The following is a 72,089-nucleotide window of genomic DNA, read 5'->3' as shown; positions in this document are numbered from 1 at the left end:
AGACACCATCAGTCTATGTTATTCTCTGTCCGGGCAGACTGCTCTGATCCATGTAAGAGCTCACTCCACTTGTTCTACTGCAACCTCATGGGAAAAATTTGGTCGTATACCCTTAGAACAGATCTTCAAAGCAGCAACTTGGGCATCCCTTTCAACGTTCATCCGTCACTATAGGTTGGACTTTTCTGCCTTTGGCAAAATGGTGTTAAATAAAGCGACTGGATCTCCCACCCTATAAATATTCCATTACAAATCTCATTTGTGTGCTGCCGACAGACAGTCAGGAAAGCTGAAATTTGTTTACCGAAATTTTCAATACCTGGAGTCCAGAGGCAGCACAGCTTCCCACCCTTATTAATTATTTTAACTGCTACATACCATACAAGTAAGTGGGGTTTCTCTGAGCCTTATATAGGAGGTCCTTGCATTACTAGTTAATTGTTTATTGCTTGTTAACCTGTTCTCTTCTAATTACACCCAGGGAGATAATATCTCATTTGTGTGCTGCCTCCGGACTCCAGGAAATGAAAATTTTGGTAAGCAAATTTCAGCTATAATGTACTGGGAAACTGAGAAAAAATTATTTGTGGGGTGGGAAAAACTTCGTAATAACAACATGTTAACTTTATTCTGCGAGTGAGTACAATTACGGCGATACTAAGTTTGTAAAGTTTTTGTTATGAAGAAAAAACTATTTGTTAAAATAAAATTGGGTCTATTTTGCCATATTTTGAGAAAGATAACTTTTTTAATTTTCTGCCGATTGATCTGTGTAAGGGCTTGTTTTTTGTGGCTTGAACTGTAGATTTTAATTGCACAACTTTGGAGTTATGTGACTTTATTTTTCACATTTAATTTGATTTTTTTAGGGGGCGCTAAAGTGATAAAAAATACAGCAATTATGGCGTTTTCTCTAGATGTGCGGGTTAAATAACGTTATATTAGAAAAGTTCGGACATTTATGGACATGGTTATACCACTTATGTTTATTTTTTTATATTTTATATATATTTTTTTAAACAATACTTTTACTTCTCTATTAAATGATATGTAAACTTTAGCACTCTTGTATTTTAAAAAATAAATAAAACGATGTAATATATGATTTCAACTCGTTTCCAACACAGGTCGAGAATACTCATCCTGAGCGGCGTAGGCTTGCCGCATAAGGACAAGCATTCGTGTCCTAAGGAGCGCGGCAACGGCTGTGATACACAGCCGCAACCCCGCTTTAACAGCAGAGATAAGGGTAACCTCTTCTCTCCACCGTTAACTCCTTGAATGCCGTCATCAAAGCTGACTGTGGCATTCAAGGGGAAAATGAGCAGGGGGACCCCCTCTGATCGCGTCACAGGGAATCCTTGTGACGTGATCGAGGGACATACCATATATAAACAGACAGTCCAGGGTCCATTGAAAGACCCCAGGTCTGTCTGACCATATTTCCTGTTGTTAGGACATACTTAGGTATGTCCTAACAACTGCCTGTGTACTGTTAGTATGCAGGCTAATGTACTGGCATATAGATATATGCCACCACATTAAAGTTAGAAAATAAAAATCAAAATGAAAAATCCCCCTATGAGATTGATTAAAAAAACAAGTAAAATTAATAACAAAAAAGTAATGCTAAAAAAATCTGCAAAAAAATACATATAAATGCACAATTTTTACAATTAATAAACTTTACAAAATATAAGTCCCAAAATATGAACTAATATACACATATATAAGTCTCAAACAGCGACGTCGAACAAAATAAAAAAAAAGCTGCTGTTCCCTGAGCGGTTCTCCCAACATTTAACCCAGGTGTTGTGCCTGAAATGATAAAAAATGTGTCAGGCCGCTGGTTGCCCTGCCCCTCTGCTGAGCTCCACACACTCTTTACCAACATGACATGAGTGGCGTAAATGCAAAAAAATGTCCCTAAACCAGAACATTTCCTCCACTTTGATGCTCAGTGGGTATCAGGTTCTTCTGGTGAAATACATTCTCTGGTTTTTGACAAACTTATTTCCTAGTACTTTGTTCTATCCCTGTCTTGCCTGTCTAGAGCACATTGTTCCCTAAGTCCTGGTCAACACATCCCATGGTGTTCATGGGTAAAGTTCAGTCTTGCCCTGATATTAGATCTGTACAGCTAATGTTTCCTCCGGGTACACCTCCCATGTAGGTCTAATTTATGCTCTTTGACATAATTGTGAGAGCAACCTGTACCTGTGATGAAATTCTGTGGTTCTTAGGGATTACTCTCAGCATCTTTGCATTTTGCTTTTGGGCTTAACGTGTTGAACCGTTTAGTATCTACAGCTCCAACGCAGATTTATGAGTCTCCCTGTTTACAGTCCCTGTGTAGTCTATTCCCGCTGTCATACTTCTTTCCATTGTCCCGTCAGGCACTAGGGCCCGGATGCGACTTCTGCCTCTGCACCCCCTATAGCTATTGAAGATGCAGGGGTAGAAGCTGCATCTGGGCCATGGTGTCTGGGGGGGGCCCAAAGACCCCGTTACCACATATGTAGACACCAGTATTGTATATGACACATGGTAGGTTGGGGGCCCTGTTACAGGTTTTGCATTGGATCCCTGGTTCTAAAGCCAATGGGAAAAAACTTAGGGTGTGAGCGCTACTTTTAAATGATATATTAATATATTGCTATAAGTATTTACACTGTAGTGATCTTATCTTAACGTATGTTAGATATTTACAGAAGGAAATAATTACAATTAAAATACTAAGGTGCAATGATCATTATCTCTTTATTTGTCACTGGTCAGTTTATGCAATAAAAGATCATTTAGGGAAGTTACTGTTCCCTGGGAATGTGCCCTTTCATCGTATATTTACATCCATGTGTCATTAAGAATGAAATATTAACATCATACATAGACAATATATATTAGGAACTGTGTCAAATCTGGGAACGTTTAAGAAAAGGGCCATCAAAATTATGTATTTGTAGTAGACTGCGCTATTCCATGCAAAAATATATAGTAAAAAAAATATATAGTAAAAAAAACCATACATTGCGCTGTATACCTTCTTTTACAATGTGGTGCTAATTTTAATAAGCCACAGTATATAAATGCAATAAAGAATTTCAATGGACATATAGTCAATGATCCAAACACACTTTTAATGGTGTTTAAACAGTATTATAAAGCTCAATATTCCTCACAAATGTCATTAGATGATAAATCTAAATCATAAATAAAAATAATTTAAAAAAAACATTTAAAACCCCACAACCCCTTTAAATTCACTTTTATTGTTACAGCCAGAAATAAATTTGCAGAGCAAAGCTTTTTATTTTTTTTGCCTGAATAGAAGACAGGATTTACCCAATGATCAAAACCATACTTATGTGTTGTGTACTAGGCTCTGGGCAACAAGCAAAGTAGGGACATTACTCACCATTTTTAGACAGTTATTTTTAAAGGGTGGTCACACCAAATATTGATTTGATTTAGATTTCTCTTCTGTTCATTCACTTTGTATTTTGATAATTGTTAAAAAAAAAATATTAGCACCTCTATTTTTGAAAGCATCCTTACTTTGCAGCATTTTTCCACAACTCCCTTAAACTTCTGCGCAGTACTGTATATATATATATATATATATATATATATATATATATATATATATACACACACAGTACTGTGCAGAAGTTTAAGGCAGTTGTGGAAAAATGCTGCAAAGTAAGGATGCTTTAAAAAATAGAGGTGTTAATTTTTTCAACAATTTACAAAATATAAAGTGAATGAACAGAAGAAAAATCTAAATCAAATCAATATTTGGTGTGACCACCATTTGTCTTCAAAACAGCATCAATTCTTCTAGGTAGACTTTCACACATTCATGGATTTTGTAGGATTGTAATCAGGTCTATGATTAACCAATTATACCAAACAGATGATAATGATCATCATTTTCATATGTAGGTTGAAACACAGTCATTAACAGCAACAGAAACAGTTGTGTAGGAGGCTTAAAACTGGGTGAGGAACAGCCAAACTCTGCTACAAAGGTGAGGTTGTGGAAGACAGTTTCATGTCACAGGTCCAGCATTGCAAGATTGAGCACAGCAACAAGACACAATGTAGTTATACTGTATCAGCAAGATCTCTCCCAGGCAAAGACTTTAAAGCAGGTTGGGGTTTCAAGATGTGCTCCTCAAGCTCTTTATAGAAGTACAAAAAAGGGCAATGTTGAGGACCGTAGATGTAGTGGTCGACCAAGGAAACTTAGTGTGGCAGATGAAAGACACATCATGCTTACTTCTCTTCAAAACTGGAAGATGTTCAGCAGTGCAATCAGCTCAGAACTGGCAAAAACCAGTGGGACCCAGGTACACCCATCTAATGTTCGGAGAAGTCCGGCCAGAAGTGGTCCTCATGGAAGAATTGCGGCTAAAAAGCCATACCTTGAACATGGAAACAAGGCCAAGCGACTCAACTATGCACGAAAACATAGGAATTGGGGTGCAGAAAAATGGCAGCAGGTGCTCTGGACTGATGAGTGAAAACATGAAATATTTGGCTGTAACTGAAGTCAGTTTGTTCACCGAAGGGCTGGAGAGCGGTACAATAATGAATGTCTGCAGGCAACAGTGAAACATGGTGAAGGTTCCTCGCAAGTTTGGGGCTGCATTTCAGCAAATGGAGTTAGGGATTTGGTTAGAATTAATGGTGTCCTCAATGCTGAGAAATACTTCACGGCTTCGGTGACAGCAGGTCCACACAGGATCCAGCTGTTATCGATCATATTGAACGTAGATGTGATTGATAACATCTGGATCTTGCGTGTCAGAGACATGCAGGACCCACTGTCACCAAAGCCGTCAGTCCTGCAGACCTGACGAATTTGGGTTTGAGCAAAATATACAGCTTCTATGTATCCAGGATATATAAAGTCTGTATCTCTAAAAGTTAAACAAAATTTTGAATAAAAAATGTTGTTTAAAATAATATCATACATTGTATTATTTAAAAAATAAAAATAAAGTTTACATAGCCTAACCAAAACTACCCTTATGTCGTGAAACTCAAGCATCTTGGTAAGGGGTAACACACGACTGGTCACACTTATCCTGCCACTTAGTCTTATAGTTAAGCAGATGAATAAGAAGCGATAACAGGCCCCTTATCAATTATTACCCATGATAACTTCTGCTTCTCTATCAACCTATAAATGATAACAAGATTGTAAAATCACTATAAAATAATTTAGATTGAGGTCACATGAAATAACACACATTTCACTTGATACAGCTATCTACACAGTAGCAAGCAGATAATTATGGGAAATATTATTCCCAAAAGCTATGACAGTAATATGATCAATGTAAGAAGGGAATGGGATCGGGAAAAACTCGGGAAAAAGAGAATCTTTCTGTATTACGAATAACTAACAGAGGTGTAGCTAGGGATTCAGCACAGGAGGGGGCGAATCACACCCGAGGCCTGAGCGGGCCTCTAACCCAGGTAACGCATAATTACAAATGCAGAGGCGCATCCTAATAATAATGGTAATAAGCACCCCAGTGAGCACCTCAGCAGACGACAATGCATTCCGAATGCCCCCGGTATGCCATCACTCTGCCCCTTGGTATGTCTTCACTCTGCTCCCTTGGTATGTCTTAACTTTGCTCCCTTGGTATACTCTCACTCTGCCCTCCAGGTATGCCATCCCTCTGTCCCTAGTATGCCATCAGTCTGGCCATCATATTCTAACATGAAGAAGGCGTTCACGTCACTCACCACATCACAATACAGGTGCCGTTATATTAGGATGTTTCATTACGTGTTCAAAGCCTATCTGGCAGGCCAGGTTTTCTCCGGCCATGTGTTCAGCCAATGAAAAGGCCAGCATGGGTCACATTACAGTGGGTATCGGGAAGAGTAGGGTACGATCCAGTACCCCACCATCTGTAGTGATGGTCGGGCACTGGGGCGGCCGGAGGCTGGCATTATTAGGCTGGGAAGGGCCAAAAACTGTGGCCCTTCCCACTCTGGTAATTCTAGGCTGCGGCTCTTTTATTGTATCTGGCTGGTTATGAAAATGTGGGGGACACCAGGTTTTTTTAATTTAAAAAAATGAATAAATAATTGAGGAAAACGACGTGGGGTTCTTCCATTTTCATAACCAGCCAATTACAATAAAACAGCAGCAGCCTAGCATTACCAGGGTGAGAAGGATCAATGTTTTTGGCTCTTCCAAGCCTAATAATACCAGTCTGCGCCCGCCTCAGTGCCCGACCATCGCTACAGATGGTCGGGTACTGGATCGTACCTGGCTCTTCCCAATACCCTTGGTGGCGGTGGGTACCGGGGTAGTAATGGGGGTTAGTATTAGCATTAGCCTTTTTACTGGCTAACACTAAGCCCCGCCTTGGTAATGGACGTCGTCAAGCAGACAACTGCCATTACTAAGGCGCTAATAAAGTAGTAAAAAACAGAGATATAACTCCCTGTTCACAAAGAGCTTGCTGGCGCTGATTTTGATGCAGAAACCGCATCGGAATCAGCGCCATAAAACGCCCGAAATCTCCCCACATTGATTTCAATGGGAGGCAGAGGCGTTTTTTTCCCGGGTGGCTTTTGACCATTCGTGGGGGGAAAAAAGGAGCGTTTCCTTTGTTTCGGCTTCCGCCTCTGACCTCTTAAAATCTTTTCGGAGGCGCTTTTCGTGGCATTTTTGCCCATGGTTATTGCATTAGCTTTAATAGCCGCGGGCGAAAACTGCAGTGAAAACAGCGGAAAAAAGTGCAGGCAGTTTAAAATCAGCTTCAAAATTCTTGATGGAATTCTGAGGCAGATTTGCCTGAAAAAAACCTCTGTGTGAATACACTAAAAAAATATTTTTTTATCCAAATAAAATCTCCTCTGCACAACCCTCGTTAATCATCATATTTTTTTTTAAAACGTAGCTCATCGAACTAGTCCAGCGTATCTACGACATAGTCCAAATGGTCGAGCAGAACCTGCAAAATTAAAAAATAAAGTTAGTAATATAAAAAATAAAAATCTTCTCACCTACAGCGACTTCTGTCTTCTCCCTGCACCGCAATGAAAAATAATTCCTTTAGGACATGTTCACACGCCGCTTAAAAAACCAGACGTGTAGACGTGTAAAATACACTAGCATTTCTTGTGAAGTGCCTTTTAAAATGCAGGCGTTCTTAGGCTGGGTTCACACGACCTATTTTCAGGCGTAAACGAGGCGTATTATGCCTCGTTTTACGCCTGCAAATAGGGCTACAATACGTCGGCAAACATCTGCCCATTCATTTGAATGGGTTTGCCGACGTATTGTGCAGACGACCTGTAATTTACGCGTCGTCGTTTGACAGCTGTCAAACGACGACGCGTAAATGGACTGCCTCGGCAAAGAAGTGCAGGACACTTATACATTATGTGCAGGGCACTTCTTTGCCACGTAATTTGAGCTGTTCTTCATTGAACTCAATGAAGCACAGCTCAATATTTACGAGCGTCTCAGACGGCTCGCAAAATGCGAGGAGGAGCATTTACGTGTGAACCGAGGCAGCTGTTAACAGTCTGTCTTTTCACACGTAAATGCCTCTCATCGTGTGAACATACCCTTAAAGTGTTTTTCACATGTTTTTTTGATGCATTTTGTGCGTACTATTTGCACGTTTTTTGGCACTTAGGTATTACTCCCATTGACTATGGGAACATTTGGCGCGCTTTACATGCCAAAGAATTGACAAGACGCTTCTTTTTTTCCACAACGCGTTTTTTAAAAACGCTTGCGTAAAATATTGTGTTGTATGTACTAATGGTGCTAATGGTACTAATGGTGCGCTTAATCAAGCGTTTGACGTGTTTGTCTGCGTGTAAAATGCCCCAGAAACAGCGGCAAATACAAGCCGTGTGAACCTGTCAACTGAAAAGTCATTCACCACAGGGTCTTCCCTCTTGACTTTCATCATTCACACAAGCAAAGGACGGACATATTTTGGCCGCAAGTCCCGGACCGAACACACTGCAGGGAGCCGGGCTCCTAGCATCATAGTTATGTACGACGCTAGGAGTCCCTGCCTCTCCGTGGAACTACTGTCCCTTACTGAAAACATGATTACAGTACGGGACAGTTGTCCCGCAGCGAGGTAGGGACTCCTGGCGTTGTAGATAACTATAATGCTAGGAGCCCGGCTCCCTGCAGTGTGTTCGGTCCGGGACTTGCGCCTGAAATACGTTCCGTCCTTTATGGACCGAACATGCTCATGTGAATCCAGTCATAGACTTTTACCAGCTGCCATTGTAAAAACACTCCCAAAATGGAGCTGGACAATGCTTAGCAATTTGAAGACACCTTTTCCTGGCTTGTAGCCAAAAATAGGGAGGGGGTGAGTCTCCCTCCCACATTTACATCAGCTGTAAGTCAGGCTGCTTCGCCTGATTCACTGCTGTAATTCTGGGAAGTGCTCCCTCTGGTGGCCAACATAGGAAAACATGTCAAATTATTATTTAATTTTTAATACTTTCCACCTTGTGGAAGAAAAAAAAATACAGCAAAAAAAACATAAAACATATAATAAAAATAGGTAACTTACTTAAAATTTTTATTTATTTGCGACTCATTCCCTTTAAGATGCCCCTATCCTTGGCTCTATGGAACCTCGAACCATAGTTCTGATGTCGTTATAAACAGATTTGCAGTTCTAGGTGCTATAGAACCTGGTAGGGGAAGTTAAAGACATAGGAATGTGAGCTGCAGATACATCCCATTCACAACTATGTCTTTAACTGCCCGTATCTCCGGCACTATAACACCTGCGATTCTCTAGAGCTGAGATTCTCATCTTTAAAACCACAACAGAACCATGGTTCTAGGTGCTATAGGGGCGTCTGAAGTCCCCCACCTCCAGCCTCTCAGCCTGCCCCCCCCCCACCCGCAGATAACAGGCTGTGGGACTCTTCTCAGCTAATTTGCTTATCTTATGACGTTAAAGAGGCTCTGTCACCAGATTTTGCAACCCCTATCTGCTATTGCAGCAGATCGGCGCTGCAATGTAGATTACAGTAACGGTTTTATTTTTAAAAAACGAGCATTTTTGGCCAAGTTATGACCATTTTTGTAGTTATGCAAATGAGGCTTGCAAAAGTCCAAGTGGGTGTGTTTAAAAGTAAAAGTCCAAGTGGGCGTGTATTAGGTGCGTACATCGGGGCGTTTTTAATACTTTTACTAGCTGGGCGTTCTGATGAGAAGTATCATCCACTTCTCTTCAGAACGCCCAGCTTCTGGCAGTGCAGACACAGCGTGTTCTCGAGAGATCACGTGCTGTGACGTCACTCACAGGTCCTGCATCGTGTCAGACGAGCGAGGACACATCGGCACCAGAGGCTACAGTTGATTCTGCAGCAGCATCAGCGTTTGCAGGTAAGTAGCTACATCGACTTACCTGCTAACGCCGATGCTGCTGCAGAATCAACTGAAGCCTCTGGTGCCGGTGTCCTCGCTCGTCTGACACGATGCAGGACCTGTGAGTGACGTCACAGCACGTGATCTCTCGAGAACACGCTGTGTCTGTACTGCCAGAAGCTGGGCGTTCTGAAGAGAAGTGGATCATACTTCTCATCAGAGCGCCCAGCTAGTAAAAGTAGTAAACATGCCCCGATGTACGCACATAATACACGCCCACTTGGACTTTTACTTTTAAACACACCCACTTGGACTTTTGCAAGCCTCATTTGCATAACTACAAAAATGGTCATAACTTGGCCAAAAATGCTCGTTTTTTAAAAATAAAAACGTTACTGTAATCTACATTACAGCGCCTATCTGCTGCAATAGCAGATAGGGGTTGCAAAATCTGGTGACAGAGCCTCTTTAAAGGTGATTTTTTTTATAGGTATTCGGATGATGTAATGGTGATTACCATGAACAAGGAAATGTTTTTGGCTTTTTTTAATCTATGTTAATATTTTTTGATTTATTACATTATATCTCTGCAGTTACAGATATGAAAAGATTTATAACCTATTTGGAAATCCTAGAGAAGGAACTAAAGAAATAGGAGATAGCAATGATTGAAATGTAACCCGTAAATGTATTACACAAAAGATTCACAGATATGTCATTTCCTTCTGTGAGGGTATGTTCACACGGGCTATTTTCAGCAGTTTTTTGGGCCGTAAACGTCCCAAAAAACGGATGGAAAATCGGAAGCAGAACTCCTACAAACATCTGCCCATTGATTTCTGTTTCAATATGTCTTTATTAAACGGTTGAGACATCAGAAACTATATGTGAACAGTTCTACTTGCAGGTAGAAGTAAATAGTTAAAGTCTCAAATAATAATTAAATTGTTAATTCCTATGAGTTTTAACATTTTGAGAAAATGGGATTCAAAATAATCACGGCGTTCTGTTCCGATGGGGCGTTATTTTAAGCCTCATTTTCAAATAATGGCGCATAAAAAGATGCCCCGTAAAAAGAAATGCATGTCACCTCTTGAGCAGTTTTTGGAGCCGTTTTTCATTGATTCAATAGAAAAACAGCTCCAAAAACGGAAGTAAAAAAGGCCGCAAAAAAAGCGAGTTGCTCTGTATTTTCAGCCGTTTTTTGTTAAGCGTGTGAACTCTCAGACTGGATATTACCCCCTGTGGCAGAACTAATTTCCAGCAGCCATTTTTTATAATTGTTTACCAGTCATTGGCCGGATGGAAAATTTCCCCCACTTCTCAATCGAGAATTTTCTTCAGCTGATGTTGGGTTTCTTGCATGAACAGCCCGTTTCACCCCTTCCCATCCCACCCCACCGCAATGCTGTCGGATTAAGACTCGGGCTTTGACTCGGCCATTCAAGAACCCTCCATTTCTTTTTTTCAGCCACTCCTTGGTGGATTTACTGTTATGTTTTGCGTCTTTTTCATGTTGTAAAGGTGAAAATACAGCTGAGCTTTAATCTATTGACAGATGGTCTCAGATTATCCTCAAAACCCCTCTCGTACAATGAAAAATTCATAATGTTCTATGAGGGTGCCTAGTGGCAAAGCAGACCCAAACCAGATCATTTCCTCCACCATCCTTTACCATGCCTTTTTGCCAAACATGACTTCTGGTCCTCTGGCCAAATAACTCTATTCTTGTCTTGTCTGTCCAGAGCACATTGTTCCAAATATCCTGTAGTTTGCTTTGGTGTTTGTGGTCAAGCTTTAGCCTTGCCCTAATGTAGCAGTAATACAGCGATTACACGGAGTACAGCGGGGCGGTCACATGACGAAGAATCGTGTCGTCATGAAGGCAGACTGTGCAACTAGACTTCCGGTCTCCCGGCAGTGCTCTAAAAATCTATGAAAATCTCATAATCCGCGCGACGGGGGACCGGAATGTATATTAGCGCGTGTACTCACATACTGCAGTGACTGCACTGATAATACTTGTTTGTCCCCACATAACCCTTTAAGTAATGATATCTGTGTATTTAAGCATTTACTATTCACATGTCACATTGCTTGAGAACAGCCCAATGGAGTAGGGCTCAAACACTGCATTTGGGGAATAAATACATCCTTTACTTTTTTACTGCAAATTGCTGCCTTATAATTGGATTGTTGCTGTTACTAATGACACTAGTTGGGTGTCTGGTGAGGATTTGCACCCTATACTATATTGGGCAAAGCTGCTTTCTGCTTTCCTGTTTTTTTTTTTAAAGGCGGCACTAGAGGGAGCTAATTTTCATTCTTTTCCCAGGGAGCATTGCCTGTAGGACTCCCTACACCAGCCGGATCTTCGCAAGAACCAGTACCTTCCCAGAGCTAAGTTATAGCGGACATTTCTAACAGCAATGGAGGTAACATTTAGTTACAGAGTCACCAAGGCTTAAAAAAAATAAAAAATACAAACCTATCAAAAATGGATTAAGGTAAATGGCAGACCCGTGTGACCCCCTTTTGCAACCATCTTTAGGAGAGGCAGCTGCACATGCGTGTTTTACTCTTTTCTGATTTCTACCGGAGTTGCAAGGATATCCACTGTAACATCCACGGCCACGGACCGTCGTGGTTACTCACCCTCGATGTCCGCAGCCATGGCCTTCCGCTCTGCTCTGCAGTGTCCCGTGGGGTGCGCGCACGCTTGTGCCCGGCCTTAAAGTGAAACTATGGTTCTAATTAGCCTAATCACCCCGGACTATGAAAGGGTCCCTACCCTTTCACTACTTGCCTGAGCGTTGTTTGTATTCCTCTGTTAGTCTTGCAAATGGTCTCTTAGTCATATCCTGTTCCCTGTGTACCCGTGCCCTGCTACCTGTATCCTGTATCCCGTGCTGTATTTGTTCCTGGGCCATCTCTAGTGTTGGAGTCATGTTGTGCCGTCTACTACGCCTGTTGACTTACACCACGTCTGGTGTCATCTGCCACGTTTTTCATCACCTGCCGCCAAGGTTCCATCTGTGCTTAAAGCCATTGCTACTGTCTGGACTATTGCAGGTACCTTTGTGCTTGGACTTTATATTGAATTAGTACACTGTTATTTGGCCAGCTGCCACCCAGCTACGGCAGTGCGGCCCATTGGGCCCACAAACCCACAGATCGTGACAGGCACCCACTCTCTTAGACTTTAGGAATGTAAAAAATAACGGGGAGTTTTAACTTTTCCAAATGACTGTATTTAAGAACAAGAGAATACATGATCTCCCTTTGCTGAGGATTTCTTAGTTTATGTCTATACTGCCGAGGAAAATTTGTATTATGGCTCACACATGTTGGAGAAATATGGCAATGATTTAGACTTCATTAAAAATCTCCTACAGTTTAATGTCTGCAGCTCCTATGCAGACCTATGTGTCTCTATGTTTCTCTAGTAACAGACTACAAACAAACCCTGTGTAGTCAGATGCTGCAGTTGTACTCCCTTCCATTTTTCTCCATCATTGTGCTGAACAGGGGAGTAGTTATAGGGGTTGGCAGTCGCATTCGGCTCTGGTGCCTGAGGGGGTCTAATGGCCCCTCTTCAAGATAAGAAGACATCAGTATTATAAATGGCACATGATAGATGAAGGCACGGTTACAGATTTTGCATTGGGTCCCTGGTGCTGAAGCCAAAACTTAAGGAATGAGTTTGACTTTCATATAATATATTGCTATAGCTATTTACACTGTAGTGACCCCCTTTTAAGTTCTGTCAGGGATTTACAGGAGGAAATATTTAGAATTAAAATACTAAAGGACAATGAGCGTTATCTGTAGATTTGTGACCGGTCAGATTATGTTCTAATAGATGAAATAGGGAAGTTACTGTTCCTGGGAATGTAGATTTGGATAGTATTAGACCAGCCTTGTGTCATAAACATTGATATATTAACACCATGCAAAGACAATACTGGGAACTGCGTACGATCTAAGAAAGTGCATCAAAAATAAATTGAAAATGATATTAATTGATTTCTTAGGACATTTTACAGGACACAATTAAAGTTTTTAGTCATAACTGTGATCGTTACTTATATTTGATAATGTTGTATCGTGAACTATAATTCACCATTCGATGTATTGGTTATAGAGATTCAGGACTGTCTGGGATGAAAATAATGTTTGTTGTCCCTTATCCACAATTTTTTTTTTCGTATTCCTAATTTTGGTTGCCTAGCTCCAGCCATTATATTTACCCCACAAATGTTTTCACAAGGAAGCTTTGTACTCATGATGGGCCACATTAGTTAGGGGAAGGAGGACATGTTGTTGGAAAGCTATGGCAGTGAAACAACCTTTCTCAATGGTCATCTCCAGCCCTTCCACCAAAAAAATACATTAATGAACCCCAAAGCACATTTACCATTTTCCCAAATTACTTATTGCATCCGGGTTCCGTTAAAACACTTTTACTTGACGCCCAGAACCTGACATGAGTAACAACATTAGTTGAAGTGAAATGCAGGCATAACAGGGCCCGTCTGATGCAGAGAATGGCCTAAACTGGTGCCGCCTGGGTTCTGAGTGATATCTGTGGCTGCAATGGGGTCATCTGTGAAGGGCACAATGCGAAGCGCAAGCTGTTAGGCCTCATCCACACAGTGCACAGATGCATATGACGGTACATTGACTGCAATATGAGTCCGTAGTACAGAGGGGGAGTAGCATTAGGGAAACTTTCATTTTAACAATATGTACAGTTTGTTTGCCGTTTCTGGTGGTGCACTCGGCCACTGTGTGTGGGGGCGCCATGGGGGCATTATACTGTGTAGGGGGCATTATATTGTGGGGAGGCACAATGGGGGCATTATACTGTGTGTGGGGGCACTATATTGTGTAAGGGGTACTATGGGGCGTTATACTGAGGGGACTAACAAACAGATGCCACTAAGGCAAGAAATAGCCTAATTTCCCAGCTACCATAAAGTTTTTTTAGTATTCTTTAGTCCTCATGCACACGACCGTAAAAACACCCGTTATTGCGGGTCGTAATTACGACCCGCAATAACGGGCCCATAGACTTCTGTTAGTCACGGGTACCTTCCCGTTTTCTCACGGGAAGATGCCCGTGCCGTTAAAAAAATAGAACATGTTCTATTTTTTCATTTTACGGGCCGTGCTGCTATACTTTATAATGGCAGCACGGATCGCAAAAGCGGCCGGCTGCCCGTGGCCGCCCGTGCCTGGCCGTGCTCGTAATTACGAGTCGTAATTACGAGCACGGTCGTTGTGCTATATTTAGCAAAAGACTCACAGACAAAACAAACATAAATAGTTAAAATTTCCAGTGCTTGGAGAGGGCCAGCAGGGTGGAATATTGGTTGCAGAGTGCACGTGTGTGCGACGTCTATCAGACAAGACGTATAACCTAAAGTACAGGGGCTGCTGGGATCAGCAACAGTCACCTTGATAGGCTAAGTATTGTGCCCCAAGCTCCAAGCATGTGTTAAAAATTTAGAAGAGTAGCCCCCCCGACATGTTTCGCCACTAATGCAGCGTCCTTAGGTTACAAACCAGAACACGTTGCGTGAAGGGAAGGGGTCATGTGCAGTTGTATATAAAAACATTTAAAGGCCCCTCCAAAGCCAGGCACAAAAGCGAATAAAAAAACAAGCAAAAAAAGCCTGCGGTTTTAACCTTCCCTCCCCCTCAGTCAGCAGGCAGCCCGGCGTTAACCCCTCGGGTTCCTGTAAATAAATCTAGTGCTATACTGACACCTACAGGAGATTGTAAAAAGCCTCTATTTACTAAAATGTGTTTATTCACCTTATTTATTTAGGTTTTATTTCGACCCGAGCTGAGATACATTTGCATCCTTAATCTTCCATTTTTCTACCGTTCAAGAAAAGAAAATTTGTAACATTGTCATTTTAAGTAAATTTTCCCCTAAATGAATTTCCAATCCTTGGACAAACCACATTCTGGATATTCTTTTATAGGATCTACAATAAAATTGCTATTTTTTATTTATTTGTTTTATTTTATTCCAGACTTTCGGGCAATGTTTATGTGGTATATTATTCTTATATTCCTTTGCCCACTGTGGTTTTATAGTCACATTATATGTCATTGTGTCTGATGAAGAAGCATCGCGTATAACATGCCTAGCATAGAGACAGGGAAAGTAACTGCTAAGGGGCACATAGTTGGAAGGGGCCAAGTACTGCAGCCTGCATGCTATCATAGCAGCTGCCTGCCGCCACCACTAGGGGGAGTTCACTCCATACTGATTTATACTATTCCCATTAAGTTTAAAGAGGCTCTGTCACCACATTATAAGTGCCCTGTCTCCTACATATGGAGATCGGCGCTGTAATGTAGGTGACAGTAATGCTTTTTATTTAGAAAAACGATCTATTTTAAACCACTTTATGAGCGATTTTTAGCTTTATGCTAATGAGTTTCTTAATGCCCAAGTGGGCGTGTTTTTACTTTAGACCAAGTGGGCGTTGTACAGAGGAGTGTATGACGCTGACCAATCAGTGACCAATCAGTGACCAATCAGCGTCATGCACTTCTCTCCATTCATTTACACAGCACTAGCGATATAGTTATATCGCTATGTGCAGTCACTTACACAAACACTAACATTACTGTAGTGTCCTGATAATGAATATACATCACTACCAGCCTGGACGTGATGTTTATTCAGAATCTTGACCACTTCTGAATCTTTTCTGTGAGATTCCAGCAAGGCAAACGTAATCTCGTTTGAAATGACAGGTTACATCGTAATCTCGCGAGATTACGTTTGCCTTGCTGTAAATCTCACAGAGACGCTACAGACATGTCAGGATTCTGAATACACATCACGTAGTATGTTTCCAAAATCCCATATGAAAATAGGAGTTGTCCTCTTATGTGGCATCATTTCATACACTATTCACAGTTATGCCAGGTGCTGGAATATCTTTTCTTAGAATTTTGTGTTTTGCCGTTCTTCGGTTATTGTATGAATGAATTGACAGCTGGGTGTTACCAGTTGGGGGTGTGTCCCTACACAGACTGATAATGTCCAATCAGTGCTGACAGAGTCACAATGTGTAGGGACACGCCCCTCTGACAAGGGAAATGGTAACACCCAGTTGTCAATTTACTCATAAAATTCTAGTAGGAATAACAGAGGAACGGCACAACGCAGAATTATAAGAAAATATGTTCCAGAATTATTATTTCAAGGGTAATACAACTATGTACTAAAACAGACATGTCAGGAGAGCTACAGTCCCTCTTTAATACTAGGTCTATAGATCCTTATGCTTTTAGCTTTGCCTAGTGGTGGCAACATTTAGCCCAAAGACTATACCCCTGGCCGCCTGTAGCTACGCGTCCCTTGTCCCCAGGCTGGTCTCTGTACAGCCGGTCTCCTAATTGGCTACAGCAGTCACATGTGACAAAACGTCATCACCAGAGGCCGGCTGTACAGAGACAAGGGACACGTTGCTTCGGGAGTGCCAGGGATATATACTTTTTTTATTTTAAAAACAAAATCTACAACATTTGGCATTTGTTGGGGATTTTGACAAACTCAAAATTTAAAAGTCGTCACCTCAGGTCAAATTCTACTTGGAAATTGTCTGCAGCGTGTGAATGAGATTTGTTAAAATTATTGCTATAAAATACGCTGTGAATTTTCTGCCTGTAAATCTTAACAAAAATTTAAAAATATATATTTTAAGCTCTACTGCACTAGGCTGCAGTATACTGACTTTTGAGAGGAGAATTAAAAATCCCCTACATGCAGTGATTCCGTCAGTGATAGTATCACCGAAGTACACCCCCCTGCATGAATAGCTACTACTGTAGATAGTCTGTATATGTCATTCAATGTGTGTTTTCAATAGATTATTTGTGTTTGTTTTGTGTTGTAATGGATTACGAAGTATAAGGAATGTTCTTGATTAAAATTTTGCTACCGTTTTATGTCTTTAGCTCCTACGCAGACTTATGAGTCTCCAGGGCAAGTGATGATCTTGTCTGATCCTGCAGTCATACTGTCTTCCTTTTGTCCACCTACTTCTTGCTAACCTACCAAATGTACATTAGTAAGGGAGTGTTGGAAAGGAGTATCACTGCAGGATCAGACTACGCAGTGCTTATTTGTAGTCTGTAACCATGGAGACACATGGCCTGCAAAGGAGCTGTAGACACAAAATGGTAAGAGATTATTAATTAGGACCATATGCAAAGTTTGTTTATTTTTTTCTTTCAGATACATTCGAGCAATATAAATATTTGTATATGTTCCATACATAAATCATTCCGGTCAAAGGTTCCTAATCTGTTTATATAATGACAACCATTGATTGCCATCCTGTTAGTTACCGATTTTATTAACTATTATTAGTTTTTAGTGTACATGACCATAACTTGACATACCAGACTGCGATAACATATAGCTTTATTTGTATAAATTTAAATTCAGCGATTACAGGCAAATAATAATCAAATTTAAAATTGTTAGGTTTATGTATTTTCTAAGATCAAAGAAAATTTTCTAGAAATCAGGAGTCTGTTTTTTCCAGAAAAGTAGCGCCACTCTTTCCTGTGTCTTTTATTGCTACTCAGCTCCAATTAAGTGAATAGGGATGAACTGCAATTCCAGACACAGCCTATAGACAGAAGTGGCGCTGCTTCTGGGAAAAAACAGACACTTTTTGTAATCTCAGTCAACCCCTTTAAGCAAGAATCATCAACAAATCATGGGAATATTGATTGTTTCTGTCAATTTCTTGATATTACATTTGACAATCTTTTCATGTTAGTTGCTTGAAAGTCAGATCATATGTGACGAGATAACCATCATTGTACATGTAGAGCTTGTGATCGTTAGGGTTGTAGGAGAGACTCTGAACATTCTCCGTCATCTTATCCAACTGTACGCTCAGATGGCTTTCTTTTCTGGTTTTAGTGTCGTACATATAGAAGATCTCCTCTTTCTTTGTACTGAGGGGTCTAGTGGCATACAAGACTCCACACACTATAAATGCATTGGTAACACCACGTTTGAACTGGGTAGTGGACCATGTTTCCTTTAACTCAAGACTAGTGGCATTAACTTTACTAATGTGCATATTACCACTATCTGCTTCAGTTGCATAAATGACCCAAAGACCATCTTCATCACTGGCAAAGTCTATATCCTGCCAATCTGACGATGAGTATGGAAACCGATTATTGAAGGCGGCACCAGAGATAAGTCTGCGCTCTACTGCATTGGTCTGTATATTCAATTTGCAGAGATTCTGGGTGTTGTAGCAGTTATAGTACAGAGAGTTGTTGAACATAATCATCCCACCTCCTTGTCCACAATTTTTGTAATCATAGTAACCAGCCCAGATTTGAAGGACCTTTTCTTCTTTATGTTTGTAGATCAAGAGATCATTATATGAGCTGTAGAAACGTAGGGTGTTCATCATCCTGGCGTCCGTATTGAGAGGAGCCACCCATTGAACACCTTGGTCAGCTCCTAGAAATGAGTCACTTCCCCATCCTCCATATTTGTTGTTGAATCCCAGCCAGTTCAGTTGTACTCCAAGAGGTTTGCTGATATTCACTATTTCTCCATGGTCACATTTTCCTGCACAAAGGAACAAAATTACATGTGATATATTTATATACAAAAACATTTTGGCTAAAACGTTGAAAACTATTTTGGTGGCATGAATGTGATATGGATAGGAGGAAAATAATTAGTTAAGTTACTGTATATACAATACAATACATGCTGTGTCGACCAAATAGTTGTACCGTTTATGCTTACAGTGAGGATGCATTTTTTTAAACATTCCGACCTTCGGCTTATACATTTTTCATAAAACCTATATTATCAAATTCTTACTACCATAATGAAGATATGTATTGAGGAGCAACCTCTGTCTTAGCTTAATAAATGGGTAAATCCTATATAAATCCAGTCACTGCATAGGGAAGTACAGTGTCAGAATGTAAGTCTTCGGCCCACCAGAGGAAATTATTCTAGGGGCCCACCCTCAATCTATACAAGATGTGCACATCCACTATCAAAAGGTATGTGTCATCCGAAAATTACCTATTGTTTTTAATCAAGTTTTTATGTTAAACATATTTTGTAAGAACTTTTGGTGATATTTTTAAAATTTTCCATGTTATTATCTATGATAAAAAAAATCTTGCAGTTTTGATTTTAGTCACTGAGCCTTAAGGCCCTATTACACTGGCCAATTTTGGTCGGTGTAACGAGCGCCGATCAACGAGATAGCTCGTTGATCGGCGCTCGTTTGCCCCTGTCACAATGAGCTATGTACGGGGACGAGTGGTCGTTACTCCAAACGCTCGTCCCCATACATTATTAATATGTCGGCAGCGCATCTTCCTGTTTACACAGGGAGATGTGCTGTTGACAACGATAATATTTCAATTTTTAAAACGATATGCTTGTCTGCCTGATAATTTAGGTATAAAACCCGCTTTACAATAGACTGAACCTTCCTGTTATGTAGCAATTACTTCTCAGCAGTCATCTCATTATCATCACAGGCAGCTGACAGGTACCACCTCTATATAGATAACACAGGATCCACCATTCATAATAGACTGACCCTTCCTGTTCTGTAGAGATCACTTCTCAGCAGTCATCTCATTATCATCACAGGCAGGATTAGACTGACAGGTAACACCTCTATAAAGATAATCCAGGATCCACAATTCACAATATACTGACCCTTCCTGTTCTGTAAAGATCACTTCTTAACTGTCATCTCGTTATCATCACAGGTAGGATTACACTGACAGGTAACACCTATATATAGATAACACAGGATTCCCCATTCATAATAGACTGATCCTTCCTGTTCTGTAGAGATCACTTCTCAGCAGTCATCTCATCATCATCATCATCGCAGGATTACAATGAAAGGCACCACCTATATCTAGATAACACAGGATCCATTCATAATAGGTGATGACACAGCTCCCGTCCTCCCCCTCCCTGCACAATGACCTCTGCACAGTTCACCAAGCATGCTTAGAAGACGAGAAAAATATATAGGTGATACATTCCCTTTTATTTCATTATGATCTTCGTTGCTATCATTGTATTGCACACACAGGACATATCAATAATAAGATCTGATATTTGTGAATCATCCCAGAAGAAATAGATCCTAGTGTCAAATGACTAGCTCCAAATGGGGTTGCCTGCTGCTTGATATTTGGGGCTATTATTGTGCCAGAGCCTGGGACCACCGAAGGATCTTTGAGCACTCTGGGGACCAGGGAAAAGTACAAAAGTCCCTATATCTAACTATGTAGTCAGAAGCTGATTAGTCGATTTTTAGGTTATTTTGCAGTCCAACAAGGATTAAAAAACATAACATAGGATATTCACTGGCCACTAATAATGAATCACCCGTATATAAATCCATCCATTAAAGAGGACCTCTTTTTCAATAATAAAACAATGCGGAAAAAAGTGTTTTTTTAATTATTTCCAACCATTTCACTGTCACATACAGATAGAAATGGCACTTAAAATATAGCTTTGAAAAACAATTTTTTTTGAAAGATGGAAAGGAAATGGGGGAGCATAGGGATTGAACCCTTGAACTGACTGAGACAGAGGTATAAAACAGGGGCGGAACCAACTTTATTATGTCTTAGAAGGGAGGAAAAGACTCACATTGAAGTAGGACAAGGGGCATGGAGCAGGAGAAGAGGACGAGGCACAAAGCCACAGCACATGTGTCCAGTCCACAACACAAGGTCTGCTACTAGTGCCCTGTGCCTTCTGATGAGATGGCTCTGCACTAGGAGACACAAGCACACAGACATTCAGAGAGGGTGAAACGGAAGAGGCGGCTAAGAGGAGTTTTGCAAGGAGGGGATAGGGCCATGTGCATGTCGGAGATTCGTAATAGGCGGCAGGGGGAGGGACCTCCTTGGTAGAAGCTGTGCATTCAAAATATGCAGTGCAAAATCTTTGACTAAATTAAACTGGACCATGGACAATTTCCACAATCAAGCAAGGGCATATTTTGCGGCCGCAAACATGTATACTGTTGTGTAGTTTTGGGTTGTTTTTTGCATTATCTGAAACATGTGAATTAAATAATGAAAATTGAGACTTCCAAGAAAGATCTATATAGGCCACAGAGTAGAAGAAAGTGAACCCCAACCCAATCTGGTGGCTTTGGGGCATCCACTCCCTATCATCACCACACATGGTACATAGTTACTTCCTCTATGTAACTACTAACACAAAGGGGTAAGATTTTGTGATCCAGGAAGGCCCAGGTACCTATTAGAACATACAGCAAATAAATACAAGTGTGTACTGGTCAGATATCTCACTGCTTTGATATATTGACTAAGTATTTTATGACTCACCATAGTTGGCTGCAGAAAGTGAAGGATTAGCTTGTGATCTTGTTTGGTTTTTTTCACAATCCTCCAACCGTTTTTGTAGAGCTGCAACTTCCCTTCTGACCGCTAGAACATTGTTCTTATCAAAGACTTCCAGCTGGTTCACTGTGATAGAAATATTATTTATCTGCAACAGACAACATGATACACTGAAACAAATACACAAAGCTGGTGATACCCTTCTAGTCACATAGACTTCAGCTATTGTAAAGGAATATTCTAAAGAGTAACACTTTAAAACTTGTATACATTGTTCTACAAGTATATAAAAAAATATTTCTTTGATTTATCCAATCACCAAATAAACTACAAAAAACGTACACAATTTGGGTAAAATATCTCAGTTTGCCCAACATTGAAAATTAGATTCATGGAAAAATAAAATAAACGTATTATCCCACTTTTCTAATGCAAAAATTCATTTGGATGTGTCCTGATTTGTTACGCGTAAAAATGATACTAGGGCATATGGACATCATAGAGGGGTTTCCCCTACACTCAGGACCCCATTTATCAGCTAAAGCCGAATGAGGATAAAAGAATGACTACTATTCTTGTGGACTCAACACAACCATGTGTTACATACTACATTTACCATGCAGTGGCCACTCCAGTTTTCTCCGTCAGTGTAATCACCGGGGCAGCTTCATTTTAAAGGTGAGGAGAGGGAGCAGCTGCAGAGAGACACACAGGGACGCTGCTGCTGGCTCTAGTAAGTGTTTCACCATAATGCTGGATTTACAGCTACACTGCTTGTTACTGCTGTGTAATGTCCTCCATATTGCTGCTGCTTCTGAATTTGTGTGAGACAGCTAGGGGAGCAGGATCTCCTCTATATGTTGTCTCCTGCTTCTGCTTCCTCTTTCCTCTCCCCTCTTCATAGACTTCTATAACCTGATCTCTCACAGTGAAGCTGAGAATCCCTCTCCTATCTGCTCTACGGATTCTAGGAGTGAGTGAGTGAACTGTTAAAAGGGGTATCCGATTACATAAAATTCATGACCAAGTAAATGGTTAAAGTTGTAATACTGTACAAAGTCACTACAAATGTGATGGCTGTCAGCCTCTGTTGCTCAGTCCACTTCTGTCATGCTAACTGACCCCTTCCCGGCGTCCCGCTCTCCTGCGTGCTCCTCCTCTCCGTCCTGAACGATGTCCCGCTTCTCTGGCTTGCACTGACTCCCATCACCCTCACCTTCAATAACTCTTCTGATGTAGCCTCTGTTGCGCCTACTGTGCATGCTCGTGCTGACTCAATTTCTTTTAGGGCCAGCACGTGCAAATAGGGTTCCCACCTAAACCTATACCCAACTTTCCCTGGCTATTTATGGGTCCTTTCCTTATCATTATGGGCCTGAGCAAAAGCTACATTTGAAAATGTATAGTTAGGTTCCCCATAGTATTTTGCTTTTGACCCGGCTTGTCTCTTGTCTTTTGTTTGCCCTGACCTGTTGTCTGTCTACAGTCTTAAGCAAATTCTGCCTGCCTTGACATCCGTCTGTCTGACTATGATTTAGCCTTCTGATTCCGTCTTTCATCCTGGTGTAATCTTCTCAATCGTCAGCCATTGCCAACGAAGACTAATATTGGGGTAGCGACCTGGGAATTCCCCCGCAGCAAAGTACAGATCCCTGTACAGGGGTTAAAGGGTGAAAACCATGGAGTTCCTTAACATCTGTCCCTGGGTTTGGCCTGAGCCAATACGTTGCAACACAGTGGATCCACATCTTTACCTGCATGTTCAATACAACGGCGTTGCGCAGTACCAAGCTATGTAAGCAATGAACGGGAGTGCTGTGGGCCCCTTCAAGCAGCTTATTGCAGCTGATCGGCAGGGGTGCCGGTAGTCGGACCCTCACCGATCAGATATTGATGGCCTATCCCTGGGATAGGCCATACATTTTACATCACCGGATAACCCCTTTAAGGAGGCGGGGAGAGGAGGAAAGGGGTATAAGTATAGAAAGAGGCATTTTACTGTAATAAGATATATTACAAAGTTTCTTAACTTCCCTTGTACTATTGATTTGTTAAAAGTTTTTTTTTTATAACTGGAGATAAACTTTAATGCTGGTAGCCAAAGCAATGTTCATACTGCTGCAAATAAAAACAATCATAATAAAGCCCCATACCCATATATTTTCTAAAAGTAAGGATCTGCAGTCCCACCCAGACCATGCTGTCTGAGGAGGCCCAAAATCCCCTCTGCCACATAAGAACACACCAGTATTACAAATGGCACATGGTAGGTAGGGGCCCTGTTACAGATTTTATATTGGCGCCCAGGAGTTTTACGTTATGTCTCTGCTCCTATCCACACCTCCCTTACCTCCAAGTACAGAGCTTCCACCAGAACATTGGTTCCATTCATTGAAGTTTTCAGCTGCAGTATCAGAGCTTCCATTTCTTTAATTTCCAACTTCACCAGCTCAAAGTCCAGCTCAGTGTATGAGAGACCTCCCATCTCCATCACCTCCACACGTTTGGTCAGATTAAACAGTCGCTCCATGTACATAATCAGCGAACTCTCATAGTGGTAGATCTGTAGAGAAATATTACATTATGTGATGTATGTTCATTGAATATCAGAGACACTTTGTGGGAAAATAAAGTACATTTATGCAAATAAGTCAATAGATTACTGCAAAAAGAAACAAATGAGAAATACAGATAAAAAGCATCAAAAACAGAGTCACTGGAGTGGTATGCAAGACCAGATCTTTGGTGCTTCCATATTTTTCTCCGGTTATTTTTATGCCTCGATATCTACTGTACATTTTGCTATCTTCTGGGGAAACTTGAGCGTTCTGTAACAGGGGCTCCATTTTATTTGTATATGGTAGAAATGTGATATGATCGCAGTAGATAAAGCAATTGTAGGTTTTATTATTTATTTTAAAGCAACATTAATTCCACAGAATTTTACATCTGAAAAAGGGTTTAAGTACATTGCATGAGACAATAAAAACAACTACAATATACATGAGCCAAATGAATGACAGACTGGTACAGGAGGAGAGAGGACCCAGGCTACGAGAGCTTACAATCTACAAGGAAGAGGGAGATGAGACAGAAGGTGAGGGTAGAAGCTGTACATCTTGTAGTGTTGTGGCAGCATGTTAGTGCAGGGTAAGCTTTTCTCAAGAGGAGGATTTTCAGTTTGCTTTCGAATGTTTCCATGTTGAGAGAGAATCTCATATGTTGGTTTAGCGAGTTCCAGAGCAATCGGGCGAAATCTTGGAGACGATGATGTGAGGAGCAGACAAAAAGCAAAGAAGGAGGTCTTGTGACGACCGGAGATTACGTGTGCGAAGGTATTGGGAGATAAGGGCAGAGATGTAGGGATGGGACAGGCAGGGCTGCACTGGCCATGAGGCGAGTTGAGCCTTTGGCCTCTACGGCAGGCAGCTGCCCCTCTGAGGGGGCGCGGCGGCGCCACTAAAACCCAACCACCGTAACCCATTCCTGCACTACAATTGTATCTGCGTCTCTAGGATGCACATACAATTGAATGGATCATTAGCGCTGGCAGGGCAGGGGACATTAGTTCCTTGCCCTGCTATTCAGCACTTTTCAATGACGCAGGCGGCGCGATGACATCCTCTCGCTGCCTGCGTTGTTCAGCTGCAGCACACCCTGTCCATGCCTGAGACCATACCTGAGTTGCTAGAGGACGGTGCGGAAACGGGATCAGATGAATATGTAAAAGGTTTTTGTTTTGTGAATAGTGTGAGTGGCATCATTCATGGGGCAATATCTACAGGAGGCTCTACGGAGGGGGCACTATCTACGAGGGGCACTATCTACAGGGGACTCTATCTACAGGGAGCTTTTTCTGCAGGTAACTATATGGGGGCACTATCTACAGGGGGCTCTATGGGGGCACTATTTACAGGAGATTCTAATGGGGCATGATCTACAGGAGGCATTAAGGGGGGCACTATCTATAAAAGGCTCTATGGGGACACTATTTACTGCGAGCTCTATGGGGCACTGTGTGTGTGTGATGCTTTACTTTACAGTGTGTGACACCATTGTATTCAGGGACACGGTGTACTGTGCTATTATAATTAGAGGAGCAGTATGTGGCATCATGAGAATTTTATCATTGTTTATAGGGCAGAAATGTTTTAAAACTGAGAAGATGAAGACATCAGAGTGGCAAACTGCAGAAATGGGTTGTGGTCGGAAGTTATCATGGTAGTCTGGACCAGAAGAAAAGAAAAAAAGAATGACTAGAATCTGAGAAGACATCACTTGTAAGTCACTGAATGTAAATGTTTAGTCTCCCTCTGACTGATCTGTACTGTAGTCAATGTATGATCTCACTGCTTGAGAAAGGCTCACACTGAGCTGAAACGTTGCACACACGTGGAATAAAAGGATCTCTATCCAAATATTTGGTAGTGCTGCCTCATCTTCTTTTTGTCCTGATTGAGGGGTTACTCTTGGACTGTGACCTAGGAGGCGTGCACCCGCTTTAGAAAAAATTATCCTGTGCTGCTGATTTGCATCCATCTATGTACTGAGGTTGGTTCTGGTGCAGTATTTATGTACTGAGCTTGGTTCTGGTGCAGTATTTATGTACTGAGCTTGGTTCTAGTGCTGTATATATGTACTGAGCTTGGTTCTGGTGCTGTATATATCTACTAATCTTAGTTCTCGTTCTGTATATATGTACTGAGCTTGATTCTGGTGTTGTATTTATGTATTGAGCTTGGTTCTGTACTTATGTACTGAGCTTGATTCCGGTGTTGTATATATGTACTGAGCTTGGTTCTTTTGATGTATATATGTATTGAGCTTTGTTTTGGTGCTGTATATATGTACTGTGCTTGGTTCTTGTGCTGTATATATGTATTGAGTTTGGTTCTGGTGCTGTATTTATGTACTGAGCTTTGTTCTGGTGTTGTATATATGTACTGAGCTGGGTTATTTTGCTGTATATATGTATTGAGCTTGGTTCTGGTGCTGTATATATGTACTGGGCATGGTTCTTGTGCTGTATATATCTACTGGGCTTGGTTCTTGTCCTGTATATGTCTGGAAAACGCCTGTTTCCTTAAGGTTACCATGAGTACAGTTCTGGATTCTTAGTGGTTCTTCTTTTACCTTGAGCCTATCTCTCTTCTCTGTCCTTCTGCCAATCAGCTGTGGTGTTGTATTTATCCTGTCTTTTCCCGCCTGTCTTTGCGTGTGAATTTTCCTGTCTACTGATTTTGGATTATTTGCTAGCAGCCGGTTTTGACCCTTTTGATTCCTGATATCCGCTTGACTTCTGATTTGGACTTTCTGTTTAAACCCTGGCTGTCTGGTTTCCTGCTCATGTTAGTCTGCATTGCACCTCCTATCCAACTCTCAACTCTGCTAAGACAACCTGGGCCCTAAGCAGCAAAGTTCATCCCACCTTGCGGTCGGCTCTGGCGAACAACTTAGGGTCTCCTTAGAAACTGTCGATCAGAGTAGTTACGGATTCGAGGTCGCAGTTTTATGTGCACGCTCTCTCCCGGCACTCTCCACCAGCCTTTCGGGAATCACTCAAATTGCAATTCCATAACAGTATATATGTATTGAGCTTGGTACTGGTGCTGTATTTATGTACTGAGCTTGGTACTGGTGCTGTATTTATGTACTGAGCTTTGTTCTGGTACTGTATTTATGTTCTGAGCTTGGTACTGGTACTGTATATATGTATGGGCTTGGTTCTGTTGTATTTATGTATTGAGCTTTAGTCTTGTGCTGTATATATGTACTAAGCTTTGTTCTGGTGCTGTATTTATGTACTCAGCTTGGTATTGTGGTTGTATTTATGTACTGAGCTTTTTTCTGGTGCTGTATTTATGTAATGAGCTTGGTTCTGCAGCAATCAACTGACTGCTGCAGTTCCAGGTTCAGAAGCTGCGGAGGGCCATACATCTGAATGATCGGCTATATAATAAATGGAGAGATAAAACCAGTGATTCAAATGTAATATTACTCCTCTATAAATCACTTGTAAGGCCACATCTTAAATATGGAATTCAGTTTTTGTCAATTGTTAAAAGGATAAAGGAGAACTGGAGAGGGTTCAAAGGCGGGCAACTAGATTATTAAATGGGATGAAAGGTCTCTTTTACAATGAAAGGCTGTAGAAGTTATGCTTGTTCAGCTTGGTAAAAATACCCTTAGAGGTGATCTTATTAACATGTGTAAATATTTATGTGGTCAATACACAGAACTAGCACTACAAAGGACCAGGGGACAATCAATGTGTGTGGAAGAAATGCGTTTCAGACATCAATATAGGAAAGGATTCTTTACAGTTAGAGTAGTCAAACTATGGAATGTCCTACCCCAAGATGTAGTAATGGCAGATACTATGTCAGCATTAAAAAAAGGACTAGATGATTATTTACTGATGACTGGCATTGAGGGTTATAACTAATCTAGCATTGAATGATGGGTAATTGATTGAGAAAGGTTGAACTTAATGGACCTGAGTCTTATTTCAGCCTATTTAACTATGTAACTATGTAATATAGTAGGATATATTGGAGGTAGTATTCTTTACCTTTGAGATTTCTTGCTGGACGACGATACTCAGGTTCCGGTTTGATATTTCAAGGGTCTCCAAACGATCTGCTGGGAATGTAGAATCTGGGAGGGCAACGGAGCATTGACAGACGCCCAATTCATCCATAGAACCCGTGGAATTTTCAAACTGTTGAAAAGTGACAATGTCAGTGTTTTATAGTGCAAATTGTTATGGGATCTAATTTTCAAAAATATGCATTTGACTATTTATTCGGTGTTTTGTATTACAATTATCGAGCATTCGAAAAAGGAAATAGGAAACACCCAGGTATTTTTGAATATTGTATTCTTTAGAAGAGGTATAAACAAACCTGGGAAAATTTCATCAATTTCATAATGCAAATGAGCACATAAAACTAGTGTAAATTATCAAAATTGGTGGTGGCATTAAAGACTAGAGATGAAAGAATTTATGAAAATTCCTTATATGAAGCCATATTTGCCACCAGGGCATATTGGCCTTAGATATGTGCAACAATAATGAAATATTATTTAAAGAGGCTCTGTCACAAGATTATAAGTGCCCTATTCCCTATATAAACTGATCAGCGCTGTAATGTAGATAACAAGAGTGGTTTTTATTTTGAAAAACTATCATTTTTGAGCAAGTTATGAGCAATTTTAGATGTATGCTAATTAGTTTCTTAATAGACAACTGGGCGTGTTGTTACTTTTTACCAACTGGGCGTTGTACAGAGGAGTGTATGACGCTGACCAATCAGTGACCAATCAGCGTCATACACTTCTCATTGTTCCAGCCCATTGTTAGAGCGTGGTGGGCTGGAACAATGAGAAGTGTATGACGCTGATTGGTCACTGATTGGTCAGCCTCATACACTCCTCTGTACAACGCCCAGTTGGTAAAAAGTAAAAACACGCCCAGTTGGTCATTAAGAAATTAATTAGAAAAATCTAAAAATGCTCATAACTTGCTAAAAAATTATAGTTTTTCAAAATAAAAACAACTGCTGTTATCTACATTACAGCACCAATCAGATTATGTAGGAGATAGGACACTTATAATCTGGTGAAAGAGCCTCTTTAAGCATTAGTATAATTTTATGAGCACAGTATGCTGTTATAATTTCTGTACAGATTCACATTATAATCTAAGCATTTTGAAGCATTATTACATGGCTTGATATAATGTTACTATTTTGGCATGGTGTAATATTATTACTAGACGTGTCATTTCCGTGGCTGCGGGTTATCAGCTCCGTTCTCCCCCTGACAGCTGCAGCCACGAGTCGGCAATCGCTGGTCCCAGCCTCCTCCTCAGGAGAAGCCAGCGCTCGCGTCTACTCACCACTGCAGGATCTCGTAGGGAGCGCGCGCACGCTCGTGCCCGCTCTTAAAGGGGCAGCACACGCACCGGACCTCGTTCCTGAACTTTGACCCGTGAGTACTCTGGACTATAAGAGGGGTCCAGCCCCCTAGTTCTATGCCTGAGCTTTGTTGTTGTATTCCTAGTCTGTCTTGCAAATGGTCCCCTAGTGTTTCCTGCTCCCAGTGTTTCCTGTTCCTGTTCCTGTAACCTGTATCCTGATCTAGTGCCGTGCTTAGCTGTAGCCATGCTGTGCTGTATTCCACGCCTGTCCTGCTTCTCCACACCTGGCGCCCACCTGCTGCCAAGTTCCTGCCTAGCCTGCCTTGCTACTGTCCGAGCTGCCACAGGTACCCTATACGAACTATAGACTTTGACCTGCATCCTGTTGGCCAGCTGTTTTACCGCCAAGATGGTACGGTCCAGTGGGTTCACGAACCCTTCGTGACAACATGATATAAGTGTTATTATTTGGGCATGGTGAAGTATTATTACTTTGGCATGGTATACCATTATCATTTTGACATGTTAAATCATTATTTCTTTGACATGAATAGCCCATACAAGAAATATAGTGAAAACCTGTTCCATGTAAAATCCCCTCAAAACACAAGAGGGCAGTCCCTCTGTCTAGGAAGAAAAAAAGGTTCATTCTTCACATGCCAAGTCTTTGTCTGACATTGGGTTTCATCATTCTGACTTCTTCTGGAGCCACTATGCTCTTGGTAGCCACTCTACACTCTTGCTAATGGCTCCTGAAAGAGGTACCCCCTTCTATTACCTTAGAATGCTCTATTTAAAGTTGAGTTTTTTCTTAACCCTACTACCCCTTTATTATTTTCTATGGACCTGAACCCGTTCCTTCTCTGTGGCGTACATTTATGACACTGGCGGTAGGTCCCACACATCGCCTTAAATTTACAGCACATGGATAGCGTGGGCTCAGGAACTCAGCCAGCGTCATCACCAGGTGGTGTCAGCTGTATTATCCATGACTTTTACCCGCTTAGATCCCGCGGTCAATAGCGATACAATAGCAGGGTGCCGATGGGTTTCCATGGCAGAAGAGAGCCTAACAAAGACCCCCCAGGTAAAATCGAAGAGTCAGCACATCCTTGTAGACCATGATACTAAAAAAATAGGGTTTGATGCCGGAATATATCCAGGGTAGAACGGTTTCAGCAATGTAGATGAAGAACAAAGATCAAGCATAACCACCATATTTGTATGATTAAAACTTGGCTTTTATTTTTCCATGTTCAAATCCACAACTACATAACATGGCAGAAAATAGATTCGCTTACACATTTCACATAGAAGCCTTAATTAATCAGAGCTATTTCTGCCATGTGGTGTAGTCGTGGATTTAAACAAAACAAAAGCCAAGTTTTAAACATACGAGTATGGTCATTATGATGGATCTTCATTCTTCATCTATAAAGGCCCCAAGGTCTGCCATGGACATGAGCCTATTATAACACTGACAGGCATAATACACTGCAATACAGAAAAAATGTAAGTATTGCAGTGTATTATTGAAGCAAGCGAAACATAAAGGGATCAAAAAGTCATATGTACCACAAAATGGTGCTAATGAAAACTTCAACCCTTGCCACAAAAAACAAGACCACTTAAGGCAATGTCGACAGAAATAAAAAAGGTTATTGCTCATGGAATGCAGCAAAACAAAAACAAATAATTCAAACTCCAAAATTGTGCCCTTAAAAAACACTACTAATAAAAACAAGCCCTCAAACGGCTAAGTTGATAGAAAAAAGAGAGAGATTTGAAGAGAGTTTTGACATATAATTCATAAAAAGTAAAAGACACAAATTTCCAGTGGAACTTACCAAGCTGGCTGCAGGATTCTTGCAGATGCCAAGGAGGAAAATAAAGAAGGTGAACATGGCGTTCTTCTTGTTTTCTATACCCAACAGCTCGTGTTAACCCAGTATATATACACCACTGTGTATACTCCACCCCTTCCACGTGGTATCACCTCATCTTACGTGGAATAAAATAAATAATCCTGTGACAGTTAAGAAATAATTAGACTGTATTCTATGGAGAAGAAATATTACATGATATATGGAAATCTACACAATGATATGCAGATAAGTATTTGAGGCATTATTATGACTTTTGTCATTATAGTTTTATAGGTTCTATTGCAAATTTTAGGTTTTAGCTGGCAACTCAATCTCTTTATGTACATCAATTACTTAGCATTATCCAAACACAAAAATGTATCACCTATCCATAGGATAGGTGATTAGTGTTTGATCGCTGGGGTCCCACCACTGGGACCCCCATCGATCAAAAGAATGGGGGCCATGAGTCCCTTATATAATTAACCAATTATACCAGATGACAGTTGATAATGATCATCATTTTCATATATATAGTTTGAAACACAGTCATTAACTATAATATAAACAGCTGTGTAGGAGGCTTAAAACTGGATGAGGAACAGCCAAACTCTGCTACAAAGGTGAGTTTGTGGAAGACAGTTTCATGTCACGGGTCCACCATATTGATTTGATTTAGATTTTTCTTCTGTTCATTCACTTTGTATTTTGTTAATCGATGGTAAAAAAAAAAAAAAAAGCTATTTACGCTTCTATTTTTTTTAAAGCATTCTTACTTTGCAGTATTTTTCCACAACTGCCTAAAAGTTTTGAACAGCAGTTGTGGAAAAATGCTGCAAAGTAAGAATGCTTTATCAAATATAAAATATATATATATATATATATATATATATATATATATATATATATATACATATAATAAAAAGGGCAATGTATTAGAATAATTTAATGACCATATGAGGTTACTGTTAGAATCTGCTTTTAGAAATAAAAAATTGTTAAATAGTCGTCATAGAGGCATTCCATAACCATTGCTGGTGCGTCGTCATGGAGATGAGTAGACACTAAAGTGAGACAAATGGCGTACAACTTGCTATGGAAACATGGTGAGGTCATATGGGCTATGGAAGCTGTCAAAAATATTTTAATATCTTTATATGTGTGAACCTAAATTGCTTCACATGGACAGCTGTCACTAAAGCTCAAAGATCTGCTGACAACAGCCTACTGGGGGGGATGGCTATTCTATTTCAAGTCATTTGGTGCATGACTTTGTATTCAGCTGTTACAAAGGCAACGTGAGAAAACGTGATGACATTGTATTTCTTATGGCTAAAGATATATGGGGAGTTTTGGGACATTACCATATGTAGAATGTTCATGCTTTGCAAGTATGAGGTTACCACCTACTCTCTCTTTTTCTTATAAATAAAGATGGATCCGCCCCCTAGTGCAGAGATAGTTTGAACACTGACGCTGCCTGTCATGGTCTCTCTGGCCGGCCTCTCTCAGATCCACCATTGAGAGAGCATTCATTAATTTGGAACTCATAGACAAATACAGATAATGTCCAACGTTAACGGACAATGTAAATTCTGCAGCGACATTACTTGGGGGCTCGTCCGGGATCCTCAACACAGATCAGGTTTCATAATCAAAATACAGCACAGATTTATACACTGAGGTAAGAAATACCCAGAACAGGCACAGGGCAGAAAGGATAAAAGGTAAAATCGGAGAAACAACTTGGCATACTAAAAAATAGTTAAATAGTCATCATAGAGTCATGAAAAGACAGTCAATAACCATTGCTGGTGCGTCATCATGGAGATGAGTAGATGCTAAAGTGAGACAAATGGCGTACAACTTGCTATGGAAACATGCTGAGGTCATATGGGCTATGGAAGCCTTGGAGGGTAAAAAGGTTTCATAATCAAATTACAGCACAGATTTATACACTGAGGTAAGAAACACCCAGAACAGGCCCAGGGCAGAAAGGATAAAAGATAAAATCGGAGAAACAACTTGGCATAGTAAAAGATGTGGGGGGGAACAAGTAGATGGATAGTGATTGTATATGGGGGAAGCTCCACAATGTCATTAAGGCCCCCTGGTTACAGACAGGATAACTTGTATATCCAAAAGTTCTCCTGTTTTAATTTAAAACATCTGTTTGGTATAGAAACAGGAACTTGTTCAATTGGGGTAACAGAGATACTACTAAAATCACAATTGTGGATGAGCCTGGGTACACTCTGCTTAAGAAGTCCCATACAGATGATTGAGCGATGTTTGTTGATCCTGGCTCGTAGCGACTGTATTGTTCTTCCTACATATTGGAAGTTGCAGGGGCATTGCAACAGGAATATTACATAATCACTGCAACAATAAAGAAAGGTTTTTATCGGGAAAGATTCTAGTGTTACAGACGATGTGAAAGTGTCAGTCCTATGATTGATATTATTACAACATAAGCACCTGGGGCAGCCAAAGCGGTAGGAACCAGATAAGGAGGCAAATATTTTTCTGCTGGGAGCAAGCGTGTTGCGCAGTGGATCTCCTGTATGTGATTTATGTTTTTTCAGGCAAAGCATCTTTCAAGTCAGGTTCATTCTTTAGAATGTGCCAACGTTTAGTTAAAATTTTGGAAATTAATTAATATAATTAATTAATTTACTTCCTATGTTAAGGGTGGTTATAAAGTTGTGTTTGGCTGAGGTGGAGTCTTTGTCCACAAAGTGGGATAAATTACTTTTAAGCGACACAATTCCAGAGATAATGGGGTGATCAGGAAGGGCTGTTGCAGATTTGTGAACTTCAGGAAGGTGATAAAAGCATGGTAGTGTAATAATGTAAACATTTAAAGGCCGTATCAATAATGAATTTATATTCCGCAGATACAATTGAATAATATAGGCTGCAGGCCACGTTAGACCTGTAGCCTATAAGTCCCTGGGACGGAGTCCCTGCGAAGGCCGGCGTGAAGACATCATTGCATCACGCTGGCCTACGATATCTGGGACGGTGGAGCGCTCCGTACGTCGTGGGAACGGGGCTAGGTATTTTGGGAGGGGTGTGACGCTATCTACTGAGGAGGCTGTGTGGCGCTATCTACTGGGGGGTGTGGCACTATAAAGGGTGGAGCGCTGGGTGGCACTATACGGGGGAGGGATGTGTGGCACTATACACAGGGAGGGCTGTGTTGCACTATACAGGGGGAGGGCTGTGTGGCACTATCTACTAGGGGGGCTGTGTGGCACTATACACGGGGATTGCATGGCAGGACTGCCTATCTGCTCGCAAGCTCTAAGGTGCAGCGATCGCTTTCGATCGCTGCATCTAAGGGGTTAATGGCAGGGATTGGAGCTAGTTCAGGTTCCTGCCATTGCAGGAAAATGTCAGCTGTAACATGCAGCTGACATCCACCGCTGATGATGCGGCTCAGCTCCTGAGCCGGTGCCATCTTGCCGTCGGCTACGGAAGCCTTTCAGGCCCTGCCTCCAGGCGGGGCCTGAATGGCTTCCATGCTAGGCAGACCGGGAGGCCAGTATTTTTGTTAAAAAGGGGGAGACCCCTGACGAGTTACTGACCTGGTTATTAAGGGAAAATTCGGTGAGGGGAATGAAGGAGACCCAATCATCTTGACAGTCAGAGATAAAACACCTTAAATATTGTTCTAGAGACTGATTAGTCCTCTCAGTTTGGCCATTAATTTCAGGATGGAAGGCCGAGGAGAAGGACAGATCAATCTCCAACTTCTTACAGAAAGCTCTCCAAAACAATGAAACAAATTGTACCCCTCTGTCAGAAACAATATTGACAGGAACCCCATGGAGACGCAGGATGTGTTTGACAAACAAGGTAGCTAACGTCTTGGCATTGGGTAGTTTCTTGAGGGGCACAAAGTGGCACATCTTACTGAAGCGGTCTACTACAACCCACACCACCGACTTGCCTTGGGATGGAGGCAGATCGGTTATAAAATCCATGGAGCTATGGGTCCAAGGTCTCTGGGGAATGGGCAAAGAACATAGTAAGCCCGCTGGTCGGGACCTGGGAGTCTTGGACCTAGCACAAATTTCACAAGCGGCGACGTAGGCCTTAACGTCTTTAAGCAACCCAGGCCACCAATAGGTTCTACAAATGAGGTGCTTGGTACCCAGGATGCCTGGATGGCCAGATGGTGCGGAGTCATGATTCTACCTGAGTACCCTTAGCCGGAATTGCAGGGGAACAAACAGCTTGTTCTGAGGAAGGTTTTCGGGAGCTGAATCTTGATCAGCCGCAATTTCGGAGACTAAGCCAGAATCAACAGAGGATATGATTATACCTGGGGGCAAAACACAAGCAGGATTCTCCGGAGGAGGAGGGCTGGCCATGAAGCTATGTGACAGCGCATCTGCTTTAATATTTTTAGACCCAGCCCTATAGGTGACCACAAAGTTGAATCTAGTAAAAAACTACGCCCATCAAGTTAGTCTCGGGTTTAGCCTCTGGGCAGATTCTAGGAAAACCAGATTCTTGTGGTCGGTAAGGACTGTTACCTGGTGCCTAGCCCCCTCCAGGACGTGGCGCCACTCTTTAAATGCCCATTTAATGGCTAAGAGTTCGCGGTTGCCAACGTCATAGTTACTCTCAGTGGGGGAGAACTTCCTGGAAAAGAAGGCACAGGGACGGAGATGTGTGAGAGACCTAGTACCCTGGGACGAGAAAGCACCCACTCCCACCTCAGAGGCGTCAACCTCCACGATGAATGGCTCCATCTGGTTAGGCTGAATCAGCACTGGGGCAGAGATAAAGCACCTCTTAAGGATCTCAAAAGCCTGGACCGCCTCTGGAGGCCAGTGGAGGAGATCAGCACCTTTGCGAGTAAGGTCCGTAAGAGGCTTAGCGATGACCGAGAAGTTAGCAATAAATCTCCTGTAATAATTAGCAAACCCCAGGAAGCACTGTAAAACCTTCAGGGAGGCAGGTTGGACCCATTCAGCCACAGCCTGAACCTTGGCAGGGTCCATGCGGAATTCGTTAGGAGTCAGGATTTTTCCCAAAAATGATATCTCCTGCACCCCAAACACACATTTTTCGGTTTTAGCAAAGAGTTTGTTCTCCCGATGGGCCTGGAGAACCTTCCTGACATGCTCAATGTGGGCGGACCCGTCCTTGGAAAACACAAGTATATCATCAAGGTACACTACAAGAAATACCCCCAGGTAGTCTCTTAAAATCTCATTTGAAATTCTGGAAGACCGCGGGAGCATTACACAACCCAAAGGGCATGACGAGGTATTCAAAATGAGCTTCGGGCGTGTTAAACGCAGTCTTCCACTCATCCCCTTCTATGATTCAGATAAGGTTATAAGCCCACTGAAGATCAAACTTAGAGAACCATTGGGCCCCCTGAACCTGATTGAAGAGATCAGGAATCAGAGGAAGGTGATATTGGTTCCTTACAGTGACCTTATTCAAGTTTCGGTAATCGATGTACGGCCTAAGACCACCATCCTTCTTCCCTACGAAAAAGAAGCCAGCACCTACCGGAGAAGTAGAGGGGCGAATGATAATCCCTGCATCACCAACACAGAACACTGCTCCAAATGAATGGAGCCCACAATGAGTTCAAAAACAGGGGTATGCTGTGTAAAATAACCATTAGCAAGTGGAGTGGAGTCGATACCCACTACCGGGACAGGTTTAGGCAAATCAATCAATGGTATAGCTAGAGACATAGCAAATTCCACAGACATAATATTAGCAGAAGACCCTGAATCCACGAAGGCACTGCCGGTGGCAAACCTACCATCAAACGAGACCTGAAAGGGAAGCACGATCTTATTAGGTTTCATATTTACGGGAAATACCTGTGCGCCCAAGGGACCTCCCCGATGGTCACTTAGGAGCGGAAGTTTTCTGGCTGCTTATTCTTACGCCTAGGACAGTCGTTCACTTGATGCTTTTCATCCCCACAGTAGAAGCAGAGACCATTCTTCCTGCAGAACTCTCTACATTGTTGGGGAGACACGGAGGCCCCGAGTTGCATTGGTTCATCCGAGATTTCCGTGGAAGAACGAAGCAACGGAACCTCGGGAGCCATCATAGGGGAGCCAGAGGAGAAGGCACAAAAACGTTCAAGTCGTCGTTCCCTGAGACGTCGGTCAAGACGTACCGCTAAAGCCATAACCTGATCTAGAGAGTCAGAAGAGGGATAGCTAACTAACAGGTCTTTCAGAGCGTTCGACAGACCCAATCTAAACTGGCACCTCAAGGCAGGGTCATTCCACCGAGAAGCTACACACCACTTCCTAAAGTCAGAACAGTACTCCTCAACGGGTCTCTTACCCGGCAATGGCAAAGGCAGTCTTGTCAGTCTTGTCATAAATGAGTCCGAGAGCAGAAAAAAAAGGTCAACAGAAGAAAGTTCAGGGGCGTCAGGGGCCAAGGAGAAGGTCCATTCCTGGGGGCCGTCCTTGAGCCGGGCATAATTATACCCACTCGCTGGCTCTCAGAACCAGAGGAGTGGGGCCTTAAACGGAAATAGAGCCTACAACTCTCCCAAAAGGAGAAAAAAGTCTTCCGGTCCCCTGAGAATCGGTCAGGCAACTTGAGGTGGGGTTCAAGAGGTGAGGTGGAGGACACTACCTGGGTAGCATCACGCTGGTTGCACCTCTGAGCCATGTCTTGGACCTGTAGGGAGAGACCCTGCATTTGCTGAGCCAGGGCCTCAAGGGGGTCCATAGTGTGTCAGGGACCAGGGTAGAAAAGGTATATGGGCCTGTGATTATGTAATGTCATGGTAGGGAGACAGACAGGTGAGCCCTAATCTACCCGCCACTCTGTCCCTGCCTACTTGCACAGCACGTCCTAGGCGACGGCGTACAACTGGGCGACGGTCCCTACGCTCAATATGTGTATGACAGACAAAACAAGACAAGGGTACACAGAAGCAAAGGGAAGTGGGGCTGTTGCCCACGGCAACACCGTGAGCAACAGAGTAGTGGATGAGCCGAGTCAAACCAGGAGAGTACGTGGTAGCAAATGCAGAGCAGGAGAATAGTCAGTCAAGCCAGGGTCAATATGAAGCAGAGGTCAATGGTAATAGCAGGAACAGCAGAGCCAGGAAACAAGAGAATCACAGGCAAAGGACAAGCAGAAAATTAAGGTATAAGTAGACCAAGGGCGGGAGCTATAACCGTCAGGTCAGGCTGTGATAGGTTCTCCCACTCTTCAGCCTACCAGCCTAAATGGTAGCAGATCGAGTCACTCTAGCAGACCTAGGAACAGATGCAGGCTGATTAACCACGGGCGTCGACACAGAAGCTGTGTCTGGCAAAACCTTTACAAGAACTTTGTGTTTTGCCGTTCTTCGGTTATTGTATGAATGAATTGACAGCCGGGTGTTACCAGTTGGGGGTGTGTCCCTACACAGACTGACAATGTCCAATCAGTGCTGACAGAGTCACAATGTGTAGGGACACGCCCCTCTGTCAAGGGAAATGGTAACACCCAGTTGTCAATTTACTCATAAATTTCTAGTAGGAATAAAAGAGGAACGGCACAACGCAGAATTATAAGAAAATGTGTTCCAGAATTGTTATTTCAAGGGTAATACAACTATGTACTAAAACAGACATGTCAGGAGTGGTACAGTTCCTCTTTAATACTAGGTCTATAGATCCTTATGCTTTTAGCTTTGCTTAGTGGTGGCTACATTTAGCCCAAAGACTATACCCCTGGCCGCCTGTAGCTACGCGTCCCTTGTCCCCAGGCTGGTCTCTGTACAGCCGGTCTCCTAATTGGCTACAGCAGTCACATGTGACAAAACGTCATCACCAGAGGCCGGCTGTACAGAGACAAGGGACACGTTGCTTCGGGAGTTCCAGAGGTATATACTTTTTTTTATTTTAAAAGCAAAATCGACAACATTTGGCATTTGTTGGGGATTTTGACAAACTCGCAACGATTTTTCAGCAGGAATTGATAGATTTAAAAATCGTCACCTCAGGTCAAATTCTACTTGGAAATTGTCTGCAGGGCGTGAATGGGGTTTGTTGAAATTATTGCTACTCTAATATGCTGTGAATTTTCTGCCTGTAAATTTGAACAGAAATTTGCAGTGTCTCTGCCACGTGTGAACATACCCTTGTGTGCTGCATGCAATTGGAATGAGTTAAAAATTATTTTAAGCTCTACTGCACTAGGCTGCAGTATACTGACTTTTGAGAGGAGAATTAAAAATCCCCTACATGCAGTGATTCCGTCAGTGATAGTATCACCGAAGTACACCTCCCTGCATGAATAGCTACTACTGTAGATAGTCTGTATATGTCATTCAATGTGTGTTTTCAATAGATTATTTGTGTTTGTTTTGTGTTGTAATGGATTACGAAGTATAAGGAATGTTCTTGATTAAAATTTTGCTACCGTTTTATGTCTTTAGCTGCTACGCAGACTTATGAGTCTCCAGGGCAAGTGATGATCTTGTCTGATCCTGCAGTCATACTGTCTTCCTTTTGTCCACCTACTTCTTGCTAACCTACCAAATGTACATTAGTAAGAAGGGAGTGTTGGAAAGGAGTATCACTGCAGGATCAGACTACGCAGTGCTTATTTGTAGTCTGTAACCATGGAGACACATGGTCTGCAAAGGAGCTGTAGACACAAAATGGTAAGAGATTTTTAATTAGGACTATATGCAAGGTTTGTTTATTTTTAGCTTTCAGATACATTGGAGCAATATAAATATTTGTATATGTTGCATACCAATTATATATATAGAATTCAACCTGCTTCATGCAATTTTTACATAAATCATTCCAGTCAAAGGTTCCTAATCTGTTTATATAATGACACCCATTGATTGCCATCCTGTTAGTTACCGATTTTATTAACTATTATTAGTTTTTAGTGTACATGACCATAACTTGACATACCAGACTGCGATAACATATAGCTTTATTTGTATAAATTTAAATTCAGCGATTACAGGCAAATAATAATCAAATTTGAAATTGTTAGGTTTATGTATTTTCTAAGATCAAAGAAAATTTTGTAGAAATCAAGAGTCTGTTTTTTTCCAGAAAAGTAGCGCCACTCTTTCCTGTGTGTCTTTTATTAGTACTCAGCTCCAATTAAGTGAATAGGGATGAACTGCAATTCCAGACACGGCCCATAGACAGAAGTGGCGCTGCATTTGGGAAAAAACAGACACATTTTGTAATCTCAGTCAACCCCTTTAAGCAAGAATCATCAACAAATCATGGGAATATTGATTGTTTCTGTCAATTTCTTGATATTGAATTTGAGAATCTTTTCATATTAGTTGCTTGAAACTCAGATCATATGTGACGAGATAACCATCATTGTACATGTAGAGCTTGTGATCGTTAGGGTTGTAGGAGAGACTCTGAACATTCTCCATCATCTTATCCAACTGTACGCTCAGATGGCTTTCTTTTCTGGTTTTAGTGTCGTACATATAGAAGATCTCCTCTTTCTTTGTACTGAGGGGTCTAGTGGCATACAAGACTCCACACACCATGAATGCATTGGTAACACCACGTTTGAACTGGGTAGTGGACCATGTATGCAACAACTCAAGACTAGTGGCATTAACTTTACTAATGCGAATGTTACCACTATCTGCTTCATTTGCATAAATGACCCAAAGACCTTCTTCATCACTAGCAAAGTCTATATCCTGCCAAGATGATGATGAGTATGAAAACCGATTGTTATAGGCAGCACCAACGATAAGTCTGTTTTCTACTGCATTGGTCTGTATATTGAATTTGCAGAGATTCTGGGTGTTGTAGCAGTTATAGTACAGAGAGTTGTTGAACATAATCATCCCACCTCCTTGTACTTGAATGGACTTTTCATATTTATGTTTGTAGATCAAAAGATCATTGTATGAGTTGTAGAAACGTATGGTGTAGATCGACCTGCTGTCCGTATGGAGAGGAGCCACCCATTGATCGCCTTGGTCAGCTCCTAGAAATGAGTCACTTCCCCATCCTCCATATTTATAGCTGAATCCCATCCAGTTCAGTTGTACTACAAGAGGTTTGCTGATATTTGCTATTTCTCCGTGGTCACATTTTCCTGCACAAAGGAAAAAAATTACATGTGATATTTTAAATATACGGGTGTAAAGAAAATGAGTTAATTTACTGTATTTACCATACAATACATGCTGTGTCAACCAAATCATTGTACTGTGTATGTTTACTGTTAGGGTAATTTTTTAAAAACATTCCGACCTTCAGCTTATAAATGTCATAAAACCTATATTATCAAATTCTTACTATAATGAAGATATGTCTTAACTTTATAAATCGTATATAAATCCAGTCACTGAATAGGGACGTACAGTGTCAGAACGTAAGTCTTTGGGCCCGCCAGAGGAAATTATTCTAGGGGCCCACCCTCCATCTATACAAAAGATGCGCACATCCACTTTGAAAAGGTATGTGTCATTCGAAAATGACCTATTGTTTTTAATCAAGTTTTTAAGTTAAAGGGAATATGTCGCTAGAAAATAGTTTTTTTTTTAGTTAAACAATTATTATTTAAGTGATTACAAATTGTTTTATTTTTTTGAATTTTTTCACAAGTCAGGAAATATTATAAATTAGATTCTAATTTATAACATTTCCATGTGCTGAGCACTAGAGGGAGCAGTTCCCAAAATTGCAGCATGGTCAATGTGGTAAAGCAACCTCATTGATTTATGCTGCAAATTTGGGGTGTACACACTCTCTCTAGTGTCCTCACACAATCACCCCTCCCTTCTTCTGGCTAGTGCCAGGAGAAGGAGGGGGTTGAATCTTCAAACCTCCTACACTGTGTGCCGCCATTTACTGAGCGACTGCACAGTGTGGGAGGATTAGATACAGGGCTCAGCAATCAGTATGTCAAAACACACACGAACATAATACACGCTCCTATTCCTTGCGCCTTCGCTTCCTTGAACATATGGCCGGAAGCTGCGGCCGGAAGTCGTCATCTTACTGTCCGGCAGCGGCTTCCGATCCACATGAAAATGGCGCAGGATTTCGCTCTGCGAACGAGCTTCATTTTAGTCTGTGTGGGAGCGGCGCATGATTAAGTATTTTCTGACTCACCATAGATGGCTGCAGAAAGTGAAGGATTAGGTTGTGATCTTGTTTGGTTCTTTTCACAATCCTCCAACCGTTTTTGTAAAGCTGCAACTTCCCTTCTGACCGCTAGAACATTGTTCTTGTCAAAGACTTCCAGCTGGTTCACCGTGATAGAAATATTATTTATCTGCAACAGACAACACATTACACTGAAACAAATACACAAAGCTGGTGATACCCTTCTAGTCACATAGACTTCAGCTATTGTAAAGGAATATTCTAAAGAGTAACACTTTAAATCTTGTATGCATTGTTCTACAAGTAATAAAAAAAAAAGATTTCTTTGCTTTTATCCAATCACTGGAAAAACTTCAAGAGCCCTTATGGACTGTAGTTGACAAAAATTTTACACAATTTGGGTAAAATTTCCCAGTTTGCTCAACATTGAAAATTAGATTCATGGAAAAATAAAATAAACTTATTATCCCACTTTTGTGATGCAAAGATTCATTTCATTTTGATTTGTTACGCGTAGGGCATATGGACATCTTAGAGGGGTTTCCCCTCCACTGAGGATCTAATTTATAAGCTAAAGCCGAATGAGGATAAAAGAATGACTACTATTCTTGTGGACTACAATACTACATACTACATTTACCATGCAGTGGCCAATCCAGTTTTCTCCGTCAGTATAATCACCGGGGCAGCTTCATTCTAAAGGGGAGGTGAGAGGAGGGAGCAGCTGCAGAGAGACACACAGGGATGCTGCTGCTGGCTCTAGTAAGTGTTTCACCATAATGACGGATTTACATCTACCTCTTGTTACTGCTGTGTAATGTCCTCCATGTTGCTGCTGTTTCTGAATTTGTGTGAGACAGATAGGGGAGCAGGATCTCCTCTTTATGTTGTCTCCAGCTTCCTCTTCCCCCTTCCCTCTCCATAGACTTCTATAACCTGATCTCTCACAGTGAAGCTGAGATTCCCTCTCCTATCTGCTCTATGGATTCTAGGAGCAAAGTGTGAGTGAGTGAACTGTTAAAGGGGTTATCCGATTACATAAAATTCATGACCAAGTAAATGGTTAAAGTTGTAATACTGTGCACAGTCACTACAAATGTGATGGCTGTCAGCCTCTGTTGCTCAGTCCTCTTCTGTCATGCTAACTTACCCCTTCCCGGCGTCGCTCTCTCCTGCGTGCTCCTCCTCTCCATCCTGAACGATCTCCCGCTTCTCTGGCTTGCACTGACTCCCATCATCCTCACCTGCAATAACTCTTCTGTTGCCTGTACTGTGCATGCTCGTGCTGACTCAATTTCTTTTAAGACCAGCACCTGCCAATAGGGTTCCCACCTAATCCTATACCCAACTTTCCCTGGCTGTTTAAGAGTCCCTTCCTTATCATTATGGGCCTGAGCAAAAGCTACAATTGAAAATGTATAGTCAGGTTCCCCATAGTATTTTGCTTTTGTCCCGGCTTGTCTCTTGTCTTCTGTTTGACCTGACCTGTTGTCTGTTTACAGTCTTAAACAAATTCTGACTGCCTTGACATCCGCCTGCCTGACTACGATTTAGCCTTCTGATTCTGTCTTTCATCCTGGTGTCATCTTCTCAATCGTCAGCCATTGCCAACAAAGATTAATATTGGGGTAGCGACCTGGGAATTCCCCCGCAGCAAAGTACAGATCCCTGTACAGGGGTTAAAGGGTGAAAACCATGGAGTTCCTTAACATCTATCCCTGGGTTTGGCCTGAGCCAATACGTTGCAGCACAGTGGATCCACATCTTTACCTGCATGTGCAATACAATGGCGTTACACAGTACCAAGCTATTTAAGCAATGAACGGGAGAGCTGTGGCCCATTCAAACAGCTTATTGCAGCTGATCGGCAGGGGTGCCGATAGTCGGACCCCCACCGATCAGATATTGGTGGCCTATCCCTAGGATAGGCCATACATTTTACATCACCGGATAACCCCTTTAAGGAGGCGGGGAGAGGAGGAAAGAAGTATAAGTATAGAAAGAGGCATTTTACTGTAATAAGATATATTACAAAGTTTCTTAACTTCACTTGTACTATTGATTTGTTAAAAGTTTTTTTTATAATTGGAGTTAAACTTTAACTCTTTCGCTGCCAGGGGGTTCTGGACATTTTGAACCTCTGGTAGCCAAAGCAATGTTCATACTGCTGCAAATAAAAACAATTATACTAAAGACCCATACCCATATATTTTCTAAAAGTAAGGATCTGCAGTCCCACCCAGACCATGCTGTCTGAGGATGCCCAAAATCCCCTCTGCCACATAAGAACACACCAGTATTACAAATGGCACATGGTAGGTAGGGGCCCTGTTACAGATTTTACATTGGCGCCCAGGAGCTTTACGTTATGTCTCTGCTCCTATCCACACCTCCCTTACCTCCAAGTACAGAGCTTCCACCAGAACATTGGTTCCATTCATTGAGGTTTTCAGCTGCAGTATCAGAGCCTCCATTTCTTTAATTTCCAACTTCACCAGCTCAAAGTCCAACTCAGTGAATGAGAGACCTCCCATCTCCATCACCTCCACACGTTTGGTCAGATTAAACATTCGCTCCATGTACATAATCAGCGAACTCTCATAGTGGTAGATCTGTAGAGAAATATGACATTATGTGATGTATGTTCATTGAATATCAGAGACACTTTGTGGGAAAATAAAGTACATTTATGCAAATAAGTCAATAGATTATGCAAAAAGAAACAAATGAGAAATATAGATAAAAAGCGTCAAAAACAGAGTTACTGGAGAGGTATGCAAGACCAGATCTTTGGTGCTTCCAAATGTGTTTTTTTCTCCGTGTATTTTTATGCCTCGATATCTACTGTACATTTTGCTATATTCTGAGGAAACTTGAGCGTTCTGTAACAGGGGCTCCATTTTATTTGTATATGGTAGAAATGTGAGATGATCGCAGTAGATAAAGCAATTGCAGTTTTTATTATTTATTTTAAAGCGCCATTAATTCCACAGAATTCTACATATGCAAAAGTGTTTAAGTACATTGCATGTGATATTAAAAACTACTACAATATACATGAGCATAATGAATGACAGACTGGTACAGGAGGAGAGAGGACCCAGGCTACGAGAGCTTACAATCTACAAGGAAGAGGGAGCTGAGACAGAAGGTGAGGGTAGAAGCTGTACATCTTGTAGTGTAGTGGCAGCATGTTATTGCAGGTTAAGCTTTTTCATGTTGAGAGAGAATCTCATATGTTAGTGTAGCGAGTTCCAGAGCAATGGTGAGAAATCTTGGAGACGATGATGTGAGGAGCAGACAAAAAGCAAAGAAGGAGGTCTTGTGAGGACCGGAGATTACGTGTGCAAAGGTATTGGGAGATAAGGGCAGAGATGTAGGGATGGGACAGGCAGGGCCGTACTGGCCATGAGGCAAGCTGAGCTTTTTGCCTCTACGGTGGGCGGCGCCAGTAAATCCAACCATCGCAACCCCTTCCTGCAATACAATTGTATCTGCGTCTCTAGGACGTAGATACAATTGAACGGATCATTAGTGCTGCCAGGGCAGCACACCTTGTCCATGCCCAGGGGCGTAGCTAAAGGCTCATGGGCCCCGATGCAAAAGTTCTTATTGGGCCCCCCCCCCGCAAACTCCTCATGGCCGACGGTCCGCAGCTTTCAGCTGCATCGCTGGGTCTCCTAAGTGACCCAACAATGCAGCACTAGCAGCCGGGCGTCACTAAGGCTGGGTTCACACACCCTATTTACGGACGTAATTCGGGAGTTTTAGCATTGAATTACGTCTGAAAATGCGGCTGAAAAGCGTCGGCTAACATCTGCCCATTCATTTGAATGGGTCTTACGATGTTCTGTGCCGACGGTCATTTTTTTTATGCGCAGCTGTCAAAAGGTGGCGCGTAAAAATGACGCCCGCGTCAAAGAAGTGCCTGTCACTTCTTCAGACATAAATGGAGCCATTTTCCATTTACTCCATAGAAAAACAGCTCCAATTACGTCCGTAATGGACGCAGCGAAAGACGCCTGCACATGCCTTTACGGCTGAAATTACGGAGCTGTTTTCACCTGAAATCAGAGCGGCAAACTGCAGAAATGGGTCGTGGTCGGGAGTCATCATGGTGGTCTGGACCCGAAAAAAAGAGAAAAAGAACGTCTAGAATCTGAGAATACATCACTTGTAAGTCACTGAATGTAAATGTTTAGTCTCCCTCTGACTGATCTGTACTGTAGTCACTGTATGATCTGCAGCGAGATGATGGGTGGTATCATTCTTTTTTGTGAAACAGCAACTTCCAGCATATCCTCACCATTGCTTGGGCCATGCTGGGACCTGTAGTTTTATGCTGTACAAACCTATATGGCAGGGGTGAATTTGCAAATGATCTGTGTACTGAGCTGTATTTGTGCTGGTAATACATATATGTCCTGAACTTTGTTCTGATACTGTTTATGTACTGAGCTTGATTCTGGTGCTGTATATACAGTATGTACTGAGCTTGGTACAGGAACTGTATATATGTCCTGAGCTTTGTTCTTTTGCTGTTTATATGTATTAAGTGCTGTATATATGTACTGAGCTTTGTTCTGGTGCTGTATATATGTAGTGAGCTTGGTTATGGTGCTGTATTTATGTAATGAGCTTGGTTTTTGTGCTGTTTATATGTATTAAGTTCTGTATATATGTTCTGAGTTTGGTTCTGGTGCTGGTTATATGTACTAATCTTAGTTCTAGTTCGGTATTTATGTATTGAGCTTGGTTCCGGTGTTGAATATATGTACTGAGCTTGGTTCTTTTGCTGTATATATGTATTGAGCTTGGTTTTGGTGCTGTATATATGTACTGTGCTTGGTTCTTGTGCTGTATATATGTATTGAGCTTTGTTTTGGTGCTGTATATATGTAATTGGGTTGGTTCTTGTGCTGTATATGTCAGGAAACCGCCTGTTCCCTTAAGGTTTACTATGACTACGATTCTGGCTTCTTAGCAGTTCTTCTTTTACCTTGAGCCTATCTCTCTTCTCTGTCCTTCTGCCGATCAGCTGTGGTGTTGTATTTATCCTGTCTTTTTCCAACTGTCTTTGCTTGTGAATTTTCCTGTCTTCTGGTGTCTGATCAAGCTTCCTACATTCCCTGCGCTCCTAACTTCTGGGCCTTTTGGAAACTGACCTTGGCTTGCCTCTCGTTAACCCCTTGATTGCTGATTTTGGATTATTTGCTCCTGGACGGTTTTGACCCTTGCTATTCCTTATATCCACTTGCCTTCTGATTTGGACTTTCTGTTTAAACCCTGGCTGTCTGGTTTTCTGCTCAGGTTAGTCTGCATTGCACCTCCTATCCAACACTGAACTCTGCTAAGACAACCTGGGTCCTAAGCAGCAAAGTCCATAATACCTTGCGGTCGGCTCTGGCGAAAACCTTAGGCTCGTCTTAGACGCTGTTGATTCGGGTTTTATGTGCACGCTCTCTCCCGTCACTCTCCAGCAGCCTTTGGGGATTTGCTCAAATTGCAATTCCATTAAAGTATATATGTATTGAGCGTGGTTCTGGTGCTGTATTTATGTACTGAGCTTTGTTCTGTGCTGTATTTATGTACAGAGCTTCGTTCTGGTGCTGTATATATGTACTGAGCTTGGTTCTGGTGTTGTATTTATGTACTGAGCTTTATTCTGGTGATGTATATATGTACTGAGCTTTGTTCTGGTGCTGTATTTATGTACTCAGCTTGGTACTGTGGTTGTATTTATGTACTGAGCTTGGTTCTGGTGCTGTATTTATGTAATGAGCGTGGTTCTGCAGCAATCTATTGACTGCTGCGGGTCCAGGTTTAGAAGCTGCGGAGGGCCATACAGTTGAATGATTGGCTATATAATAAATGGAGAGATAAAACCAGTGATTCAAATGTAATATTACTCCTCTATAAATCACTTGTAAGGCCACATCTTAAATATGGAATTCAGTTTATGGCAATTGTTAAAAGGATAAAGGAGAACTGGAGAGGGTTCAAAGGCGGGCAACTAGATTATTAAATGGGATGAAAGGTCTCTCTTACAATGAAAGGCTGGAGAAGTTATGCTTGTTCAGCTTGGTAAAAATACCCTTAGAGCTGATCTTATTCACATGTAGATTTATGTGGTCAATACACAGAACTAGCACATAATCTGTTCTTTCCAAGGACTCTACAAAGGACCAGGGGACAATCATTGCGTGTGGAAGAAATGTGTTTCAGACATCAATATAGGAAAGGATTCTTTACAGTTAGAGTAGTCAAACTATGGAATGTCCTACCCCAAGATGTAGTAATGGCAGATACTATGTCAGCATTAAAAAAGGACTAGATGATTATTTACTGATGACTGGCATTGAGGGTTATAACTAATCTAGTAATGAATGTTGGGTAATTGATTAAAAAAGGTTGAACTTAATGGACCTGAGTCTTTTTTCAGCCTATTTAACTATGTAACAATGTAATATAGTAGGATATATTGGAGGTAGTATTCTTTACCTTTGAGATTTCTTGCTGGACGACGATACTCAGGTTCCGGTTTGATATTTCCAGGGTCTCCAAACGATCTGCTGGGAATGTATAATCTGGGAGGGCAACGGAGCATTGACAGACGCCCAATTCATCCATAGAACCCGTGGAATTTTCAAACTGTTGAAAAGTGACAATGTCAGTGTTTTATAGTGCAAATTGTTATGGGATCGAATTTTCAAAAATATGCATTTGACTGTTCATTCAGTGTTTTGTATTACAATTATCGAGCTTTCGAAAAAGGAAATAGGAAACACCCAAGTATTTTTGAATATTGGATTCTTTAGCACAGAGATAAACAAAGCTGGGAAAATGTCATCAATTTCATAATGCAAATGAGCACATAAAACCAGTGTAAATGATCAAGATTGGTGGTGGAATTAAAGACTAGAGATGAAAGAATCTATGAAAATTACTTATATGAAGCCATATTTGCCGCCAGGGCATATTGGCCTTAGATATGTGCAACAATAATGAAGTATTATTTAATTATTAGTATAATTTTATGAGCACAGTATGCTGTTATAATTTCTGCACAGATTAGCATTATAATTTAGCATCATTATTACGTGGCTTGATATAATGTTACTATTTTGGCATGGTGTAATATTATTACTATACACAATATAGTGTTATTATTTGGGCATGGTATACCATTATAATTTTGACATGTTAAATCATTATTTCTTTGACATGAATAGCACATACAAGAAATATAGTGAAAACCTGTTCCATGTAAAATCCCCTCAAAACACAAGGGGACACTCCCTCTGTCTAGGAAAAAAAAAAAGGTTTAATCTCCAGAGGTGACAACCTGGAATAGGCGACCGCAGGAGCTGGTCACAGCAAAAAATATCAGCTCCTATGTCAATGTGTAGCATTCTTGTTTCCTTCCTTCCCTTTCTCCCATCCCTTGGTTGAACTTGATGGACATGTGTCTTTTTTTGACTGTACTAACTATGTAACTATATATATGATATAGCATTATTATGTCAGCCCAGTATAGTATTATGTTTTTAGCACGGTGTAGCGTTATTAGACTATCCATTCGTCTCACCACCCAGTTACCAAAAAGGGAAGTGATCACAGACGGGGGTTCAGGACCACAATGTTTGCATCTCTCTCTCTTCAAATGCTGTTCTAGAAATCCTAATACGTGTAGCACATTTCCACTTTTTCTAATTTTTAGCCTCCAATGATAAAATCATTCCATTAAAAAAACATGCCAAGTCCTTTGTCTGACATTAGGTTTCATGATTCTGACTTCTTCTGGAGCCATTATGCTCTTGGTAGCCACTCTACACTCTTGCTAATGGATCCTGAACGAGGTACCCCCTTCTATTACCTTAAAATGCTCTATTTAAAGTTGAGTTTTTTCTTAATACTACAACCCATTTATTATTTTCTATGGACCTTAACCCGTTCCCACTCTGTGACGTACATTTATGATGCTGGCGGTAGGTCCCACACATCCCCGTAAATTTACAGCACATGGATAGCATGGGCTCAGGAGCTCAGCCAGCCTCATCACCAGGTGGTGTCAGCTGTATTATCCATGACTTCTACCCGCTTAGATCCCGCTGTCAATAGCGATACAATCACAGGGTGCCGATGGGTTGCCATAGCAGAAGAGAGCCTAACAAAGACCCCAGGTAAAATCGAAGAGTCAGCTCATACTTGTAGACCATGATACTAAAAAAATAGGGTTTGATGCCGGAATATATCCAGGGTAGAACGGTTTCAGCAATGTAGATGAAGAACAAAGATCAAGCATAACGACCATATTTGTATAATTAAAACTTGGCTTTTATTTTTCCATGTTCAAATCCACAACTACATAACATGGCAGAAAATAGATACGCTTACACATTTCACAAAGAAGCCTTAATTAATCAGAGCTATTCCTGCCATGCGGTGTAGTCGTGGATTTATTTAAACAAAAAAAAGCCAAGTTTTAAACATACGAGTATGGTCATTATGATGGATCTTCATTCTTCATCTATAAAGGCCCCAAGGTCTGCCATGGACATGAGCCTATTATAACACTGACAGGCATAATACACTGCAATACAGAAAAAATTTCAGCATTGCAGTGTATTATTGATGCAAGCGAAACATAAAGGGATCAAAAAGTCATATGTACCCCAAAATGGTGCTAATGAAAACTTCAACCCTTGCCACAAAAACAAGACCACTTAGGCAATGTCGACAGAAAAAAATAAAGGTTATTGCTCATGGAATGCAGCAAAACAAAAACAAATAATTCAAACTCCAAAATTGTGCCCTTAAAAAACACTACTAATAAAAACAAGCCCTCAAACGGCTAAGTTGATAGAAAAATGAGAGAGTTTTGACATATAATACATGGAAAGTAATAGACACAAATTTCCAGTGGAACTTACCAAGCTGGCTGCATGACTCTGGCAGATGCCAAGGAGGAAAATAAAGAAGGTGAACATGGCGTTCTTCTTGTTTTCTATACCCAACAGCTTGTGTTAACCCAGTATATATACACCACTGTGTATACTCCACCCCTCCCACGGGGTATCACCTCATCTTACGTGGAATAAATTAAATAATCCTGTGACAATTAAGAAATAATTAGACTGTATTCTATGGAGAAGAAATATTACATGATATATGGAAATCTCCACAATGACATGCAGATAAGTATTTGAGCCATTATTATGACTTTTGTCATTATAGTTTTATAGGTTCTATTGCAAATTTTAGGTTTTAGCAAGCAACTCAATCGTTTTATGTACATAAATTTCTTAGCGTTATCCAAACGCAATAACTTATCACCTATCCACAGGATAGGTGATAAGTGTTTGATTGCTGGGGTCCCACCACTGGGACCCCCATTGATCAAAAGGATGGGGGCAATGAGTCCCTTATATAATTACCAAATTATACCAGATGATATAATAGTTGATAATGATCATCATTTTCATATATATATAGTTTGAAACACAGTCATTAACTATAATATAAACAGCTGTGTAGGAGGCTTAAAACTGGATGAGGAACAGCCAAACTCTGCTACAAAAGTGAGTTTGTGGAAGACAGTTGCATGTCACAGGTCCACCATATTGATTTGACTTAGATATTTCTTCTGTTCATTCACTTTGTATTTTGTTAATCGATGGTAAAAAAAAAAAAAAAAGAAGCTATTTACGCTTCTATTCTTATTTAAAGCATTCTTACTTTGCAGCATTTTTCCACAACTGCCTAAAACTTTTGAACAGCAGTTGTGGAAAAATGCTGCAAAGTAAGAATGCTTTAAAAAAAAATATATAAAATAAATAAATATATATAATGTTAGAATCTGCTTTTATAAATAAAAAATAGTTAAATAGTCGTCACAGAGGCATGAAAAGGCAGTCAATAACCATTGCTGGTGCGTCATCATGGAGATGAGTAAATGCTAAAGTGAGACAAATGGCGTACAACTTGCTATGGAAACATGCTGAGGTCATATGGGCTATGGAAGCCTTGGAGGGTAAAAAGGTTTCATAATCAAAATACAGCACAGATTTATACACAGAGGTAAGAAACACCCAGAACAGGCCCAGGGCAGAAAGGATAAAAGGTAAAATCGGAGAAACAACTTGGCATACTAAAAGATGTGGGGGGGGGGGGGGAAACAAGTAGATGGATAGTAATTGTACATGGGGGAAGCTCCACAATGTCATTAAGGCCCCCTGGTTACAGACAGGATAACTTGTATATCCAAAAGTTCTCCTGTTTTAATTTAAAAAATCTGTTTGGTATAGAAAAAGGAACTTGTTCAATGGGGGTAACAGAGATACTACTAAAATCTTAATTGTGGATGAGCCTGGATACACTCTGCTTCAGAAAGCCCATACAGGTGATTGAGCGATGTTTGTTGATCCTGGCTCGTAGCGACTGTATTGTTCTTCCTACATATTGGAAGTTGCAGGGGCGTTGCAACAGGAATATTACATAATCGCTGCAACAATAAAGAAAAGTTGTTATCGGGAAAGATTCTAGTGTTACAGACGATGTGAAAGTGTCAGTCCTATGATTGATATTATTACAACATAAGCACCTGGGGCAGCCATAGCGGTAGGAACCAGATAAGGAGGGGAATATTTTTCTGCTGGGAGCAAGCATGTTGCGTAGTGGATCTCCTGTATGTGATTTGTGGTTTTTCAGGCAAATCATCTTTCAAGTCCGGATCATTCTTTAGAATGTGCCAACGTTTAGTTAAAATTTTGGAAATTAATTAATTTAATTAATTCATTTACTTCCTATGTTAAGGGTGGTTATAAAGTTGTGTTTGGCTGAGGTGGAGTCTTTGTCCACAAAGTGAGTTAAATTACTTTTAAGCGACCCAATTCTGGAGATAATGGGGTGATCAGGAAGGGCTGTTGCAGATTTGTGAACTTCAGGAAGGTGATAAAAGAATGGTAGTGTAATAATGTAAACATTTAAAAAGTTTTTCCCTTTTTTGGTTAAAGTCCATCATTAAAGGCCGTGTCAATCATAAATTTATATTCCGCAGATACAATTGAATAGTATAGGCTACAGGCCACGTTAGACCTGTAGCCCATAAGCCCCTGGGATGGAATCCCTGCGCAGGCCAGCGTGATTACGTCATTGCATCACGCTGGCCTACGATATCTGGGACGGTGGAGCGATCCATACGTCATGGGAACGGGGCTAGGTAAGTACAATTTTTTTGGGGGGTAGTGATGCTATCTACTGAGGGGGCTGTGTGGCGCTATTAGGGGCGTTGTGTGGCGCTATCTACTGGGTTGTGTCGCACTATACAGGGTGGAGCGCTGGGTGGCACTTTACGGGGAGGGCTGTGTGGCACTATACAGGGGGACGGCTGTGTGGCACTATCTACTAGGGGGCTGTGTGGCACTATACATGGGGGATTGCATGGCAGGGCTGCCGATCTGCTCGTAACCTCTAAGATGCAGCAATCACCTTAGATCGCTGTATCTAAGGGGTCAAGGGCAGGGATCGGAGCTAGCTCCGATTCCTGCCATTACAGGTGGATGTCAGCTGTAACATAAACCTGACATCCACCGCTGATGATGCTGGCTCAGCACTTGAGCAAGTGCCATCTTGCCGTCGGCTACGGAAGTCTTTCAGGCCCCGTCTCCGGGTGAGGGCCTGAACGGCTTCCATGCTAGGCAGACCGGGAGGCCAGTATTAGGCCATTGCAGCCACCGGCACCCCGGCAATTTCATTGCTGAGGTGCCGATGAGCTGCAAACTCATTAAATGCAGCGATCGCTTTTGACCGCTGCATTTAAGGGGATAATGGCGGGGATCTAAGCTAATTTTGGTCCCCGCCATTACAGTCGGATGTCAGCTGTAATACACTGCTTACATCCGGCGATGATGGCACTGACTCAGCTTCTGAGCCGGTGCCATCCATTTGTCGCATGGATACGGCAAAATGCGGGAAGCTCTGGCTTTCCATGACGTACGCATATGACAAATTTCGGGAAGGGGTTAAAACAACGGCTTTATTGAAATACATGCGTCCAAGTGATGGACAAAATATACGCTCATCTGAATCTGGCATTATCTTCATTGAACAAGTAATGTAAGAAAAAAGGAAGTTCCTCACCACAACCATAAAATATAAAAAGAGCTTTATTTGGTCATCTTAAAAAAATCTAAAGGAGGACACAAGTAAGGCGTGTTATAGCTTACGCGTTTTGAACAAGACTGTTCTTACTCATAGCATGTTTCCACACTGAACAGATTTTTTTAAATTAAAACATCGGGAGAACTTTTGGATATACAAATTATCCTGTCTGCATACTTTTTTCTACCACATCTTTTAGTATACCAAGTTGTTTCTTCGATTTTACCTTTTATGCTTTCTGCCCTGTGTCTATCCTGGGTGTTTCTTATCTCAGTGTATAAATCTCCGCTGTGTTTTGAGTATGACGCATTCTTTACCCTCCTCTACCTGTATGCTATTTATATCAGTTTAGCATCTTGATCTTTTGATCTCCCTGACGACTTACACGCCTTACTTTATTGGCTGTCCTTTCATGCCTCTATGACAACGATATTACTATTCTTTTTTTATAAAAGCAGATTCTAACAGCAACCTCATATGGTCTTTACATTATTCTAATAAATTGCCCTTTTTATTCTATATATAGAATATTTGATTGCGTTCCACTTGTAAACACTGTCACACATTATTTATATATGGCCGCGGCTCCTCTGTATTCATCTGCATCAGGTTGCTGTAACTAACAGGCAATCTGACCTACTCCTTGCTCCACTGATCTGCTCGTGGCCAGGGCTCCCTGCTTCCAGTGACCAGCTGCTTTGGTTTGCAGTGGCAATAAGCGCCCGCCAATGTTCTTAGGCCTGACCGCCTATTTAAAGTTAGATCAGGTCAAACATCCCTGACTGACTCTTCTGATCCTGACCTCGACCGTAGCCTTGTCTCTGGATTCTTCCTTCGTCCTGCTCCTTTGGATTTTCACCTGGTACCTTTTTTCTGACCTTCCGATTTTGACCCCTTCTTGTGTCTTTGTCTTGTCCTCTTGATTGTTGCAACATGACTCCTCGGTAAATGGTGATAACTCCTGGTTCCATTTCTGACTTTCTGAATCCAACCTGGAGTTTTTAGCCAGAGCCAAAACGTCTGCGGCTCAAGGATCACTTCTCCGGTGAGAATCCTAACACAATGCGTCTATGGGAGAATACCTGCGTAATACCTGTTGCAATGGGACAAAACACAATTTTTGTACTCACACTGACAAAAAAAAACTTTGTACACAGATGTACAGTACAATATGGGTCTTCGGCAGGACCTCATGTTCTTGGGTGTTCATTTTGCTTTTTACAGGGGTTGTTTCATGAAGCCGGCCCGTTAATACATTTTCCCTGCAGAGGCCGGTCAATTTTTATTAGAGACTCTCCACTATGTCTAACAAAAATGGTGGACCCCGCTATATGACGTCCAAGGACATCCATGGAAATAGGTATTTTGAAGAGACAACCTCTTTAATTCATTCATTTTTCACCTAAAGTATAATATTCAGGATAAAATGCACTGTTCATTTCCTTATTTGACAAACTTTTATTTTCCATAATGATGTCTAAGGATATTTGAACTTGGACTTTACAAACTCAATAATAAAGTCAAACACAAAATGCAAACATCATAGGATACACACTACACATCCTAACGCAATAAGGAAATTATCTAGTATAGACGTGTCTTCCTTTCCAACATCTCATTTTCCTGTATTCTCTCTTTACCTGGCACAATTTGTAAAAAACACATATTCTAGGAAATCTGTAGGAGTGCATTTATCTGTCCAGATGTTTACATAGAGATTATTATATAAAGTATGCAAATAAAGACTTGACATTTGAATATAAGATGGAACCTCACTTCTAAGAAAAATAACAAAAACTTCAGAATATTGAATCCAAAGTAAACAGCAGAACATTTTATATTTGCGCTTTATTGAAAATCACTTGTCAAGGTTATTGTCATCTAGTTCCTCTTACTTAAAGTAGATCTGTCATCATACTCTGGTGTCCTGTTTAAAGGCAACATATCCCGGGGATAGGTCCGCTGTCCTATTAGTCCAGATGGCACCAAAAAATATTGTGCCATTTGGCTAATTGCAGTTCATAGTTATGAGTCCGTTGTATTCATGACGGGAATACTCCTCTTCCCCGGACAGCAGTGTTTGATGGCGGCCATATATACAAGTCTGAGGGGTGCAGAAAGGCAAGGGGATGGCCCCCTCATAACTATGAGACTGCTCTGTTCTTGGATAGCTCCTATTAGCCGAACCAAATAAAAACATATTCACTGAGAACATTTTAATGCCAAGATGAGGGTACTCCTTAAAATAAATGAATCTGGCCGCAATCTGGTCACACCACCGTTTTTACCTTCAGCCAATTATCGTGGCTTGTAGGCACTAGCATCAAAACCACAGAACATACACACAATTAAGGGACCGCGAACTACCGCCAGATCCTACTTCTAATTATTTTAGCAAAAATTTGGTTAGTGATGGAAGAGAGTGTAACTGCAGGATCAGACTACACAGGATTTGTTAGTTGTCTGTTATCATGGAGACACATAGGTCTGCATAGAGCTCTAGACCCAAAACAATAGGCAGTTTTTAATTAAGACATTTTGAAAAGTTGCTTAATTTTTTATTTTAGTTGCACTGGGACAATAAAGAAATGCTATCTCAATTCTATCCTGAATGGCCAGACTTCACAAGTCGGTGCATCTGCATTTAAGTGCACCCCCTGCACAATAATTTCCCTTGCTAGACTCAAGTTCTGAGTGCCTGATAGCCTCCGCCTGACTCCTAGACATAAAGTGAATGGCCTCCCTTTATTTTGGGCCTTATTACACTTTACCACAAAGAGAGCAAAACATGCCATCACATTTTTCTAGGTAGAGACTATATCTGACCATACTGACACATTCCAGGGAGCAAGGACCAAAGCTGCAGGATATCAAATTATCCCTATCCCAAAGACAACCCAACAAGTGCATTCTATCTGAGTGTACCAGCAACTGCCGAAACCCTGCATCTACATCGACTTTGCCCGTAATGCGATTTTCATTAGGAGTTTTGCATTAGGACTAACATGAGTCTCCCCTAGACACCTGTGAAAGTCCCTGGACCTGGAGTTGGCCATGAGTTTTAGCTAAAGCCCGGAGCTGGGCAAACAGCTCATCAAGGGTAATTAACTCAGGGCTGCAGTGATGCCCCTGATATACTCCCACAAAATGGCCCCTGAAGTGCCTTTAAAAGCCTATTCCCCCCACACGTGATCTAAATCCAGTTCAGTTCTCCATTAACTTCCAAATAAACATCCTTCAAAACCCTGTCATGTCGGCCTCCCCTGGGCTTTGCCCTCAGTCCAGCCTCTCTTAACTACAACAATCACAATAGAGGTCAGGTAGAGTGCGAGGTAATGTGGGGTTTTAATGATCCTCGTCCTTTCGATCGATGGGGGTCCCAGCCGTTCCCCCTTTAAAGATCGATAGTACAAAGAGCAGTACTGCACAACGGTTTTCCAGTAAGAAAGGTTTTCATTTTACTCACAAAGGTAAAAAGTTTACAAACGCACCTAAAAACAATCAGCACGCCACGTGCCGACCCATGGTTTCACTCTGGATACCGCGTCTGAAAGAAGTGTCTGGATGTAAACATAAGGCCAGGTTCCCACGTAGCATAAACAAAGAAAATCTCATACCCAAAGCAGCGTAAAAGTTAATAAATTGACCTGCGATGTGGAATTTAAATCCGCAGCATGTCAATTTATGGTGCATTTTTGTTTTTACTTACCCAGAACTCCCTGCTACTTCCTGCAGTCAGGCCTCCTGGGATGACGTTTCATCACATTTGACGGTTGCAGTCAATCACAGGCTGCAGCGGTCACATGTTCTGCAACGTCATTTTAGAAGGTCGGACTACACACAGAAGAGAGGGATGGGGTAAGTATAAATGTTTTTTTCAGCAGCAGAAATTTAGTCTAAAGTCCGGGTTCACACGTATTGGATATGCTGCGTAAGAACTACGCAGGATATCCGACCTGGAACCCGCAGCACATTCCATCCATATAATCGCGCTACAATGCAGAAATCAGCACTGAAAAAAAACACAAAAACATTTATACTTACCCCTCCCTCTCTTCTGCGCGTAGTCCGGCCTTCTAAGATGACGTTGCAGGCCATGTGACACTGCAGCCTGTGATTGGCTGCAGCGGTGACTTGGAATGAAACTTCATCCCAGGAGGCCGGACTGCAGGATTAAGCAGGTATTTCCGGGTAAGTATGATTTTTTTTCTTTTTGCTGAGTTGCGATTTTGGTGACAAAGTCGCAACACTTGGCGTTCTGTTGCGGGTTCAGCATCCCCATTGAATTCAATGGGGAAAACCCAGAACAGAAAAGCAACAAAAACGCAGCATAAATTTACATGCTGCGGATTTAAATTCCGCACCGCAGGTCAATTTATTAACGTTTACGCTTTTTTTACCACAGCATGAGCATGAGATTTTCTAAATCTCATCCACTTTGCTGCTACTGTAAATGCTGCAGAATTTCCGCAGCATTTTCGCTATATGGGAACCCGGCTGAAAATTCGCACCACAATGTGGTGCGGTTTTACAAGCGTAATGTGCTGCGGGTTCCATGTTGGATACGCTGCGTAGTTCTTACGCAGCGTATCCGAGCCGTGGGAACCCGGTCTTTGGACGGAATTCCCGCTGCGGAATATAAGGGATTGGACTTTACGTGTTTTTTTTAACTGCCTGGGAAAGTTAGTGACTGCAAAATCTGTGAAGGTACAAAATTTGTGAACACTTGGATAAAGCTCAACCATATACAATATTAACACTTGGTCAGATACCAAGGAAAGGGTGGAACTCAAGGAACCTCATTATAAATAATCTGCCACACCTTCCATAAAGAGATTTATATAAATGCAGTCCAATATTATCAAGAGATCATACAGAAGACAAATACAAGATGAAGACCATCCTCCTCCTATTGTTGAGGGGGTCTGTCAGGCTTAGACAACATCTTTAATATGTAGGATGCAGAATAGATAAAAATAGCAAGGAGACAGATTTAGCTCAGTTGTTGGTTTTTTCCATAAGAGTAAAATGTAAATGATTTAGCAGGAGATTTGAATACATTTTCTTCTATCTCTAGGATCCAGGTTACTCTCCTTTGAGACAGAAGGTTGCGGCTGGTTCAGTGGATGAACTGGGGATTTGTCATTGTTCTCTTTCCATTCCAGATGTCATGGTTCCTACAGAACGCCTGAACTTTCAGGAGAATCCTTGGTGATGGAACTAAGATCTTCATTAACGGGTTCAATTGAGAATCTGGAAGCACTGTACATGGAGGTAAGTACTGGTGACTCCTATTGATGGATATTATAACTTGTACTTTTAAGGCCATAAATTGTGTAGATATATTTTTTAAATTGTAGAACATTTAAGCATAATACATAAGAATACCAGTTTCTAATAGGACATAGAGAAGTTAAATCAACAAGACTTTGAGATGTTACAATTGGAGATCAGTGAGTTGGAATCCTTGGTGATGGAACTCAGATCATTATTAACTGGTTTATACTGGTGACACCTGTGGTTTTTGGTGGACATGAAGCCTTCTACCTTAAAGGCCATTTAATATGTGGATAATTTTTTTGAAACTGGAGGATATTTAGGTAGACTATACAGGTCACAGAGAAGTTACATTTTTTCCTTTTTTAGGCACAGTTCACAAATTGTTATTTCCTTCCATCGGTGGTATACGTCTGGAGTAGTCCCGATGTATAACTCTGATGGAAGGTAGCAACGTATCCCATTGTATACGTTGCTCCAACTCCCCGGGCAGAGCGTTACTTGAAGTGTTGTGCCCTGGAAAGCCCCTGACGTCACTGTCAATATGTGGACAGTGATGTCAGGGGCTTTTGAACATGGAGTCCCCGGCCAGAGCATCGCAAGCGATCAGGCTGGGAAATAAAGTCCTAGGGGGCATATATGGACAGTGATGTTAGGAGCTTTAATATCCTTGAATCGCCAGCCAGAATGTCGGTAACCTCCGCAACTTGAGGGACCACCTAACGTCACTGTTCAAATATGTACAGTGATGTCAGGGGCTTTAAACTAAGGAGTCCCCGGACTGAGCATCGGAAGCAATTTTTCACCAGAAACCCTTTCATCTTTTGCATCTTCAACCAAATTCAAGGGTGGCTGAATTACCTCTAATGTTCTGCCCCACACTGTCCTCCTCCTCTGGCTCTCTTCTCCTATGTCGCTCGTGTCCCTCCTCACGAAGTGGCCACAAGGTGCCCTGTCATCTAAAGTTTAGTCTTGACTTACATGTTATAATATGTAATAGTACAGTATGTAATAAAATAAGAACTGGATTATGGAAGATGTTCTGCCCCAATGATCTAAGATTGCTTTAGACTCTATTATGAGAATGTTATTTTTTTCCAGCAATTGTGAAAATGGTAAAATAAAGAATATTAGCAAACCACAAGTCGTACATGTCAACTGGAAAGAAACATCCTACAAGAGAGGTGGATGGGGAATGGATTTGTTTTTTTTAGATCTACCCTAGTATTAAATTGGATGCTTTCCAGTCTCTGGTATACACACGCATATCTAGGGGTGTTAGAGCTGCCAGAGGCATAGGGGTTCAGCATCGGCAGTTGGAAGGAGACAACCCCCGTTTGATGCTGAACAATGGCGTCCTCCTAAATCCTGCTCAATATTTTTCTCTCAGGCCTTCTGGAGGGCATTGACAAAGCTTTATTTTTGCTTTTAGATTGGGATTGGAATTCATTGCAGGAGTTCACAAACTCATGTGGTGAAACCTAGAGCCTTGCAGGAATACACCATAGGTATGAACAACAAGCACGTGCCCTCCTTGGCTAGGTAGGCTAGCCTGCGAAATGGCATTTTAGGTTTCATTTTTCTTTTCAAGGCTCTCTCTCTCTTTTCAAATAAATTAAGGCTGTAACAAAAGTAGGCATCAACCACTAGGATGTTTAAGGTTTTCCACAGTAAGATGGGCACCACCGTGTGTAAGGCAGGTGCCTGGAACTATGGGGAATCAGTTGGGAAGGGGAGGGAGTTAAATTACTTGCGGAGGCTGCTCCTTCTTACGCTGGTCGGCTTTAATCAAAGCCCTACTGGTTTTGTCCTGGGCTCTGGGTGGGACTGAAAACCAATATTTATAGTCTGTACTCACTCCATCTCCTTAACCAGCGGCCTTAACCCCTTCCCGACATTTGCCGTACATGTACGTCATGGAAAGCATTGACTTCCCGCATCTTGCCGTACATGTACGTCAAATGCAGAAGGGGTTACCGTATCAAAAATAAAAGTTTTAAAGTAAAGATGGCTGCTGTTCATAACAGCAGGACATCTGTACACGATGCCCAGGGGGGTGTCGCCTCCCCCCCGCATCGGCGATCGCCGCCATTGGCCGTTCAATTCAGACCGGCCAATTGCGGCTGTTTGCGGCTTTTGCCAATCACTGTGCCACAGGGCACAGTGACATGGTGGTGATTGGTGCTGTCTAGGACAGCACCAATGACTACCATGTTCCATGTAAAAAATGGCGGTGATGCCAGCCCCCAGATCGCTATGGTTGGTCGGTCAGCACCGACCGACCAATCGCAGCCATGGCGGGTGTTTGAAACACCCTACACCAGCCCTGCCCACCTCATTCCGGTTAGGAACGGTGAGCAGAGCTGGTGTGACCGTCTGTGAAGCCAACTTACCGAATCTGAGGCCTTCTGTGCTGCGATCCTGCTGTGACGTCTTCATCCGACTGCTTCCTGCAGAAGAGTGAACCGTCATCATCATCAACTGTGCTGCTGCTGATTTTTTTTTTTTTTAGCAGCAGCACTTGTTTTTTTTCCTAAACTTCTTATCCCTGTACCCTCCCCCCCCCATCCCACCCTCCCCATCTTTCCCTTTTTACGTCCTGCGGCCGCCGAGTGCGGATCAGTGACCGCCATCACTGACCGCCAATTTTTGGCACAGGACTTCCTTTTTTTTTGTATTTTGCACCTCCCTGTGTGCGCCCTGCGGCCACTGAGTGCTGATCAGTGACCGCCATCACTGATCAGCATCCGTGGTAATTTTTTTTATTTTTTGGCCTTTTTTATTACTGCACCTTTTTTTTGCGTGCGCCCTGCGGCTACTGAGTGCTGAGTCTAATAATCAGCCTCAGTGGTAATTTGTTTACGCAGGTTTTTTTTTGGCCTTTTTTTCTTCATTTTATAAAACTGTAAAAAAAAAAGACTAGCATTAGAGTAGCGGACGTTTACTGACGTCCGTTTTGTAAAAAAAGATATATAGCAGAAGTTCTAGCTATATATTTTTTTATACAGTTTGAATAAATTGACTTCTTATAGTTAGCGTCCATTTAGTGACGGACATTTAGTTCGTTCACTAAATTTTTGATAGCGTAGCGACAGTTAGTATAAATTTATAGCGTTATAGTCAGCGTCCGTTTAGTGACGGACATTCAGTTTTTTTTAACTGAAGTTCGTTCACTAAATTTTTGATAGCGTAGCGACAGTTAGTATAAATTTACATCTTATAGTCAGCATCCGTTTAGTGACGGACATTCAGTTTTTTTTTAACTGAAGTTCGTTCACTAAATTTTTGATAGCGTAGCGACAGTTAGTATAAATTTATAGCGTTATAGTCAGTGTCCGTTTAGTGACGAACATTCAGTTTTTTTTAACTGAAGTTCGTTCACTAAATTTTTGATAGCGTAGCGACAGTTAGTATAAATTTATAGCGTTATAGTCAGCGTCCGTTTAGTGACGAACATTCAGTTTTTTTTAACTGAAGTTTGTTCACTAAATTTTTGATAGCGTAGCGACAGTTTTAGTATAAATTTACATCTTATAGTCAGCGTCCATTTAGTGACATACATTCAGTTTTTTTTAACTGAAATTTGTTCACTAAATTTCTGATAGCGTAGCGACACAGTTGTAGCTCAGTTTTTTTTACAGTTCTATATTGAACGTTCAATAAATTTCTTTCTCCTAAATTTTTCTTATTCTTCTCTTCTTTTTCTTTTTTTTTTCCTATAAATTTCATATTACACGTGTAAAAGCACAACATACAAAACCACCTCTATAAAGAGTATTACACGTGTTGAAGCACTACATACCCCCCTAATAAAAATGGCCCAATCATCTCAAAGGCTCTACTCCGCTGAGGAGGCATACGCCATCCTGGCCTCTGACACTGAATCGGCCAGCGAGGGAGAAGAGGAAATTGCCCCATTCATCTTGACCTCATCATCCTCATCCAGTGATGAGGAACCCCCGCAAAGACGCCCCAGGACATCAGCTGAGGCAACCCCCCAAATGAGCGATACCCTGTGGAACCCACCCCCTGATAATTATGAGCCTCACATTCCAGATTTCACAGGGAGCTCTGGAATTCTATTTGAGACTGTAGGCCTCGCAGAAATTCACTATTTCAATCTGTTTTTCACTGAGGATTTTGTTAATGTAATGGCGGCCCAAACAAATTTATATGCCCAACAATTTTTAGCCCAAAACCCCACGTCATCATTTGCTAGGTGGACCCCCATAGAGGCAGCGGAGATGATGAAATTTTGGGGCCTTGTCCTACATATGGGCCTAGTAAAAAAACCAGAGATTAGGCAATACTGGAGTGCGGACATTTTATACAGCACCCCATTATACCACATGGCAATGACCCGGGCACGATTTGAAATTATTCTGAAATTTTTGCATTATAATGATAATGCACAGTGCCCGCCCCGTGATGACCCCACATACGACCGCCTATTCAAAATCAGGCCAATGATTGATTATTTCTGCACCAAATTTCAGGAAGTGTACACCCCCGAAAAGAACATAGCAATAGACGAGTCCCTTGTACATTTTAAGGGGAGACTAAAATTCCGCCAATACCTGCCAAGCAAGAGGGCGAGGTATGGAATTAAAATGTACAAGCTGTGCGAGAGCAGCTCAGGGTACACCTACAGGTTTCGGGTTTATGAAGGGAAGGACACCAGGATAGAACCTCCAGAATGCCCCCCTGTCCTGGGAGTTAGTGGAAAAATAGTGTGGGACTTGATGCACCCACTGCTGGACCAGGGTTATCACCTTTACGTGGATAACTTCTATACCAGCATCCCACTATTTAAATGCCTCTCCACCAGAAGTACTGTAGCATGCGGCACCGTGCGCAAAAATCAGAGAGGCCTCTCTAAAAATCTGATTGGGCAACCCCTAAGAAAAGGAGAAAGCAGGGCACTACACAGCGATAACTTGTTGCTGGTCAAGTATAAGGACAAGAGGGACGTCCTTATGTTGACCACAATACACGGTAGTGGCATCACCCCTGTCCCTGTCCGAGGTAGCACCACAATGACCCCCAAGCCAGACTGCATCCTCGGCTACAATAAGTACATGGGAGGTGTTGATCTCTCTGATCAAGTACTGAAGCCGTACAGTGCCATGCGTAAAACAAAGACGTGGTACAAAAAGCTGGCCGTGCACGTGGTACAGATGGCATTGTATAACGCTTACGTGCTATACCGATGTGCAGGCCGGACAGGGACATTCCTTCAGTTTCAAGAAGCGGTTATCAAGGCCCTTGTATTTGGGGACCAGGAAGGGGAGAGCCCCAGTACTTCTAGAAGCGATGGTCCACGTATTGTACCAGGGCAACACTTTCCTGGCGAAATCCCCCCCACTGGTAAAAAGGGAAGGAGCCAAAAAAGGTGTAAAGTGTGTTACAACAGAGGGAGAAGACGAGACACAACTTATCATTGTGAAACCTGTCCCGACAAATCTGGCCTGTGCATAAAAGAGTGCTTCAAAGTTTATCACACATCCATGGATTTTAATTGAAACATTTTTTTAAATGCTCACTATACCCCTAGATAATTTACTCAAGGGGTGTAGTTTCCAAAATGGGGTCACTTGTGGGGGGTTTCCACTGTTTTGACCCCTCAGGGGCTTTGCAAATGCGACATGGCCACCGCAAACCATTCCAGTTACATTTGAACTCCAAATGGTGTTCTTTCCCTTCTGAGCCCTGCCGTGTGTCCAAACAGCCGTTTATGACCACATGTGGGGTACTGTTTTACTCAGGATAAACTGCTCTACAAATGTTGTGGTGCTTTTTCTCCTTTAGTCCTTGTGGGAATGAAAAAAAATTTTGCTAAACCTACGTTTTATTGGTTAAAATTTACATTTTCATTTTCACGGCCTACTTCCAATAAATTCTGCAAAAAGCCTGTGGGGTCAAAATGCTCACTATACCCCTAGATAATTTACTCAAGGGGTGTAGTTTCCAAAATGGGGTCACTTGTGGGGGGGTTCTACTGTTTTGACCCCTCAGGGGCTTTGCAAATGCGACATGGCCACCGCAAACCATTCCAGTTACATTTGAACTCCAAATGGTGTTCTTTCCCTTCTGAGCCCTGCCGTGTGTCCAAACAGCCGTTTATGACCACATGTGGGGTACTGTTTTACTCAGGATAAACTGCTCTACAAATGTTGTGGTGCTTTTTCTCCTTTAGTCCTTGTGGGAATGAAAAAAAATTTTGCTAATCCTACGTTTTATTGGTTAAAATTTACATTTTCATTTTCACGGCCTACTTCCAATAAATTCTGCAAAAAGCCTGTGGGGTCAAAATGCTCACTATACCCCTAGATAATTTACTCAAGGGGTGTAGTTTCCAAAATGGGGTCACTTGTGGGGGGGTTCTACTGTTTTGACCCCTCAGGGGCTTTGCAAATGCGACATGGCCACCGCAAACCATTCCAGTTACATTTGAACTCCAAATGGTGTTCTTTCCCTTCTGAGCCCTGCCGTGTGTCCAAACAGCCGTTTATGACCACATGTGGGGTACTGTTTTACTCAGGATAAACTGCTCTACAAATGTTGTGGTGCTTTTTCTCCTTTAGTCCTTGTGGGAATGAAAAAAAATTTTGCTAAACCTACGTTTTATTGGTTAAAATGTACATTTTCATTTTCACGGCCTACTTCCAATAAATTCTGCAAAAAGCCTGTGGGGTCAAAATGCTCACTATACCCCTAGATAATTTACTCAAGGGGTGTAGTTTCCAAAATGGGGTCACTTGTGGGGGGGTTCCACTGTTTTGACCCCTCAGGGGCTTTGCAAATGCGACATGGCCACCGCAAACCATTCCAGTTACATTTGAACTCCAAATGGTGTTCTTTCCCTTCTGAGCCCTGCCGTGTGTCCAAACAGCCGTTTATGACCACATGTGGGGTACTGTTTTACTCAGGATAAACTGCTCTACAAATGTTGTGGTGCTTTTTCTCCTTTAGTCCTTGTGGGAATGAAAAAAAATTTTGCTAAACCTACGTTTTATTGGTTAAAATTTACATTTTCATTTTCACGGCCTACTTCCAATAAATTCTGCAAAAAGCCTGTGGGGTCAAAATGCTCACTATACCCCTAGATAATTTCCTCAAGGGGTGTAGTTTCCAAAATGGGGTCACTTGTGGGGGGTTTCCACTGTTTTGTGCCCTCAGGGGCTTTGCAAATGCGACATGGCCTCCGCAAACCATTCCTGCTAAATTTGAGCTCCAAAAGCCAAATGGGGTTCCTTCCCTTCTAAGCCCTGCCGTGTGTCCAAACAGCAGTCTATGATCAAATGTGGGGTACTGTTTTACTCGGGACAAACTGCTCTACAAATGTTGTGGTGCTTTTTCTCTTTTAGTCCTTGTGGAAATGAAAAAAATGAGCTAAACCTACGTTTTATTGGGAAAAATGTAGATTTTCATTTTCACATCCTACTTCCAATAATTTCTGCAAAAAATTTGTGGGGTCAAAATGCTCACTATACCCCTAGATAATTTCCTCAAGGGGTGTAGTTTCCAAAATGGGGTCATTTGTGGGGGGTTTCCACTGTTTTGTGCCCTCAGGGGCTTTGCAAATGCGACATGGCATCCGCAAACCATTCCTGCTAAATTTGAGCTCCAAAAGCCAAATGGGGTTCCTTCCCTTCTAAGCCCTGCCGTGTGTCCAAACAGCAGTCTATGATCAAATGTGGGGTACTGTTTTACTCGGGACAAACTGCTCTACAAATGTTGTGGTGCTTTTTCTCTTTTAGTCCTTGTGGAAATGAAAAAAAATGAGCTAAACCTACGTTTTATTGGGAAAAATGTAGATTTTCATTTTCACATCCTATTTCCAATAATTTCTGCAAAAAATTTGTGGGGTCAAAATGCTCACTATACCCCTAGATAATTTCCTCAAGGGGTGTAGTTTCCAAAATGGGGTCACTTGTGGGGGGTTTCCACTGTTTTGTGCCCTCAGGGGCTTTGCAAATGCGACATGGCATCCGCAAACCATTCCTGCTAAATTTGAGCTCCAAAAGCCAAATGGGGTTCCTTCCCTTCTAAGCCCTGCCGTGTGTCCAAACAGCAGTCTATGATCAAATGTGGGGTACTGTTTTACTCGGGACAAACTGCTCTACAAATGTTGTGGTGCTTTTTCTCTTTTAGTCCTTGTGGAAATGAAAAAAAATGAGCTAAACCTACGTTTTATTGGGAAAAATGTAGATTTTCATTTTCACATCCTACTTCCAATAATTTCTGCAAAAAATTTGTGGGGTCAAAATGCTCACTATACCCCTAGATAATTTCCTCAAGGGGTGTAGTTTCCAAAATGGGGTCACTTGTTGGGGGTTTCCACTGTTTTGTGCCCTCAGGGGCTTTGCAAATGCGACATGGCATCCGCAAACCATTCCTGCTAAATTTGAGCTCCAAAAGCCAAATGGGGTTCCTTCACTTCTAAGCCCTGCCGTGTGTCCAAACAGCAGTCTATGATCAAATGTGGGGTACTGTTTTACTCGGGACAAACTGCTCTACAAATGTTGTGGTGCTTTTTCTCTTTTAGACCTTGTGAAAATGAAAAAAAATTAGCTAAACCTACGTTTTATTGGGAAAAATGTAGATTTTCATTTTTCACATCCTACTTCCAATAATTTCTGCAAAAAATCTGTGGGGTCAAAATGCTCACTATACCCCTAGATAATTTCCTCAAGGGGTGTAGTTTCCAAAATGGGGTCACTTGTGGGGGGTTTCCACTGTTTTGTGCCCTCAGGGGCTTTGCAAATGTGACATGGCCTCCGCAAACCATTCCTGCTAAATTTGAGCTCCAAAAGCCAAATGGGGTTCCTTCCCTTCTAAGCCCTGCCATGTGTCCAAACAGCAGTCTATGATCAAATGTGGGGTACTGTTTTACTCGGGACAAACTGCTCTACAAATGTTGTGGTGCTTTTTCTCTTTTAGTCCTTGTGGAAATGAAAAAAAAATGAGCTAAACCTACGTTTTATTGTGAAAAATGTAGATTTTCATTTTCACATCCTACTTCCAATAATTTCTGCAAAAAACCTGTGGGGTCAAAATGCTCACTATACCCCTAGATAATTTCCTCAAGGGGTGTAGTTTCCAAAATGGGGTCACTTGTGGGCGGTTTCCACTGTTTTGGCACCGCAAGAGTCCTTCAAACCGGATATGGTGCCTAAAATATATTGTAATAAAAACAAGGCCCCAAAATCCTCAAGGTGCTCCTTTGCTTCGGAGGCCTGTGTTTCAGTCCATAAGCACGCTAGGGCGACATGTGGGATATTTCTAAAAACTGCAGAATCTGGCCAATAAATATTGAGTTGCATTTTTCTGGTGAAACTTTCTGTGTTACACAAAAAATGGATTCAAAATGAATTTCTGCAAAAAAAAACGAAATTTATAAATTTCCCCTCTATATTGCTTTCATTCCTGTGAAACGTCTAAAGGGTTAAAACACTTTCTGAATGCTGTTTTGAATACTTTGAGGGGTGCAGTTTTTAAAATGGGGTGACTTTTTGGGGGTTTCTAATATATAAGGCCCTCAAAGCCACTTCAGAACTGAACTGGCCCCTGTAAAAATAGCCTTTTGAAATTTTCTTGAAAATGTGAGAAATTGCTGCTAAAGTTCTAAGCCTTGTAACGTCCTAGAAAAATAAAAGGATGTTCAAAAAACGATGCCAAACTAAAGTAGACACATGGGGGATGTTAATTAGCAACAATTTTGTGTGTTATAACTGCCTGTCTTACAAGCAGATACATTTAAATTGATAAAAATGCTATTTTTTGCAATTTTTCACTATATTTTGGTGTTTTTCACAATTAAATACTGAATGTATCGGGCAAATTTTGCCAGTAACATAAAGTCCAATGTGTCACGAGAAAACAATCTCAGAATCGCTTGGATAGGTACAAGCATTCCGACGTTATTACCACATAAAGTGAAACATGTCAGATTTGAAAAATGAGGCTTGGTCAGGAAGGTCAAAAGTGGCTAAAGAGGGAAGGGGTTAAAGAGGCTCTGTCACCACATCATAAGTTCCCTATCTCCTACATAATCTGATTGCCGCTGTAATGTAGATAGCAGTGGTTTTTATTTAGAAAAACGATCATTTTTGAGCAAGTTATGAGCAATCTAGATTTATGCTAATTAGTTTCTTAATAGACAACTGGGCGTGTTTTTACTTTTTACCAACTGGGCATTGTGAAGAGAAGTGTATGACGCTGACCAATCAGCATCATACACTTCTCATTGTTCCAGCGTGATTGTGCAGTGAAAGAAGCTGGGCTGGAACAATGAGAAGTGTATGATGCTGATTGGTCACTGATTGGTCAGCGTCATACACTCCTCTGTACAACTCCCAGTTGTTACTCCGATCGCTCGTCCCTATACATTATTATCATGTCGGCAGCGCGTCTCCCTGTTTACACAGGACATCTGCTGCCGACAACGATAACATATCAGTTTTTTAAAACGATACAATCAGCAGATGATTGAGCGTTTGCTCGTTTATCTTGTGATCGTTCCCCTTTTTACACACGGCACTTATCAGCAACAAGCGTTCTATGAACGCTTGTCTCCCCAATACCTGGCCAGTGTAAAAGCAGACTCATATGGATAGGTGTTTTTAGCAGACTGTGACCCATAGTTGGGAATGCCAATATACAATGACAATATATGAAGTTTACGGGTCATGAACAAGGGCTATTAAGAAACCTCTGTTTACCTTACAGGTTTGGCAAATGCAGATTAGTAAATCTTATAACAATGTAAGACATTGACATTTCCTGTTGTGAACTTGTCTTTTACTCATTACAACATTGATTACAACATGTACAGAACACAAGGATTATTTGTTTTATGTACGAATCAGCTCAGATGATGGTCCTTCACAGTCAACTGAGCAATGTGCATTTTACAGGTAGGAAATGGCGGACTAGATGGACAGTGCCCCACAAAGTTCAAAGAAGATCACATGTACACATATTGTGGAGCAATAGTCATAATAGACATGGCCTTTCTATAGGAATGTACAAGCATATTGGTATATAATTGTATAGGGTAGGACCAGCCCACCTTGTGGATCCTCCGTTAGGTTTGGGCTCTGACATAATATTGGACCCCATAGGCCCAGCAGAAGACAACCCCATTTGGAGCTAGATGGAGGGTGGGCACAAGGAACCTCAGTCCGACATTGTAAATGGTAAATATGAAGCCTATCCCTTGCCTCATTTTACCTGCTTGATTCTGTGTAACTTGCGACAACATGAGGATCATCGATAAATATATTTCATAAAACATAAAACAATTCTAGAGAACTTCATTCAATGCCATTTGCAGTCATGGTGAAGTTGTGCAACCGTGGCACAACTATGTTGAAAAACGTTATGTCTTTTTGACCTTCAGTAATTTCACATCCTGTATTTCAGTTCTTGTTAATAGAAATTCTGTAAAGTTACATTAAACTGTCCAGGGGGTGAAAGGGTTATATACCTCTTCCTTAGGAATGAATGGGAATGTAATTATCAGGTTGCACCAAGATTACAGTAAACTGCACCTCGGAAGCAATCCATCGTTATTACATTATCACACAATATATGTTTGGCTCCAGTCATTTACTGCAACAGACGTGCGACCTGAGATGTTATCTATCCACCCTTATTATTACTAGAACTACTACTCTATGCGATGAGAATATCCAAAGTCACGGAGGAATTACAATACAAAGGTATAAGGTTAGATGTTTTTATACTGGCCATAGTTGAAATATCCTGTATCTGTTTAGTTTTAGATTTGTTGTTATGGGTGTGATGTCACTTTTCACGATGGTCTATAACTAACATAATTACAGCAGCAGTCAACGTAGACTTTGGACAACCACCTTGCATGGAACGTAGAAGACTTGGTAGCATAAATGGCATCCACAACA

The 72,089-nt window shown here is 41.6% G+C and overlaps 2 protein-coding genes across 2 annotated transcripts; both read right to left on the bottom strand.

Annotated features, from left to right (window-relative positions):
• Positions 1-17,881: 17,881 nt before the first annotated feature.
• LOC142658837 (olfactomedin-4-like) lies at positions 17,882-31,648 on the bottom strand. The gene is made up of 5 exons (XM_075834447.1): positions 31,592-31,648; positions 28,395-28,544; positions 24,174-24,386; positions 21,809-21,971; positions 17,882-19,022 (listed from the first exon to the last, which is right to left on the bottom strand). Exons 1-5 carry the CDS (start codon positions 31,646-31,648, stop codon positions 18,199-18,201), a joined length of 1,407 nt encoding a protein of 468 aa, XP_075690562.1. The 3' UTR covers positions 17,882-18,198.
• Positions 31,649-40,916: 9,268 nt separating this feature from the next.
• On the bottom strand, positions 40,917-51,713 carry LOC142658836 (olfactomedin-4-like). The gene is made up of 5 exons (XM_075834446.1): positions 51,657-51,713; positions 49,225-49,374; positions 45,123-45,335; positions 42,730-42,892; positions 40,917-41,707 (listed from the first exon to the last, which is right to left on the bottom strand). Exons 1-5 carry the CDS (start codon positions 51,711-51,713, stop codon positions 40,917-40,919), a joined length of 1,374 nt encoding a protein of 457 aa, XP_075690561.1.
• Between the last annotated feature and the right edge of the window lie 20,376 nt (positions 51,714-72,089).

This window comes from Rhinoderma darwinii, chromosome 8 (genome assembly GCF_050947455.1).
Source record: "Rhinoderma darwinii isolate aRhiDar2 chromosome 8, aRhiDar2.hap1, whole genome shotgun sequence".
In the NCBI taxonomy this organism is placed as follows: domain Eukaryota; kingdom Metazoa; phylum Chordata; class Amphibia; order Anura; family Rhinodermatidae; genus Rhinoderma; species Rhinoderma darwinii.
The sequence above is the reverse complement of the archived record's forward strand: the minus strand, read 5'-3'. Positions and strand labels throughout refer to the sequence as shown.

Bases quoted from the DNA above. Each gene is read 5' to 3' on its own strand.
- LOC142658837 (XM_075834447.1), bottom strand. From the start codon at position 31,648: ATGTTCACCTTCTTTATTTTCCTCCTTGGCATCTGCAAGAATCCTGCA. The intron at 28,545-31,591 runs GTAAGTTCCACT...ACTTTTCAACAG, and splicing joins AGAATCCTGCAGCCAGCTTG to TTTGAAAATTCCACGGGTTC. The intron at 21,972-24,173 runs GTAAGGGAGGTG...TGTCTGTTGCAG, and splicing joins TGGAAGCTCTGTACTTGGAG to ATAAATAATATTTCTATCAC.
- LOC142658836 (XM_075834446.1), bottom strand. From the start codon at position 51,713: ATGTTCACCTTCTTTATTTTCCTCCTTGGCATCTGCCAGAGTCATGCA. The intron at 49,375-51,656 runs GTAAGTTCCACT...ACTTTTCAACAG, and splicing joins AGAGTCATGCAGCCAGCTTG to TTTGAAAATTCCACGGGTTC. The intron at 42,893-45,122 runs GTAAGGGAGGTG...TGTCTGTTGCAG, and splicing joins TGGAAGCTCTGTACTTGGAG to ATAAATAATATTTCTATCAC.